At 43.6% G+C, this 61,758-nt stretch overlaps 1 protein-coding gene across 1 annotated transcript; it reads left to right on the top strand.

Annotated features, from left to right (window-relative positions):
* Positions 1-1,403: 1,403 nt before the first annotated feature.
* LOC311225741 (vomeronasal type-2 receptor 1-like) lies at positions 1,404-53,709 on the top strand (the record flags this gene model as incomplete). The annotated part of the gene is made up of 16 exons (XM_084311135.1): positions 1,404-1,700; positions 2,040-2,329; positions 6,927-7,222; positions 10,235-10,440; positions 17,246-17,467; positions 18,047-18,170; positions 18,588-19,482; positions 31,642-31,836; positions 38,221-38,515; positions 41,409-41,495; positions 44,700-44,969; positions 45,355-45,561; positions 45,716-45,991; positions 50,763-50,990; positions 51,100-51,223; positions 52,796-53,709. 16 exons carry the CDS (start codon positions 1,404-1,406, stop codon positions 53,707-53,709), a joined length of 4,926 nt encoding a protein of 1,641 aa, XP_084167261.1.
* Between the last annotated feature and the right edge of the window lie 8,049 nt (positions 53,710-61,758).

Raw genomic sequence — 61,758 nt, 5'->3', positions numbered from 1 at the left:
ATGTCATTACTATATGTCATATGCATGCAACGTTTGTTTTATTGTATTCTTCATGTGTGAAACAATATAGGGGTGTCAACAACCCCCCCCCCCCCCCCCCCCTAAAAGAAAATGTCATCCATGACATAAAGCGGCCACCTCTGGACAAACATTGGCCACCCTAGTTCAAAAATCCTAGAACCGCCCCTGTCGATATTTTTCACAATATTAAGATACGCCGAGTGGATTCATAAGACATTTATACTTGTAACAGGGGTATTTATGCGTTTTTCTTATTTATCTGTATTTGCATTGGAAAGCCCTCATTTTCACTTCAGAATAACAAAACAATAAAAACTATAATTAATATATAAGGCTTACCACTTGTACATGATCTAGCTTTACCAGAACAAAGACCAGAGACCAGCTAGGCCTATAGGGCCTCCCCATGATGTAACGTAAACCGATGCACCGTGACAGGGAGGCGTCTGTCTGAGAAGGACGGTATATAAACCCAGTGAGAAGGCAGTCATACCTGTGAGTACTGCCCTCAGCTCCACGCACGCTGTACTTTAAGGGATGATTATCTCTACTCTCTCTCTCGGTCCGAGCCTGGCTGTGGGTTTGGCCGTGCTATACTTGAGTCTCGCCTGGTATACCGGGTCAGGGGAGGGCCTAAAACTAGGGGCCCGGGCCGGGGCTTCGACTGACACAGGGGCCGGGGTTGCCGCCGGTGAGCCTCTCAGGTGTAGGCGCCTGGGCACCCCTCGTCTGCCGGCGTTCTCTAAGGATGGTGACTATGTTATTGGGGGTGTTTTCTCCATTCACTACTACATGCATACTGTGGAACACAGATACACCAGCCTGCCTGAGCCCCTAACGTGCACAGGGAGGTCAGTGAGGGGAGGGAGTAGTGCGTAGTAGTATAGGGCTGTAGAGATATGCTGTGTAGTGTGTGATTTTATAAAAACTGTGTAAGTTATTGTTGATGTTTTCTGAGGACTTGTCTCGTTTTATAAAATCAACCAATTGCCACATTGTTGTTATTATTGAATTGATATCACACTGGTAGCCTATCTACCATGAACTGATTGCCCAGTATGGTAACTTCATTGTTAAAACTTTTGATTAATACTAGCTTACTTCAGACACTTTTAACACTACACCATATTTTGTATCTATTTATTACACAAATAGTTGCACTACATCCATACCAAATCTTTGCATTTTAAAAAGTTGCATTTTGTACCTGTTTGTATTTTGTACTTTGGTTTGTATATTGTATATTGTCATTTACTGTATGAAGCACAATATCATGGGGGTCATACAGAATCAAGCATGTCACTGTACATGTACTTTATATGTGACAAATAAAACAAAACTTGAAGTTGAACTTGAATGTATAATACCTGTCTACATGCAGCATGGACTCGCGGGAACTGCGCTTCTCGCGCGCAATGGTGTTCGCCATCGATGAGATAAACAACAGCTCGGACCTGTTGCCCGGTGTTACACTGGGTTACCGGATTCACGACTCCTGCGCGTCGGTTCCCATGGCTGTGAAACTGGCGTTCCAGTTGGCGAACGGCCTGGACCCGGTGTCCGACACCGGTCAAAAAAAGTGTTCACATTCCGGCATGGTAACGGCTATAGTCGGTGAGTCTGGATCCACGCCATCCATCAGCATGTCGCGCATCATCGGGCCCTTCCACATTCCACAAGTAGGCGAAACCACGCCAGTCTCTTGTTTGATCTTAGTCCATTTTATTCCACCTTTTTATTTGATCATCTGTCCGTTATTGTCTGTCTGTTAATGTCGCACCAAAAACGACCAAATCAAATTCCTTGTAACTACTTTTTTGATTATGATTTTATTATGATTATCAATCGCTGTCGCATGGATTCTCTTTGTTTTTGTTTACGGTGTTTTTTATTGTGGATATATAATGTGATCTTACTTGTTGTTGATCTGTGAAGCCCATTGAGGCAATTCGTTGTGATTTCGGGCTATACAAATACATTTGATTTGATTTGATTTGAGCACACTCTTGTTTTTGCAGGTGAGCCACTTCGCCACGTGTGCGTGTCTGAGCGACAAGCAGCAGTATCCGACCTTCTTCAGAACCATCCCGAGCGACCAGTTCCAGGCCGACGCCCTGGCCAAGCTCGTGAAGCACTTCGGCTGGACCTGGATAGGTACGGTTCGGTCCGACTCGGACTACGGTAACAATGGCATGATGGCCTTTCTGAGGGCTGCGCGCAAAGTGGGCATCTGCGTGGAATACTCGGAATCTTTCTATCGGACGCACCCGCTCAGCAGGATCCGACGGGTGGCTGACGTTATCCGCAGGTTCAAGTTTTGATTTATTTGTGAATGAATGAGTGGATGAAAACTGTATTTAACAGATTGCAGAATGGGTACAAATACATTACGGCTCAATACACACAATTGTTAAGGGGATGCAGACCAGAGAAATACTTTCGTCTACTCTTGTTTACATCAGGGTCCCCCGTTTTCAATTCATAGTGATGTTGTCACATATAAAGTACTAATTAAAGATTAGACTAGATTCAAATGTATTGTAATTTTACAGCACAAGTACAGTAGACTGATTGATTGATTGATTGATTGATTGACAATTTTATTAACAGATTGCAGAATGGGTACAATACAGTACAGCTCAATACAAACAACTGCTAAGGGGATGCAGACCAGAGAAAGACTTTCGTCTTGTTTACATCAGAGTCCCCCATTTTCAATTCATCATAACATATATGACATACACATGACATACAGATGACTGTACTGCTATCTATAGATTTATGACATACCAGATTTACAAATACAGTACTGTTTGTGATACAAAAAGAGTTTAAAAAAGAGATTATATGCATTTGACGAAGAAACTGTACATTGGAGGAGGTTGGGTGGTATAGTACAGGTGATTAAACTGGGTACAAAATATACAAATTAGTACTACGGAATGTAGTATGTACAGAGTTGTAGTATACGTTTCAAGTTTTGTTTTATTTGTCACCTATAAAGTAGCCTATACATGTACATTAGAAATGCTTGGTTCTGTACGAGCCCCCTGAGATTGTGCTTCATATACAGTCAAAAAATAAAAAGAATAAAGTCCAAGCACTATACAAATTATACAATATACAAACCAAGGTACAACCTAAAGTACAAAATGGAAACAATGAGGTACAAAATTGTATGGATGTAGTGCAACTCTTTTTGTAATAAATAGATACAAATAACGCAGATTCTTCGGAGTTGTGGTCCATTTAGGAAATCAGTTTGAACTTGAACTTGCATTGGTTTGTGATAGATTATTAGTTACTGGGTATTTCAAAGTAGCTTATTTGGTACCATTTTGAAGCTAACAACTAGGGCTTTCCAATGATATAAAATAAGTGTATGATTATCATCATAATTTAATTTGTATGGTTCAGTTGCACTTGAACTTGTTGAAATTAAACTTGGAAGATAAAAATTTATTAAATTAAACTTTCCTTGCTTATATCAGATTTATGTGTAATGAATGGAATGTAGACAATCTTGTTGGCAATATAGAACAGCTGACAGATTAGAAATAGCATCTATTGTTCAAAAGATATGAATTAATTAACACTTTAATCGCCGGAAACGCCGAAACTCGTCATTCCCCGCCATGCTCATTCTGCCGAGACGCTGTAACACGTCTTTGATATCAATATTTCAAAAATCTGTGATCGAAATCATATTTCTCCCCCGGGGACCTGAGATCTCCTGTTGATCTCCTCTCAACTCTCCGACGGTTCAAGAGCGCCATCTGGTGGCCGATCGGCAGATCGCCCAAACAGCAAACCGGAAACAGAAAGTGGTGCTCATCCAAATTCGGTCCGACCACTCGCTATAGCTCCCGGGACTCCATCTTGACACACTGGATAATCGATCGCTCGCCCTAACTCAATAAACAACGTTATTTGGACGTATATAGTATTATACAACCTGGAAATGGTTCATCTAGATCAACATCCCATAATAGCTAAATGTCTACTCCAAGCTGATCGCCCAACGCCGCAAGGAAGGTACGGTGAGTTTCAGCGTTATTTTCTAACGTCTTCTATACAAACTGCTCTGATGATCATATCACCCACACTAAATGAATGATATAACATTGCCCATGGAATTATAAACGACCCCTCGCCCATCCGGTCAACATCAGATGATACGTAGTAACTTCTAGAAGTACCTCCAGTTGAAATTTTTTATCTGGCGCCGATCGCTATCAAACTGTATTTCATCATCAATATAATGCATTTAGGGCTATAAATCAAGTTCTGGAGAAAGCTGCAGAAAACGATAAAAACATACTTATACTTTAGACCGTATTTTAGTATGAATATGTGAATGAAAAAGTATAACGTTGCTACACCCTGAACAATAGATATAGGACATTGAATGGGCCATAATAATGTCAATTTAGCAATACAATTTAAAAAGTTATAGCCCTGCAAAGAAGGGGAATTTCTCCATAGACAAATAGAGATGGCGAGGGATGGTAAATTATGAATTTAACCATGGCGATCAAAGTGTTAATGAAACTAGATTAGATTTAAAAAAAAAAATTAAATAATCTTTTTACATATATATATATATATATATATTATATATATATATATATATATATATATATTTTTTTTTTTTTTTTTTTTATTGATCTTTTTCCCCCTCCTTTTTCCTCCGATTTTCTCCCATCCCAATGTTAGTCGTTATGCCAATTCCCAATCCCCTTCCTGGTCGCTGCGCACTTACCCCCCACAGTCGGTCTGGGAGAGTGGAGGCTATCACGTGCTTCCTCCGACACACGTCCAGCCAATCAACCGCTTCTTTTCACCTGGCAGCACGGACTCTCACTGAGAGGGTGTAACGTGTGGAAGGATCACACTACCCCCCTTAGATCCTATCCGCGCTGAGCAGGCGCCCCGACCGAACTGTAGGAGTAGCTGTTTACAACGATCCGGACGCGTGAACACTTTAGGCAACCAACATGTGCTTCCGCGTTTCTCTGAATTGCTCTGATTGGCCGAGCGCGCGCATGCGCATGAGCCGCGACGCGCTCCTCAGAGGCAGGAATACTAAGCTCCCCCTTAAGCTCCAGGAGAGAGGAGAGAGGCTGAAAACCTGCAGTTCTTGCCCGACTGATGGGAGCCGAATCCCGGATCCGATTTTTCTGATGAATACCCCCAAAACATGGAGGTCCCGAACGCATGGAAGTATTGATTGCGCCATAACTAATCATTAAAAAAATATACCGTTAACTGGAATATGTTGTGCCTTTACACATATGTTGGATTATGTAATTGGTTTGTCATGACAAAAATCGCGATTTACCCGGTGGCTACAACAACACACAGTGACTATGCATCATTGTTTACAATGAATGGAAATCGCGATTTCTTTATTACTTTGTCATGACAAACCAATTACATAATCCAACATATGTGTAAAGGCACAACATATTCCAGTTAACGGTATATTTTTTTAATGATTCGTTACGGCGCAATCAATACTTCCATGCGTTCGGGACCTCCATGTTTTGGGGGTATTCATCAGAAAAATCGGATCCGGGATTCGGCTCCCATCAGTCGGGCAAGAACTGCGGGTTTTCAGCCTCTCTCCTCTCTCCTGGAGCTTAAGGGGGAGCCGCGCTCGGCCAATCAGAGAAACGCGGAAGGCGCTCGGCCAATCAGAGAAACGCGGAAGCACATGTTGGTTGCCTAAAGTGTTCACGCGACCCGGACCCGCCTCGCCAGCTTTCCCACCCTCTAATACTGCCAATTGTATTAGTGTGAACGACCAGCCAAGCTGGTGACACGCCGGGAGCTGGATTCGAACAGGCGAATCCAGCGTCTCCGGCGTTGGTGACGAACGCAATCTCCGCTACACCACCTGACCGCCCTCTTTTTACATATTGTGATGGAAATTATAAAACGTTCATGTTTGTGTTAAAATCTTTCTTCAAACTTACCCCATTCTCTTCATAGAGCCTTGTCTTCCTCCATACTCGCTGCCGTTCTAGAAGCATCTTTCCTGGGTAGAGAAGTACTGTAGCTCTTCCTGGGTCCCCCTGGCTCTCAGCTGGTGTTGTTAGCATCGGCGCTAGCATGGGAGCTAGCGTCCAGCAGCTAGGCCTTGTCGTCAATTCTAGGTTGATAAAATGAAATATGTAACATATACGAATATGACCCACTAATGAATACACTAAATACAGCAATGTGGCTATTTGAAAACACTGCATTTGCGAAATAAATACGTCAACTGTGTTCACGTTAGCCGTGCGTTAGCTCGCAGCTAGCGCTAATGTTACCTCACCACAAAGCAGGGCTTCCTGGGGGTAATTGTTACTTCACCACGGTACTTTTGAAACAAGCTTTTTTAGTGGAAAATATGACCATAATCTCTGGAAAAACATCTCACAAACACTATAGACGGTCATAAATGTTAACGAATGCTATAATAAGTCCAACAAATTAGTATAAACAGTACTTACACGGTCGTTTCGAAATGCACAGGCAGGCGCGGATTCCCCGGAGAAATTAATTCTTTGACCGAACACTCTGGGAAAAGCTACCAAAAAACGTGCCTGTCGTTTCGGCGGCCGTTTATATAGTTCCTCTGAGTCTTGCGGAGTAATACTTGGTGGGGTGGTAGTGGTAGGTCTTCCATATAAGGCCTGAAAAGATTGTGTCCCTTCCCTTAAAACTCAACAAATAGGACCTTAATCCCCATGGATCGCTCCGGCGAATTCTAAACTCTTGAGAGTTAAATGGTTATTATGTGTATGTTGAATCCAACAATACAACGCCATAAAGTATTTAGGCCTATACTGTATTATGTTTTAACGATTCCATTCATTCCATTACGCATCATTTATTGTTGAACTGTCTACGCGCAGGTCTACGGCGACGGTCGTGGTGGCGTTCACCGCTTCTGGAGACATGAGGATCCTACTGGAAGAGTTGGCCCGCCATCCCGGTCCACCTCGACAGTGGATAGGTAGCGAGTCCTGGGTGACTGACCCGGAGTTTCTGAGGTTCACCCAGTGTGCCGGGGCCATCGGATTTGGCATTCAGCGGTCTGTCATCCCGGGCCTGAGGGACTTCCTGCTGGACCTCTCCCCCGCTAAAGTGCGTGGCTCCCAGCTGCTCACAGAGTTCTGGGAGAGTGCGTTCAATTGCCGCCTGGGGAAAAGTGAGATTATTATTATTATTACCTACGTGGTACTTTCAGTAACAGTGAAAAAAGTAGTAGAATGCGCTCACCTCACTAGACTTGACACTGGGTGCTGTAACCTCTGATATCATACATAAAAATAGGGAAACAATGTCCAGGCACGCACTCCAGGTTTTTCCAAATTTATTGGCAGCGTGTAATCATGATGTTTCGGTGTGAACACACCTTCTTCAGAATGGCTTGCATGAAGCATGAAGGGTAAGTGACCCTAGTATATACAAGTCAAACAGGAAGTGACAACATAGGAAGTGACAACACATTCCCACAAGAGATCTGCAAAAAAGTACAAAATACCACTTACAAGCACAACCTTTTCAGAATTATGTAAATCAAAAAGAAGCATGTAAATAAAAAAGAAACAGTAAATCACAAAGAGATATATCTATATATAGTTATATATATTTTATACAGAGTAGGCCTACATCTTAAACTCTAAACATAAACACTCATGACCCATATAAGCCATCTTTCAATTATAAATATAAAGAATGATAAATGAAAATAGTAAACAATCGAATGAAATGAAATAATCAAATGAAACAGGTCAAAACATTTTCCTCATTGAGGCCTCTAGGCTCTGTCTAGACAATCCAGAAAATGGATATAAAAGCATTCCCTTTGTAGCAAGAGCCTGTCTCTGTCGCCGCCTCTTGGTGGTCTCAAGACCTGCTCTATACCCATGTATTTTAAGCCAGAAATATCATGTCCTAACTTATTAAAGTGCAGTTACTTTCAGTAACAGTGCAACTGTCTGATTAATCCTTATAACTGCTAAATAATGGCCACTCTGGTGGTGAGTTTCCTCCTAGTAAATGATGTTGCAAAGAAAACCCTGCAGGTTTGCCATCAGAATCAGAAATGTCTTTATTGCCAAGTAAGTCAGAATCCCCGAAAGGTGGCCGGCCCGGACTCTGTCTCCCCCTCTGCCCTGAAGCACTGCGCTGACTAGCTCACCCCGGTGTTTACCACAATTTTTAATGCCTCGCTGGAGCTGTGTCACGTCCCAGCATGCTTCAAGGCCTCAACCATCATCCCCGTCCCCAAGAAGGCCAAGGTCACAGGCCTTAATGACTACAGACCTGTCGCCCTGACCTCTGTGGTCATGAAGGTCCTGGAGCGCTTTGTCCTGGCCCACCTGAAGCTCATTACTGATCCTGTGCTGGACCCGCTGCAGTTTGCGTACAGAGCCAATAGATCCACAGAGGATGCGGTGAACATGGCTCTGCACTACATGCTGGAACATCTCGACTGCGCGGGCAACTATGTCAGGATATTGTATGTGGACTTCAGCTCGGCCTTTAACACTATCCTTCCACCCATCCTGGAGCACCAGCTATCCCTGCTGCAGGTGCCGGCCTCCACTCGTAGGTGGATTACCGACTTCCTGTCCAACAGGTCTCAGCGGGTGAAGCTGGGGAAGAGCATTTCCAGCTCTAGGTCCACCAGCACCGGTTCCCCACAGGGCTGCGTCCTGTACCCACTACTGTTCTTCCTCTATACTAACAGTTGTGTCTCTCTCCACCCCTCGGTCAAACTCCTGAAATTCACTGACGACACCACCCTGGTGGGTCTCATCTCCAGGGGGGACGAGTCGGCCTACAGGAGGGAGATCGAGAGGCTGCAGAGCTAGTGCAGCTGCAACAACCTTGAGCTCAATGCTCTAAAGACAGTGGAGATGGTAGTGGACTTCCGGAGGAAAGCAGCCCTGCCCCCTCCCATCATACTGGGAGGCACCCAGGTGGCCTCCGTGGAGTCATGCCGATTCCTAGGCATGACAATCTCCCGGGACTTGAAATGGGAGCTAAACACTCCATCATCTCCTTGTTCCCCGCTGCAGCGGCAAAATATAATGGCCGACCCCTCCCACCCCGGACACAGCCTCTTCACCCTGCTCCCCTCTGGGAGAAGGCTGCAGATCCCAAAGGCTGTGAAAGCTCGTCACAGACTGAGTTTCTTCCCCTCAGCCACTAGGCTGATCAATGCCTCCGGACCCCCTTCGCCCCCAAGTGACACTGGCACAATAATATCAATGACACTGGCAAGAATTCTGCACTGGGACTCACCTGGAACTCTGCACTGCACTTTACACTTTATATATATATATACTTATTCAAATGATAAATCCTGCACTGCCCTGTCTTTCTCCTGTGTCTTGTTATGTGAAAAGAAAAATGTATGCGGGCTGAAAAATCGCTTATCCATGCATTGGTCGGTGCCAACTGCACGCACACACACGCTCCGATGGCGGTGAAAGGAACATCTGATTAACCCAAGATTCGTAACATAAATTCCTTACCTCACATCTGATGTCCTGCAAAAAGATTAATCCAATTCCTGATCGCCATTCCAAATATTTATCGCGTTTATTGATCCAACGTTATATATCCAAAACACATAATCCACGCTGCTCCGAGTCTCCCCAGTCAATGTGGTATAACGATACTGCATGCCCGGGAAGGAAAACCTGGACCGGACTTTTTTTTTATGCACATCCCCAGCCAATCCAATCCAATGATGTGCAATACCATCCGGGAGACGATAGGTGGCGGTATTTGCCCTTTTGCGAGCTCAGACCCATTCCCAACGATAACATCAGGTTGGATGGATGGAAATGAATGGATATCGCTAATAAAAGAAATAACGATTAAAACCCGACTATACTCGTGACTGGCGTCCAATGAGTTAAAGTAGAATAAAATCAAATGCAAAATAATATAGGACAGGGCTGTACAATTGTGCAGGATTGTAGTAGGGTATTATACACTAAATTAGAATAGAAATACAGTGGAATAGAATATGTAACAGAGCTGTCCAAGTATGCAGTATTGTGCAAAAGATATGAACAGTGTCATGTTCAGATGCTCACAGTTTTGAGTATCTGTGCAAATATATAATAATAATAATATAATAACTTGTAGCAACCATAACACTGTCTGCCTGGTCTGTCTGTCTGTCTGTCTGTGTCTGTAGCTGTCGGTACTGAGGAGAGGGCGTGTGATGGAACAGAAGACCTGCAGAGCCTCTGGAGCCCCTACACTGACACGGCTCAGCTCCGCGTCACGAACATGGTGTATAAGGCCGTTTACGCCATAGCACACGCCATCCACAGGCTTGTGTGTCGGGAGAGAAACTCCACAGCCCACTGTGACAGACTCACCAGCGTACTGCCCAAGCAGGTCAATGGAACTGAATACTTAAAGGAACACGCCAACATTTTGGGAAATTAGCTTGCCGTCTTCTCCAGAGAGAGAGACAAGAAGATAGATACCAGTTTCCTCTCTGTGCGTTCAGTAGAAAGCTCTCTGGCTGCATGTTAGCCTAGGTTAGCCCAATGAATGGAAGCGGACATGGCCGGTTAGCCTTTGGGAGAGGTGTTAGTTGGACAATGCCTAGGCTAACCGGCCATGTCCGCTTCCATTCATTGTGCTAAGCTAGGCTAATGTGCAGCCAGATAGCTTTCTACTGAACGCACAGAGAGAAAACTGGTATCTTCTTGTCTCTCTCTGGAGAAGACGATAAGCTAATTTCCCAAAATGTTGGCATGTTCTTTTAACATTTGCTGCATTATTTACATAATTCTGGGAAAGGGGAACACCACTCAAATAAAACATTCCATGGCCTCAGATAGTTCAATCAACATTAGTGAACATGAGATACTGTACACTCTCCCAAAGCCAGAAACCAGAGAAATAAGAATCAAACCTGTGATGTCATCAGGTATAAAGTCTGGAGCTGCTCCATCGACAATGAATGGGAGACAGAGTTTGTGGACTCGCATAACGTTTGTTTTCATTTTTATATCCAAATGAGCTTTATTCTATAGTCGTGGTCTCAGTTCTGAAACAGAACATGTGCCTATGAACTCAGAACATTCCCCTGGGTGTCTCCCTTTCCCAAATAATTGTCTGTGGAGCAGCTTCAGACTTTATACTTGATGACATCACATGTTTTATGTTTTTAGCTTTAGTTTTTCTAGGTTTTGGATTTGGGAGAGATATTTGTCTACTGTCTTAGACCAGAGGAATAACATGAATTCTGAAATTGGGGCTTAGTTCCCATTGAACCCTTTATGTAGTGTGGTAGTGAAAGGTTAAGAGTATGTAGTGTGGTAGTGAAAGGTTAACCGTCCGTAGTGTGGTAGTGAAAGGTTAACCTTCTGTAGTGTGGTAGTGAAAGGTTAACGGTAGGTTATGTATATAACCTAGTTATATGAGTACTGGCTGAGCGTCCCGCTCTTAAGCCTATCGAGATACACCTCATCTCATGTACCTATTGTACTCCATCACGAACAAAAACAAGTACACCCACACCTGCCGGGTCCCGCCTCTATGGAGGCGCAGCCTATAAGACAGTAGGCATGGTCACCAATTCACTCTTCCTCGCCAAAATACCGGCTCCAGTAAAAGACCCCTCAAGGGGACTCAGGGCCGCTTAAGAGCGGGACGCTCAGCCAGTACTCATATAACTAGGTTATATACATAACCTACCGTTATATATCGTACTTGGCTTATCGCGTCCCGCTCTTAAGCCTATCGAGATATGGGTTAGAGCAGACGCGAGGCCCGACAGATGCACCCCCTGAGTGCGAGCAAGAGGGAACTAGAACCCCTTGAACACACAGCACAGGCGGAACCACGTGTGACCTACACACTGTGGCCCATACCCACACACTCCTGCTACCCTACCAAAGGACGGGAAGCAGGAAAGGCCACAGACCCCAGAACCGCCTGGGAGACAGAACCCCCGGTCATGTCCATGAGGTAAAACCTTACAATGGGGCCCGGGGAGGACCATGAAGCTGCAGCACAGATGTCCTCCACCGAGGCCCCACCCAGGAGAGCGGCAGAGGCAGCCACCCGACGAGTGGAGTGCGCCCTGATGCCCCCAGGGGGATCCTGCCCAGCCAACGTGTAGCAGAGGGCAATGTCCTCGCACAACCAATGGGACAGGCGCTGTTTCGACAGTGCCTTACCGGCACGAGAACCACCGTGACAGACAAAAAGCTGATCGGTAACCCTGAGGTCCTGAGTACGGCTGAGGTAAATTCCCAAAGCACGGACCGGACATGACAGGTGAAGGCCCGCATCTAACTCACCAGTGAGGAGGAGGACGAAACGCCTGAACCACAATATCCCGGGAGCGGAAGGAACTCCGGATATTCTTAGGCATGAAAGCAGGATTAGGTCGCAGAGTGGCACCGCAATCGGCCCGAAAAGACAGGCACTCTGGACGTACCGAAAGAGCACAGAGCTCACTCACGCGTTTAGCGGAGGTAACAGCCAGCAGGAACGCGGTCTTGAGAGACAGCTGTCCCAACGGCGCCTGCTCGAGCGGCTCAAACGGGGCCAAGGACAACCGACCGAGGACCAATTGAAGATCCCAAGTCGGAGCCAATGAGCGTTGCACCGGCTTAACGCGTTGAGCGCCAAGCAGGAAACGCTTCACAAGAGGGTGGCTGAACAAGACATTCCCCTCAAACCCCTCATGATAGGAGGATATAGCCGCCGCATATACCCTCACCGTCGAAGCCGACAGTCTACCAAGGAGAGACTGGAGATAACGCAGGACAGCATCCAGGGGGCAGGAGACTGGGTCCCAGCCCCCCGCCTTACACCACTCTTGGAACATACGCCATCTGCCCGCGTAAAGCGCGACAGTGGAGGGAGCATGTGCATTCCGGATGGTATCAACCACAGAAAGGTCCATCCTCTCCAGACTCACCCTCCCACCAGCCACACCAACAGTTGTGCTGTGAGAGGGCCGTCGCCGACCAAGGAATGACCCAAGGAGGAGCGACCAGAAGCTGGATCAAGACCGGGAACCACACTGCCGTGCCCCGGTCCGGCGCGACCAGGATCACCGTCCTGCACTCCCTCCGTATCCGCTCCAACAGCTGACCCAACAGCTGTACAGGAGGAAAGGCGTACAGAAGACCGGGCGGCCATGGAAAGGTCGAGAAGGCATCCACCCCCAAGGGGGGATGATCTGCTCGACTGACCGAGAACCACAAGGGGCACTTGTGAGAGCGTCGGCACGCAAACAGATCTACCGAGGCCTCCCCGAACCGATCCCAGATCTGTCTGACTATGTTGAGACATCATATCCGCGCCCATATTCTCTGTACCAGGAATGTGGAGCGCCCTTAGACTGCGCAGCCTGCGGGATGCCCATAGCCAAAGTTCGACCGCCGCCCAGAGCAGGTGGATGGAACGAGTCCCACCCTGCCTGTTGATATACGCCGCTGCCGTCATACTGTCTGTCCTGACCAAAACGTGCTCGCCTACCACCAGGTGGTCGAACCGTTTGAGGACCAGGAGGACCGCCTTCAATTCCAACACATTGATGTGCGGGGTAGATGGGCCAGCATGAACCTCCGTCCAGCTGCCCCCCATTGCGTGGGTCCGACACGTCCCTCCCCAACCCGTGAGAGAGGCGTCGGTGAAGACCGTGACGTGTGAGCGCCTGCTGCCCATGGGGACCCCAATCGTGAGGATACCCAGCCTCCTCCAATGGGCGAGATCTCCCCATATCGACAAAGGAACCGTCAACCGTTTCCATTTGTCCCTCACCGGATCTATTCTCATAGAGAAAAATCACCTCTGTATCCTCCTCATGAAGAGGAGGCCAAGAGGAACCACCGTGTGAGCAGATGCCATCATGCCGAGCAGACGCATCACTTGCAGTGCCGTGACCGTCCCTCCCAGACGGAAACCCCCGAGCGCGCGAAGGATAGACACCCGGCGCTGCTCCGAGAGGGTTACAATCATGGGCCTCGACCTCAACGTCAAGCCCAAGTACTCCACCTGTTGACTGGGAAGAGGCGTACTCTTCTTCCAATTCACAGCAAAACCAAGCCTGGTGAGGAATTCCACCACCAGCCTGGTATGAGACCTGGCAACCTCCTCCGAACGACTGAGGAGTAGAATGTCGTCGAGATAGAATAGAACTCGTATCCCCCGACGACATAAAGGCTCCAGCGCAGTCGCCACACACTTGGTGAATGTGCAGGGAGCCAGAGAATAGCCGAACGGCAACCTCTGGTACTCGTACGCTACGCCCTGAAACAGGAACCGTAGGAACTTCCTGTGAGGAGGGAAAATCGGGATGTGAAAATACGCATCCTTCAGGTCTATGGAGGTTAGCCAGTCTCCCCTTCTGACAGCAAGCAGAAGGAGTTTGACGGTCAACATTCTGAACGGTCTCGCTACAATCAACCGATTGAACGCGGACAGATCCAGTATAGGTCTGACCCCCCCTGTTTTCTTGGGTACCAGAAAATAAAGGGAGTAGACGCCTGACATCGCGTCCTCTCTCGGAACCACGACGACGGCCTGCTTCGCCAACAGAGATTGGATCTCGTCGGCCAGGGCTGTCACTGCGTCTGACCCTGACAATAGGGTCGGCACCAAACCTGAGAACGGAGGGTGGGGTTGTGCGAACTGCAAAACAAGCCCCTCCCTCAACGTTCTCTCTATCCACCCCACCAAACGGCATTCTTGTCGCCATATGTGAAAATAATCCCACAGCGCACCCGCCGTCAACTGACGCTGGGCCGCAAGGAACAGTAGATAGTTGGCCCTGTCCCTCCCGCTGTGCGACGCACCCAAGGGGGGACCCCGACAGAAAGGGCCGGTTTGATACGGGAGAAGCTGTCATCAAATCGGTTGACACCCCCCCCCCCCCCCCCCCCCCCCCTGAACACCCCTCTAGCGCATGCTGAGGAGTTGTTCCGCAGCTAGACACGCAAGGCATGAGGACCCCATGGGCTCCTACACGCCGAAGCCCTGCAGTGATATTGCTACCACCCAAATCACGCTCGCCTCTTCTTTGCAGACCACTGCCGCTGTAACGGGAGTGGGAGGCATCAGCGCGATACGCCGCCTGGCGAAGGCGAGGCCGGGGTAACCCTTGCTGTACATTCAACAGAAGAGGTCTCAAGTCCCCCTGCTGACCACCGTAGCTAGTGGCAGCTGTAACACCAGGCTCATCCATCACACAACGTGTGGTGCAGGAGCCACGCGACAGAACATTCTCACGGACGGACCCAGGCTCAGCCATCAACTGGGTGTCAGCCCCTGTCCCCATGAGAAGTGAAGAATGGGGCCGCATGCGCTTCAAGGAAGGTTCGCGGCCAGCAGCCAAAGGAGAACGATCAGAGCCCCGCTTCCGTGGGTAACAGAGAGAGGATTGAACGGGGAGCGGGCTGCTCGCGGCAAAGTGACGACGGCTTGTTTTACCAAACTCGAATTCACCCAAAATGGCCGATCCCTCGGCCGCCAAGGCTGTCGGCCTTGTGGAACCCTGTTGACTCTCCACCCAGGGCACCACTGGCGGGGGAAACATGGCTGCCTGTCGAGGATCTCGCCACAGTCGTTGACGAGACCGTGCTCCCACCTCTGGCTGCACAGCGTGAGGCGGTGTAGGGCCCAGATCAACAACCGCCTGCGCCTCCACAGAATGACCAAAAAGACTTTCCGTGGAAAAAGGAGTCGTGAGGAGAGAAAACCTATCCTCTTCCCCAAAAGGAGATTGCTCCAACCAAACATGCCTAACAACAAACGTTGATAGCATCCTAATCCTCCCCGCAGTTATAGCTTGCGACTGAGTCAAGATCTCTATAACACCACAAACATGCAAAATGTTTTCAGCGTCGGCTGGTCCTGTAGCCCCACTACCCGACGCTAATGTGGACAGAAAAACAGTCAGCTGAGCCACAACACTGGCCGCCGCTAAATTCCATCCTGTAGCAGTATAACTCTCATCAGTCCATACTGCCACCCGCCGGGCCAACTCGCTCTCAAACGTCGGCTTCCGGGTGGGACACCGTTCAACCCCGCCGGGGCACAGGATCGATGCTACCTGGCTACCTAGCCACGGCACACCCGCCCTGCACCCTGTTGTCAACCCATTCACCCGTAAAAAGGGTAAATAGGACTCAGCAAAACCCCCCACATTAGCTACCGACTGACCTTCATCAATGAACCGGTTAAGAGGAGGGAAAAGCGGCAACATCCCACGGCGGGGAACATTAGAACAGTGACCCAGCATTATAGCATTAGCGTTAGCATTAGTGTTAGCAGCGCGCTCCAGGATCGCTTGGAAACCGTCCACTTCAGGGGAACGTTCACCAAAACATCCCGCCCCTGGTGCCGACACACAACTCGGTTGTGTAACAAAACAACCAGCATTACTAACACTAGCATTAATGCCTGATGACACAGGGCCTACCTGTGTACGAGCCGGCTCGATAGCCAAACCTTGCACGCTGTCCCTCGATCTGCTGCCACAAGACGAGGAAACATAAGGGTAGACCCGACGTGTCGTTGGAACATGCCGCGAAGATTCCAGGGGTAAGCAAATCTCCGGTAAGCACTCAATATTACGCAATTTCTCTAAACTTTTCATGACAACTAGTTGCATAGGGTGCACGCATCCGCTATGATGGAAACGAAAATAGAGGAAGTGCGAGTGGTGACCATGCCTAGTGCTATATAGTACGTAGCACTAGGGCGGGGCCTGGCAGGTGCTGGATGTATTGTTTTTTATTCGTTGATGGAGTACACTAGGTACTGGAGATGAGGTATATCTCGATGGCGAAGAGCAGAACGCGATTCGCCAGTACGACTAATATAACCTTCTGTAGTGTGGTAGTGAAAGGGTTAACATTATGTAGTGTGGTTGTGAAAGGGTTAACCATTTGTATTGTGGTAGTGAAAGGTTAACCGTCTGTAGTGTGGTAGTGAACGGGTTATGTTACTGTTGTCAAACTGCCAACTGTGATGTGAGGGCACTGATGACTATAGTAACGAATGAGGAAGTAGTGCCAACAAGACAGTTTGATTGGTGGATTGATATGTCAATCATTATTTTGCACATTTATTTCACTTAAATGACCTATTTTAACCACTTTTACTTCCTGCTTTTGCTCCCTCTCGTCGACCCCCCCCCCCCCCCCCCCCTCCCTCTGTTTCATCCACGCAGGTCCTGGGTCAGCTCAAGAGGGTTAATTTCTCTCGTAATGGCTACCAGGTCTCATTTGATGCCAACGGTGACCCTGTGGCCACATATGAACTTGTCAACTGGCAGAGAGGTGAGACTGGCCACATGGACTTCGTGACTGTCGGGCACTATGACGCCTCTCTGCCGGCTGGCAAAGAGTTCCGCATGAGCAGGAACCTCACCTGGGCAACGGGTGCCACGCAGGTACGGAGACCAGATTCCGATCGCCGCTCCTATTCTGTTCTCGCTAAATGGACTGCATTTATATGGCGCCTTCATCGAACATGGTTTACAACTTGAGCCTCACATTCACCCATTTATTTTAAGTGTTTGTACGTTTTTAAGTGTTTGTAAGTTTTGTATTGAAAAATGTAAAGATAAAAATATCCCCTTCTGTAGATTTAAAGGTAAAACGGGTATCTTCATCCTTGCACAATGCTGTCCATTCACATAATAACTAAGCCACATCAAACCTGAATTTTGTTATGCTAGTGCCATTACGCCACCATGAAACCGACTCGTCTCAAACCCTCCCACTTTTCTTGATCCTCCAATCACAACTGTTGCCTCCCTCGGACAAACAATGTCTACAAGTGTGCACTCTAGATAGCAGCAAAGGCTATTGCATTATACAAATTTACAAAAATAATTAGGGTGTGACAGGGTTTAAAAGTGTCAAAAGATATTCTTATTGTATGATATTGTTAAAACTCAGTAGCATGCAAGTTATATCTATATGTGTGTGTGTGTGTGTGTTTGTGTCTGTTTGAACACATTCACCAGGTGCCTGTGTCTGCCTGCAGTGAGACCTGTCCTTCAGGAACACGTAAGGTCCTACAGAAAGGAAAACCTGTCTGCTGTTATGACTGTATAATATGCGCAGAAGGAGAAATAAGCAATACCACAGGTAAACTAAATAGTTTTCTTGCATATACAGTATGACCACTGACCACCGGTCAGTTCTCCCTATGAACACAATTGGCAGTGTTCGCGGGTGGGAAGCCTGTGGGGTGTGAGTCCTGGCCATTGCAAATAGTGACTCCTACTGCACCTGTTCAGCAGGGAGGGGATCTGGGGGAGATGGCGTGAACCTCAGCACACGCTAAGTTCTCGCAGTGAAACTCCTCGCTGTCAGGTGAAAAGAAGCTGGCGACTCCACATGTATCGGCGGAGGCATGTGATAGTCTACACCCTCCCCAGACCGACAGTAGGGCAGCGTGACGACCAGGAAGGGAATTGGCATAATGACTCAATTGGGGGATGGGAGAAAAAAACAACACACAATGTTAAAAAACCCTTATTCATGTTGTCTCCTCCCTCTCAGATTCCCCAGACTGTTTCTCCTGCCCTGAGGAGTTTTGGCCAAACGCAGAGAAGGACCTGTGTCTCCCCAAGCCAGTGGAGTTCCTCTCCTTCCACGAGGTCCTAGGAATCATCCTGGCTTCCTGCTCAGTTGGCGGCGCCTGCCTGGCCGTCGTCACGGCGGTCATATTCTTCCGCCACCGCACATCTCCCATCGTCAAGGCCAACAACTCTGAGCTGAGCTTCCTGCTGCTCTTCTCCTTGACCCTGTGCTTCCTGTGTTCTCTCACCTTCATCGGCCGGCCCTCTGAGTGGTCCTGTATGCTGCGACACACAGCGTTCGGAATCACCTTTGTCCTCTGCATCTCTTGTGTTCTGGGAAAAACTATAGTGGTGCTGATGGCCTTCAGGGCTACTCTTCCAGGCAGTAATGTCATGAAGTGTTTTGGACCTACTCACCAGAAAATGACCGTGGTGTCCTTCACGTTTGTCCAAACGTTGATATGCACCCTTTGGTTGGTTCTGAAGCCCCCTTTCCCCTTTAAGAACCTGACCACGTACAAGGAAAGGATCATTTTAGAATGTGCTTTAGGCTCAGCTGTAGGTTTCTGGGCCGTGTTGGGCTACATAGGACTCTTGGCTATCTTTTGCTTCGTGTTAGCCGTCCTAGCCCGAAAATTGCCCGATAACTTCAACGAAGCCAAGTTCATCACCTTCAGCATGCTGATATTCTGCGCCGTCTGGATCACCTTCATCCCGGCATATGTCAGCTCTCCCGGGAAGTTCACAGTGGCGGTGGAGATATTTGCCATCCTGGCCTCCAGCTTTGGAATGATTCTGTGTATATTTGCGCCAAAGTGTTTCATCATATTATTCAGGCCGGAGAAAAACACCAAGAAGCATCTCATGAGTAAAAAGTAAAGACCTCTGAGGCGTACAGTAAAAAGTACTCCAAAGAGCTCTGAGGTGTACAGTAAAAAAGTACTCCAAAGAGCTCTGAGGTATACAGTAAAAAAGTACTCCAAAGAGCTCTGAGGTATACAGTAAAAAGTACTCCAAAGAGCTCTGAGATATACAGTAAAAAAGTACTCCAAAGACCTCTGATGTGTACAGTAAAAAGTACTCAAAATACTACTGAGGTGTACAGTACAAAGTACTCCAAAGGGAAAAAAGTACTTTAAAGCATTAAACTCTTTAGCCCGAGCGGTCCATCGGCGGACCGCAAATGACATCACATCATGAATCACTCTCTCCAGACTGTATGACATTAAGTAGCATTTTTTTTTTACAAATGTATCCAAGAGTAAAGACCATAACCATGTCACAACAGCAGTCGTAGTGTATATTTTCAACAATATGTTTGTTTACCAATAGGGTAAAGTGTTATTAGTGAGATTTTAGAATGCGTTTATAATTTAGTGAATATCCGCCATTTTGAATTAGCTAAATGTCGCCGAATGTAGTCATATGAGAAGAGGGCATCCAGAGCTCTCAATGAGCGTTGATATTTCAAAAAACTACATTACCCAGCCGATTCTAGCTATCTGCAAGCAAATTACTTGTGTATGAATTTCTTTTATTTCTCGGGATTCTCTACCACGCCTGGAGATACTAAATTTAAATTGAACTCTGCCATTTGAAAGAGGAGATTTGGCCCGATCCATAGATGTGCAAGTTGACTATAATAAGGTCATTTATAGGCCTGGTATTCTATATTCTATAATAATATTTCAAATAGCATGTGTCCGGATGGCAGAATTCAGTACTGTATCTCCAAAACCTTCTGTTTAATCATCTTCCCTTTATTCATTTGCTTAGATCTTCTGTACACATGATCTCAAGAAGGCAGTTTCTCATGTCTGGTCATTTTTAGCATGGTGTTATTCACTGTCAAAGATGCAAAGAAAAATCATAATTTATATTCTCTTTTGTTTCATCACAATTTACTCAAGACTAGTAACAGACACAATATTTCTGACACTGGGAATACATTCCATGAGATCCATAGATGTCCCTAGATACCAAGAACATTCAAATGGACCTTGTAGAAGTGGAGCAATCTTCCATTTACTTAGCTTTGTATTTTTAGGCGGATTTTCAGAAAATAGGGCTTAATAGGTTAAGCTCTCTTTCACCTCCTCGCCTCCATCTGCTCACAAATTAGCTGGCCTCCACTGCACATCAACTTATAAATTAAACCATACTGTGACTTCATTGTCCTCCATGTTTACGTCCATCTTCGTTATTGTTCATTTGCACAAGCGGGTCAGTTCAGGAGCGTGACCAGTTCACACGGAATCTGATACTGGAAACAACAGTATCTGAGAAATAAATCAGAATTGAACACTAAGGCTTGCAGTGTGAACATAGTAGGCCAAGTAGGGTGTTGAATACTTAGTGGGCTTGATGATTGACTCCAGATTCTGATTCAGATTCAGATCATTTTATTGTCACAGCTTTTTTTAAATACATACATTCAGAAAAACGTGAGATGCTTGTTTTTCCCGGCTCCTCAACCGTAGTAGATTTGTAAACATAATACACAACATATATTCTATCTATACAAACTATACAATACAAGGTATATGTTTTTGTTTTTTTACAAGGTAAAAGAAACTCGATAGAAAAAATATATATTATTAATTATTCTACAGTGTAAGTAGCAGCAGTGTGTGTGTGTGTGTGTGTGTGTAATAAGTGCCTGTGTGCCTCCATATCCAGGTGCTTAGCAAGTTCAAACTGCCATTGTTCATATCGGTTAGAAAACTAGCACAGGGGGTCGGCTGGGTAGTGTAGAGGTCTAAGCACTCGCCTACCACCGCAGAGACTCCAGCTGTCAGCGGTACCTCCGGCTTGGTCAATCATCAAACACAATTATTGTCAGTGTTCGCGGGTGGGAAGCCGGTGGGGTGTGGGTCCTGGTCACTGCAAACAGCGACTCCTACTGGTCGGTCGGGGCGTTGTTCAGCAGGGAGGGGATCCTTGCCTCCACACGAGTTACGTTCTCCCAGTGAAACTCCTCGCTGTCAGGTGAAAAGAAGTGGCTGGCGACTCCACATGTATCGGAGGAGGCATAGTCTACACCCTCCCCAGACCGACAGTAGCGTGCAATGACCAGGAAGGAATTGGCATAACGACTAAATTGGGGGATGGGAGAAAAAGATAGAAAGACAAACATTTTTAAATAACTGGCACTGTTAGTTTATTTTATTTTTCGCACAGTATAAAAACAAGATAAAAAACAACAACAACACAATAACACACAACTGTGATGATTTGATTTTTATTTAGTACATACAATTTATACAATAGTATAAAAACAAGGGGTACAAGGATAACATGTGAAAGTCTGTCGACTTGTTTCCAACATGGTCCCAAGAAAAATACAATAAATCACAAAGAAAGAGTTAAGATAAAATAGATACAAGTAGATAAAATAGACAACACAATTTTCTAAGAGCCTCATTACAGCATGTCATGTTCCTGTTCTTCAAGAGTGGTGAACTGTAAAGTACAAAACATATACAGCAGGAAGAGGCAAACAAGCTCAGAAGGCTTATAAGAAACCACCTATAATAAACACAATTATATTACATATAGCAAGTTGGAAAACAAGATCAATGTAAGGACCGTGTGGGAATGTGTGAGTAAGAAGTAAATATGTGTGTTTCTGTGCATGTTCATGTGTGAGTGTGTGTGTAAGTAAATACATGAGTGCACAAGTTAAAATACAATACACTGATTATAATACACTGTTACAATAATAATAATCAGATGTTCCTTCAAACCTTTTTTGTACGTTTCTGAAGAAGATTTTTTTGCCAGATGGAGAAAATCATTCCATAATTTCATAGAAAATGTACCTCTGCATGTAAGACATTTAGGAAGATGAAGATGTAAAGATTGACAAGTTGGGACAAATTATTGTTTTTAAAGTAGGTCTTACTGAATGTTCCCTTCATTAGAATGAATCTTATAAATAAAAACACATTTTTTAAAATATGTATATTACTGTATAGATATTTAGAATCTGAAGTTTCTGAAATAGAGGGCCAGAGGAGGTACGAGACTGAGACTGATCGAGATGCGATCCCAACAAAGCGTTTCTGGACTAGTTTGTAGGTATGAACTTGAAATCATACTATGTTGTTTTTAGAGGGAAATTACAGTTATACTATAAAATAACAATTATATTGCCTATACAGTACTTGTTTATTTATTTATATATATATTTATTATTATTTATATATCTTTTACCCAGGGACAGTGCACATTAATGAGCATCTTCAGTTTCCACATCAATGTAAATGTGCCAGATTTGAGCTAATTAGCTCGTTTCCATCTGTAGTCCCTGCCTACCATGACAATTGACAATTCTTACAATTATTCTAACTTATTGTCATAACAAATCAAAACAAAGATGTCTATAGACCATCACTGTGAGGTTCACAATCTGTGCCAATTTAACTGGTGCTCACAGGGAGTGGTAGCACCCTCTCCTGGTCCACACATTATAGACCTACAGCAGGCAGAATGAACAGGCCTACAGTCATGTGGTCGTAACCTTTTCCATGTGTGGTCTGTTAACATCTAATACAGCTTAAACTATTTGCAACCATTTGGGGGATAAATGAGAACAATACAGAACAATACTATATGTCATTGCTTTATACTATTATTTCGTGGCAGATGAAGCAAAATGAAAAAATTTGCATTTATGTGGAATAGGACTTTCCTTTTGAAACGATACTCATTGAATCATTTCAGATTATTAAATGCCTTTGAGCTGGCTCATAAAATACACTCTTTGAATATAGTAATGAATGCTTCGTTTACACGTCAATGCATCTCTCACCGTGCGTATACCACTGAATACATCCTATTACAATAAACCAATTTAAGCTATTTCAACCTCTAGTCCCATAGTTATAAATACTGTCGAGTATATAAATACATATACATCAAAACATAGAGCCTCCAGCCATAACATAACTTATATTATCGGAAGTACAGGCGGTTGATGTTCAGGCAGGGCCCCCTGTAAGAGGAATGATAGAGTGTGAGCTCAGATGGACAACTGCACAGTAGGCATTTACTCTCCATCAGGTCACTATGCTGCGACATGTTGGTGGGATTCTGAATTGATTGTCAACTTTTATTTCTTTGGCATTCAGTATGTGGTGTTCATGCTGACTCAGGGTGTCATGATGTCACAATACTGTCATATTGTTTGGCTGTATTGTGTATATGATTCATCTGTGTCTGTACGCTATAGGGAGGTGTAGTGGTTATGTCATTTTCGTTTTTTCGTGTTCCACCCTCTGTCGAACGCAATGTATTTATTTCCCCATTGCCCATTTCTAAATCGTCTTGTTTAAAACAAATAAACTAAAGCATTAACATTTGCATGGTGTACCTTTCTGTCCGTATTCATCCACAATCTATGCTCAACATGAAAATATTTGCAATTAATCGTAAAAAAGAAATCGCCAAATTGTATTTCAACAAAAAAAATGTTAACCTTTATTTTACCAGGTATAGTCACTTGAGATCAAATATCTCTTTTTCGAGCAAGACATGGCCAAAATGGCAGCAAAACAAACATACAAATACACAAAACACAGACAGAGACATAAAAGGCAAAGTGGGGCAAGGGGATACATTTGAGCTGCAGCAAACAAGATTGAATGGGATTGGGGGAGATTGGAGGGTATAGGTAAAAAGGTAGAAAGGATGGAAGGTGAGGCTTTGCAGGGGGTTGCTGGGGAGAGACGGTCAAGTTAAAAATATAACACCACATTATGCAGTGAAGCATCGACATTCTCCCATCTCATTCTTTAAAATGCCCTTAATTTGAACTTTAAAATCAGATATGGTAGTGAGGGCCTGCAGTTTCAAAGTTTTTGAAGTCCATTCCAGCCAGAGGGAGCAGAAAACATGATTCCAGTCCTGGGATCGTAAGCTGTAAAATGGGTTTGATGTGATGGTGAGGTATCAACCAAGGTAAAAAGGGAGCTGACCAATAATTGCTTTATAAATTAAGGTGTACCAATGAAGCAGTCTACAGGCAGTCAAGGACGGCCAATTAAGTTTAGCATACAGAGTGCAATGATGGGTCAGTGATCTATATCCGGTAATAAATCTTAATACACCATGGTAAGCAGTGTCCAACATGTGTAGTGAGGTGGAGCAGGCATTCATGTATAAAACATCACCATAATCTAATACTGGTAAAAAAAAAGTGGCAGCAACTAGTTTATTTGCATTAAAAGAAAAGCACGATTTGTTTCTGAAAACGAAACCCAACCTCACTTTTTGTTTCTTAACGTGTGGTTTAAAAGACAAGCTGTCATCAAGTAAAAAGCCACGGTATTTAAAAGTCGACACAATCTGAATTGGAATGCCTTGCGATGTGTGTATAGAGGCAAGACAAGGCACTTTTGTTTTGGATTCAGTAAAAATCATAATTTTAGTTTTTTCCGGATTTAAAACAAGCTTTAGTTGCTGAAGTTGGGATTCTATTTCTTTAAAAGTATTTTGCAAACTTTCCAGAGCTTTTGTCAAAGTAGTAGCACAACAGTAAATGTCATCAGCATAAAAATGTAAGTTTGCACCTGGAAAATGTTTGCCTAAATTATTGATATAAATTGTAAATAACAATGGGTCTCATTCACCAAGGACTTACGACAAAAAGGGCTTTCTCTTAGGGCCATTTGAAACCTTTTCGGGACGATTTTGGGATTCACCAACCGTCCCAATAAAACATATATAATTAATATTATATTATAATATATTGTCTATATTCATGTCTTGCCCCGAAAAGGTCTCAAATGGCCCTAAGAGAAAGCCCTTTTTGTCGTAAGTCCGTTGGTGGTCCTAGAACAGAACCTTGTGGCATCCCCTTGTGGGCAGATAAAACGTCAGAATAAAAACCATCAGCATGAACACATTGAGTCCTATCAGCAAGATAATTACAGAACCAGCCAACAGCAGAGTCAGACAGTCCTACATTAATTAGCCTATGCTCCATTATATTATGGTCCACAGTATCAAATGCCTTTGAAAAATCAATAAAAAGGGAAGCACAATGTTGTTTCCTATCTAAAGCCCCAATTATGTCGTTTACTACTTTTGTAGCTGCTGTAACGGTACTGTGACATTTCCTAAAACCAGATTGATCGCAAGATAAAATAGCATTGTTATATAAGAACTCCTTCAGCTGATTACTTACCAGAGTTCCAGTATCTTGGCTAAAGCTGACAAATTAGAAATTGGCCTGTAGTTGTTGGGGTTTGAAGGTTCACCACCTTTTAACAGGGGTGAACATGAGCCTTTTTCCAAATCTTGGGTATTTCATTACAAGTCAGCGTTAAGTTAAAAATATAAGTTAGAGGTTCTGCAATCAAATCAGCAGAAAGTTTTAAATAATAGGGATCCAGTTTGTCTGGCCCAGCCGTTTTTTTTAGGATTCAAATTCTTAAGGGCTTTATGCACTTCACCAATAGAGAAGGGCTGAAAATTAAATGTATTATGTGATGGGGGCTCAGTTTCAAGTGAGACCTGTGTTGTAGTATTGTTTGTTACTTGATCAAAGAGAAAACCAGAAGAGACAAAGTGTTTGTTAAAACAATTGAGCACCTCAATTTTCTCATACACAGTAGATAAACCAGATACAATACAGGATGGAAGACCAGATGTGCTATTTGGGGATAATGATTTGATTGTCTGCCAAAATGTCTGTGGGTTATTTAAGTTTTCTGTTGTGAGAGTGAGATAATAACTTGATTTGGCCTTCTTTACTAAGGAAGTACTTTTATTTCTTAAACATCTAAAAGTGGTCCAGATAGCTTCAGAGTTTGCCTTCCTTGTGTTAGGGCAGCAGTGGCGGAGCAGAACACAGGAAGAGAGAGAATGGAGCGTTTTAGGTTGGTTTTAATATAGGCACCAAGCAGACAGGTATTGAATGTACAGGAATGTACAATAGGTGCGAGCAGGTGCACTCCTCGTGCAGCACAGGAACGTCCAGGTGGGTGGTGTCTCGGGAGCGGTGGTCCTAGGTTGTTAGGATAACACTGCGACGAGGGACAACAGGATCCGTGGGTTGAAGTAGGGGCTGCTGATGAGGGAATCCCTCACAGCCGTGCTGATTGATGTCCGTCTGGCAGCGTGGGAATGCTGGGGTCGGATGCTGCCCATATAAGGGTGTGGAAGCAGGAGGGAAGAGAGAGGCTTTCGCCGTGATTATGACACCTTGCCTTGGCCCAGATGAGATTCCTTTCTCGTATGAGGTTGGATAAATCTTTAGAAAACCATGGGTTATCCCTGCCCCTAACTCTATACTTCCTAAAGTGGGCGTGTCTGTCTACAATTGGCAAAAACATATCCAGGAAGAAATTCCATGCTAATTCAACGTCAGGTATTAAAGAGAGCCTGCTCCAATCATTTAGGTACTGTACATATCCTGCCAAAATCCCTGTTCAAAAAAGTGCTTTGTATCACGTTTAATAATGTAGCGAGGTTTTGACTTTGATGAATTGAAAATGGGGGACCCTGATGTAAACAAGACAAACGTCTTTCTCTGGTCTGCATCCCCTTAACAATTGTGCATATTGAGCCGTACTGTATTGTACCCATTCTGCAATCTGTTAAATAAAATGTTCATTCATTCATTCATTAATTTATTCATTCATTCATATCTTTGTATCCCTGACACCTGCAATAACACAATGGTCACTCACGTCATGAGGAAAAGGTATCATAAGGTATACTTATGAGGATTATTTGTTAAGAACAAGTCAATAAGTGTAGATTTTTCAGGACATTTCAGATTTGGGTGAGTTGGGGAGTGTAATAAAAATAAATATCCTCTGCCTTTCCCCCTGACTCCGCCCCCTTTAACCCCGACGACTATGCCCTCCTCCTCAACTCCACTCTCTCTGACTCCCTTGACTCACTGGCACCCCTGAAAACCATCACTGTCTCATTCACCACCTCCTCCCCCTGGTACACTCCGGAACTCCGCTCTATGAAGCAGACCGGCCGTCAACTTGAACGCCTCTATAAAAAAAAACATCTCACCATCCACGGCGACCGTGATGCACTTCAAGCTGCCAAATCTGCCCACTACTTCACCATCAACAGCAGCAACCACAACCCCCGGACCCTCTTCTCCACTGTCAAGAAACTCCTACAACCCCCGGACAATAACCCACTCTCCTCCCCTGACCTCTGCAACTCGTTTCTCCTCTCCTTCAATAATAAAATATCTCAAATCAACAGCTCACTGACCGCCCGCATCGCCAACTCCCCCACCCTCTCCACCCCCACTATAATTGTTCCCCCACCTGACTCCATGCCTCCCACCCCTTTTACTGCCTTCGCCCCAGTCGACTCCTCCTTCATCATGGACCTCATGACCACTACCTGCTCCCTTGACCCCCTCCCCACTACTCTCACCAAAGCCTGCCTCCCTGCTCTCATCCCCCACCTCACCGCCCTTTTCAACCAGTCACTATCCCTAGGCCACGTCCCCTCCCCCTATAAACTCGCTGCTGTCACCCCTGTCCTCAAAAAACCCACTCTCGACCCATCCAACCTCTCCAACTACCGCCCCATATCCAATCTCCCTTTCTTCTCCAAAACACTCGAACGCATTGCTGCCTCCCAACTCCACTCCCATCTCCAGTCCAACACCCTCTACGAACCCCTTCAGTCTGGCTTCCGTCCTGCTCACAGCACCGAAACTGCACTGGTTAAAGTTGATCAGTACGACTTAAATTATACGACTGGAAATGTCGTTATCGCAAATAGATTTGTTTAACCAAGTCTCGGAAATTATAATGATATCAGCTCCGGTTGTCTGCGCCCAGATTCGAAGAAAATCTATTTTCGGCAAGAGACTTCTAACATTTACATGAATGATGCCAGGCAAGTCCAGATCTCGCATTGAAGTCAGAAGGAGTTTGAATACAATGAAGCTCAGGACCAGGATTTGGTTGAACATTACCAGAGATCATCAGCAGTAACACAATCATGCATCTTAATTTAGCCATTTTAGGGGAGTTACACTTTGAATTTACATCAGAGCTTAGAATGGAGTAGAAAAGAGAGTCCGTTGACATAGTGAAATAGTTTTTTAGTGCATAGTGACATATCATGGTAACAGACATTGATCTGGGGATAAAGTCACAATTCGAGTAGGTCTACTACACCTGAACCTAGGTAGAAAGGTCCAAGTGGATTTTGTGTGCTGGAGTGATAAACGGGACGAGAAAAGTTCACCAAGTCCATTCCCTTGCTGTTCCATTTGTGTTAGCAACTAGAACAGAGTTAGTACAGCGGACGCAACGCGCATGATTTCAGCTAAAAGTTTGATGCAAAACAGAACGGCTTTGAAGAATGCGTACGAGAGGGTAGGGGATTCGAGGGGTAGCAGTTGGACGAGACCAGGGGGAGGTATGAGAGGATCGCAGAGAGGTAAGGGGTCGTTGACTAGACCCGGAGCCAGGCCCGGGAACAGCAAGCAGTGTGAGATGAGCAGACAGCGATTATAGGAGAGGAGTGAAGAGCAGCACAGTTGGTGGTGGTGCTTGGTGGTGTTTAGTCAGACGCAGTTGACAGTGACTCAGCTATTGTAGCAGCAAGCAGAAGTTTAGCAGTAAGCACGTAGTCCAGCTCAAAGGTTGATTTTCATGTAGCATGTAGACTACTGTTGCTTCCAGACAAAATTATTGGGAATTTAATCCAGTTTAGCCGACATTAGACGAGGTAAAAACAGAGACAAACTCACAACTCACGAACGTGCAGCCCTATACAGTGTCGCAATAACCCTAGTATACAGCATAATGAATCCGGCGTCCCAAAAAGTATTCCATGCGATCGGGTGAAGCCCTCGCTTCAGGCTAACAGAAAAGTCCGCCCGGAGCGTTTTCAGTGTGACACCAGGTCTGCAACAGGGGTTACTGCATTCTCGAGACAGCGCCACTACCAGGATATGGCCGGTACTGCACCTTCGGAGTCCCAATATGCCTTTTCCAGGCAAAATACAGCTCCGTGACATGGAATAGGATATTGAAATCGGAAAAAAGGAAAAACGACGAGAATCTTTGTTTCCGGCACTCAAACCGCTGGGCCACAGAAATGAAGATTCTCGTGAACGGCACCCAGAGGGTTAATGAGTGATTGCCCTCAGCTGCCGTCATCATCGGGTAATCAGCACACTCTAGGGCGGGCGGCACCTGAGAAGTGGAAACAGAAAAAGGGGGGTTATTATCAGGGTACATCACAGTGAGAAATAGTTATTACAGCTTTAAGTCAATGGATTTGTTAAGATTGTCTGGAGGTGCATGCATACATCGCAGATGGGGAGGGGAAGGGGCGCCAAAGACACATCACGTTCACAGGGCCTCGAATTCCTTGCCACATCCCTGTCGCCGAGCATTTTGCACAAGACGACTATTATGAAAAAAGGCTACCTAGTCAACCATGCGTAACAGCCAGCGGTCTTTTGAGTAGAATAGACCAAAGTAAAGTAGCTGCCTACGGTCCATAAGTTATGGAATAGAAGTTATCGAAGCTATTCACTTACCAGTGGCAGAACCCTGCATCTTGCAGAAAGTTGTTGTCCTGTCTTGCTATGGTGAACCCTCCTCTGCGATTGGAAACAGTTCCCCGGCAAAGCGGTGTAGTAAACTCTGAGGAGTGTCCTGGGACTTTGAGAGCCCCTTGTTATGTCTGGTACTCTAGCGAGTGCCAGCACTTAAACCAGTGTTCTGACTATTGCGACAGTGTCGTGTTCATGTGTTGAGATTCACGTTACGCCTTATGGTCAAACATGACGTTGACGTTGATGTTACGATGTACGTTACTATGCATGTAGCTCAGTTGAGTAAACTCTGTTAAGCTGCAACAACGTGTTGTCTGATTATTCCAACATAACACCCCTGTTTTCCTCTTCACAAAACGCTTCTGTGACGGGACACTTCGCGATTCTCTCACGGACGCAGGAGAATCCACACGGACCATTTTTGCTAAATCGGAGCGCTGATTTGATCCATGGAGACATTCTTCCCCCTCCCTCTCTCTCCGAACAGAAGTCTCCTATTTCTCCAAGTCGTCTTGTGCAAAATGCTCTTGAGCAAACACGCATTCTTGATTATTTCCATTGGTGTGTTGGAATCTATGTTCAGAGCAAGTAGCTTCAATCGCTTCGGATCCTTTGAATGAAACAAAAATGTAAACACTGGCCTCGACGTTAGAAAGTAGCACTGCGTTGCGTGAAATCACTGCGCCCAGACAGCAGTGGTTCGGCAAAAATGTTTGTATATCTGCTTAGAAAACGGAAATGTCTAATTCAATTATTTTTTATTTCTCCACGTGGTAAATACACAGGTCACAACATGTTTACAGGAACGTTTTGGAGTTGTATTTTGATTGTATTTGGAGTGTATTTCGTGACTGTTGGGAACTAGGCTAAATGTGTAACCTACTTCCAGTGAATGACGCTAAGCTAGGCTAACGGTGCAGCTGTTCCCTAAGCCTAATGCATGCACAGAGACGAAAAAGGCATGTATCTTCTTGTCTAACTCCAGGGTAGATAGCAAATAAGCTAATTTCCCAAAATGTTGGAGTGTTCCTTTAACCCCTAATTGCTCCCGATGAGCAGGTCGGCACCTTGCATGGTTGCCTCTGCCATCGGTGTGTGAATGTGAGAGTGAATGGGTGAATGTGAGGAACAAAATTGTAAAGCGCTTTGGATAAAAGCTGCTATATAAATGCACCATTACCATTAACATTAAAGTGGCATAGACCGGTGCGCTTGCCTTGGATCGTGTGTATTGTACTGTAACGGCCTGGAATAAACTGTCTTGTGCTAGATATGTTACACCCCACCCCCTCCCCCTGGTGGTTGGGGTCACTGGTGTGGAAGATTGAGGGGTAAACAATGACGTGGGTTTACCTGCACGGTGGCACAGCGATGTCTATAAAAGTCTGGTGCAAGACTAGAGGAACCTGGGTGGACAGAGGAGGTCAGTCATGGGGGTCTCCACAGACGTGTGCCTGTTCTTGGTCTTCAGGTTGCTCTCCTCCTCTTCCTCCTCTTCCTCACCCGTCCCTTCCTCCCGGGCCTGTCAGCTACGGCAGCGGTTCCACCTGAACAGGATGCACAGGGCCGGGGACGTGGTTCTGGGGGGGCTGTTCGAGATCCATTTCTTTACCGCCTTTCCCGAGCTGTCCTTTACCTCGGAGCCACAGCAGCCCACCTGCCACGGGTAAGAGTCTCCCTCCTACAGCGCAGAGAGAGAGAGAGCAGAGAGAGGTACTGTATGGTGCTGATCAATCTGGTCACGGGTAAGAGTCTCCCTCCTACAGCGCAGCAAGCAGAGAAAGGTATATGGTGCTGATCAGTCTGGTCAGTTTAAAGTTCAAGTTTCGAGTTTCTTTATTAGTTGTCATACAAAAATACAGAATAATTTTATATGAAATGCTTTTTTCCGTTTTGCTCCTGAGAGTGTGCTATATAAAAAATAGATGAAGTATAAAATAGAAAGTCAAAAGTACATAAACAAGTGTAAACAAAAGTGTTCAATATACATATATACAATATACAATACAGAATTAGTAACTGAGTTACAATACAATAAAAGGTATTGTGACATTTGTTTCAATGTTGCTCAGAGATCTACTGTAACTTTATTTTTTAAACAGATTACATGGGTCGTGTCACAGTACAGAGACAGCGGTTTGATACAATGCCAGTACAATCTGGTTATGAATCTTTTAAAGTTAATACACAGTCAGATTATACAATATACAGTATACAATATTGCATACTTCTTGATTGCAACTACATCTTCCATCAACCAATCAGAGAGGGGAAAATGGGGCAAGGCCTCCTCTCTCCACAACATGACAACTATTCTGTATTCCTAGCAGAGTTGAAATTGTGAATATTGAGTTGTTTGCTAGCATATGTTAAGGATTTCAGTGATTTGTGCACGATGATCGACTCTTAACTACTGGCAGCTACCGAGCAAAGATACAAAGATACTCGGCCAAGTATCTTCTTTAACCGCTGGTCCAATTTCAAAACGATTACTTCCCAGATGGTTCTGTGTGACAGACCAGGTCCTGTTTCATTCTTTAGTCAGAATTTGCCCGTGAACATTATTTAGAATGTTTTTTCAATGCTGCCATTGCTCTGTTGAGGAGGTTATAATTTAATCCGGCTGGTTTAACAGAGAGTGCAGCATGGTGGGCGTTTGGTTATTATTACCAGGGCCCAGGAGTTCAAAACTTTTAATCCATATCTGATCCAATCAGATTTTTTTTTTTAAGTAATCCAGGATAGGATCACCCTGATCCAGATTCAGACTTTTCAAGATCCTGAATATCAGTGCTTTAATCCTACCAATCTAGTGGATATGAAAAAGAATACAAGGAAGACAAGAGACCACATTACAGAGACATCTATAATAATGTCTAATTATATTGTTAAATACATAAAGGACATAAAATCATAATGGAATTGTAATAAAAAAAAATACTCCCACTAGGGTAACAACAAAAAACATTCATTCAAAGGCAGCTGATCATCCAGGCATGCTTTGAGGAGCTTAATTCTAAGGTGAGATTTCAGTTTGCTGAAGGTGATGACAGATGGACTTGTTTGTTGAAGATATTTTTTCTTTAACCTAAATTACATTTGTGATTGACAATCTTTGTTGTGATACTTTTATGAGCATAAACATTTATGTCATCAACATTTGGTTGAAAACAAAATAGGCCACCACAAATGTGACAAAATAATTTAAAATAAAATGTATTTGCCATGAAGGCAAAACATTTTGTATTATTTCAGTTAACAAACTTTGCCATCTTATTTATATTGAAACATATTTTTCAATAAATTGTATAGTACATTTTGCTCTGGTAATCCACTGGAAATCCACCCCTCTGGTGGGATCAAGATAATCCAGTTGTTTGGGATCAAACTGATCCCAATCGGGCGGGGCTAGGGGGTGGCTACTTGGGCTCAAGCCCTGAATGTTTTCTGAAAAGCCCCGAATCTATTAAAAAAAAAAGTATATATATATATTTTTTTTTGACAATTAATCATTGTTACATGCAAATATGTTTGCACCAGATTTAGCAGAAGCTCATTTCCATCTGTAGTCTATCCAGCTGCTAACTGTATTTGAGTGGTGAGTTAAGTCTTGGTGTTATGGTAGACTCAGACCTAAGCTTTAAATCACAATCAACAAGTTGACAAAAACATAATTCTTCCACTTTAGAAACATAGCTAAAGTAAGGCCATTTATAAATCAAAAGGACGCTGAAAACCAGATCCATGCCTTTATCTCAAGCCGACTCGACTACTGTAATGCACTCCTTACCGGCCTCCCGAAAAAATACGATGATAACTATTTTATTGCAATGCACTACTATTGCATTATTTTATTCTATTTTACTAACTATTTTATTGCACTGCACTATTTTACTTTGTATCAGTGATAATCAAACCGTAAACAAAGACGCATATTAACACTTTCAGCACCAGATGGCGCTGTTTACTGTTACTGTTGAAAGGCCAGCGCCTTTTAACATGGGGATACGTGGCTGTGTTTGCAGGCCTAAAGCTATATTATATATTATAGCTATGGATCTAATAATATAGTCGATTGTCATTGAGTTTCTTCCGGTCAAGATGCAAAAAACAGATAATTTTTCCATCCATACATTTCCGTTTTATACCGTTGTGAATATGAGTGTAGTTTCAGGGTGGTCTGGTGTCATTTCCAAAATGACAGACACCAAGCCACATCGTTTCAAATGGAGTGCAATAGCGGACGCAAGGTGTTAGGCGGCGGTATTGGACTTTTGAGATCTCAGACCCATCCCCAGTGATAACACAGGCTGCCGGCATGTCTTTATGAATGGAAATATCGAATAAAAGAAACAACGATGAAAACCCGACTATACTCTGGTTTTCGGGGGTCTTGGCGCTCAACGTTCGGCGAGTTAACCCTAGATCAGTGGTCACCAACCCGTCGATCTTGATCGACTGGTCGATCTTTGAGACTGTCCCTGTAGATCTTTCCATGAAAATTAAAAATTAAAAAAGAAAAAAAAAAATGTTTTTTTTCTTTTTTTTTAGATCTTACCCTGAGAGTCCACATTACAGTTCTACTTTTGTTTTGATGTGAAAAGTGATGCTGCACTTAGCACTGACTGAGAAAGTACACATAGAGTTCTACTTTTGTTTTGATGTGAAAATGATGCTGCACTTAGCACTGACTGCACTTAGCACTGACTGCACTTAGCACTGACTGAGAAAGTAAACATTACAGTTCTGCTTTTGTTTTGATGTGAAAAGTGATGCTGCACTTAGCACTGACTAAGAAAGTATACATTACAGTTCTACTTTATAAAATGCTAATTGTAAATATGTTTGTCAATGTTAATAATATGAGAAAGTCCACATTACAGTTCTACTTTTGTTTTGATGTGAAAAGTGATGCTGCATAAGATGACTGCACTTAGCACTGACTGAGAATGTACATAATAGTTCTACTTTGACGTTTTAATGTTGGACCAAAGCATTGCATGTAATTAGAATACAGGCAAATAAGTCATTTAGTTTAAAGTACAATCTTGGCTGTCTTTTTCTCTCAACGCTTCAATAGGTAGATCTTGCCTTCACCAAAAAAAAAAAAAGTGATCTTGGGCTTAAAAAGGTTGGTGACCACTGCCCTAGATCTTAGATCCTAATATGAAAAACGATGTCTTACCTTGACTTTGTCTATTTTACTGCTATCTATTTTATGCTTTATGTCTGCACTTTATGCATTGCTCTTGATCTGCCAATGTTGTGCTCATTTTATGCCTGTCTTTTAGTACTGCTGTGAAGCACTTTGAGCTGCAATTCTTGTATGAAAGGTGCTATACAAACAGTGTATTATTATTATTATTATTATTATTATTATTATTATTATTATTATTATTATTATTATTATTATTATTATTATTATTATTATTATTATTATTATTATTATTATTATTATTATTATTATTATTATTATAAATTATTATAGTTTGCTTCATTAATTAAAGGGTGTGAATTTAAGTGTTCTCTAGTGCCTTTTGTCCGCTTTAAGGTGGTGGTATAAATTAAAGGTTGTGGTGTCGAAGTAAAAAAAATCCTATCTGGGCTAAACCCCGGATCTCCTACAATCCTAAATCCGCCCCTGATCCCAATCCCGTTTTGAAGATTTGATCCAGATTAAAGCTTGGATTTGATTTCCTGATCTGATCAGATATCAAGTTGATCCTAATCCTGTTTTTTGGATTTCAACTACCCACAATCCAAATCTGATCCAATCAGATATAGGAATTAAAAGTTTTGAACTCCTGGGCCTGATTTAGAATAAGATAAAATAAGATATTCCTTTATGGATCCCCTTGGGGAAATTCGGTATCTGTAGCAGCATGGGGGAGGGGGGAGGGTGGTACAGGTAGTAGAAGACATGCAGGTACAGGTCACAGAATTATAGTACAGTGGAGAAGTAAACATTTAAATAGAATAAAAAGGCAGTGTAAAAAATATACAATATAATTAACTCTGGACATGCGCATAATGGGCAACAAGGTGCGAGATGAGGGTATGTATGCCCTCTCTGTTATTTTACAATAAATATAGTTACAATATATAATCTAATAATCTAAATCTAATTTAATATATAATCTAAAAAAACGAAATGCTAGAATGCTAAATATATGCAATATATAATCTAATAATCCAATAGTCTAAATATAATCACATATATAATCTAAAAATGCTAAATGCTAAAATGCTAAATGCTAAATATATGCAATATATAATCTAATAATCCAATAGTCTAAATCTAATCTAATATATAATTAAAAAAAATGCTAAATGCTAAAATGCTAAATGAATGAATGACTGCTTGATAAAACCAAAGGAAGCAGTAGCCTACAGAGCTAAATGTTATGTCATATTTGATCACCATCACAATGAATATGGTGACAGACAACGGTGAATACCATTAAACTATATATATAAATAGTAAGGCTGTCAAAGTGAATGCATTATTACGTGTTAACGCACAATTAGTCTTTTAACGCAAGATGAACGTATTTAAAAATAATAATTTATTTTTTTATTTAATTTTTTTTAACTTTAAATGTTTTACTAGACTTCACTCAGGTGTATTATTGATACTCTCATTGATACTATGTTTGTTTCTGACTCAAATTTGCAATGCATGAGGGGCATCCTTTTGTGTTAAATGGTTTCATAAAGAAAGCATTTGTTGACTCATGTTGATAAGAGTATTAAAACTTGAAAAAGATCCGTTTAACTCATTGACCGCCGGGAATTAGACCGAGCCGTCATAGCACTGCCACGCTTTAAAAGATAGGAGTGCATCACCTTGTTTGTAGAGCTATAACTATATTCTATATTATAGCTATGGATACAATACTATGGCCCATTTGACATCACCTATCGTTCAACATGTAAAAAATAATAAATGTTTCCATCCATACGTTCCCGTGTTATACCGTGGTGAATATAAGTATGGTTTTAGAGCGGTTTAGGGTAATTCCCGAAATGCTGCGTTATAGCCTCATACGTCAATTCCACTATAGAGGTTGCCGTTTCTTGCCTGTACACGCTATTATTCCTAAATCAAATCTATATTATAGGTATTATGTTCCATCATGAATGCATGAAAGGGGGGGGGGGGTCGTTTCTGATTATTTGATTGTCAGTAATGACATTCATATTGAACACTAAAAACGCTTATCAGCCCGATCGGTATAAAAGCATTGCAGGATCAAGCAAAAATTTACGACAGATCGTCCTTACCTGTGATCGGGAGTATTCCAAAAATAATATTCCAATTGTTTGATCGTCATCTGGTACATCCAATGTCCATTTGGTCCACGGCATAACCCAACACAACATATGGATCGGGGATATTTAACGCGCTTCAATGGAACTGGGAGAACCGCTCGCCTCGCCCGACAAGGAAAAGTGAAACCGGAGACAATTGGCCATTACACAGGCCAAGATACAAGGTTACAAAGGGTGCTCGATACGGCCGTCTAGCTGGATGCGGCCGGTATTGCACTTTGGCAACCTCAGACTCATTCCCTATGGTAACACCAAGGTTCCTGGATGAATAATGAATACAAATATCGGAAAAAAGGAAAAACGATCACATAACGTATATATACGTGGTTGGCATTCAACGGTTGTCGGCCAAACAGGGATTGTTGGCAGGGATTGAGTTAAGGTAGATTTAGAACAGATAAAAAATATGCGATTAATCGCGAGTTAACTATGGACAATCATGCGATTAATCAGATTAAATATTTGTATCGATTGACAGCCTTAATAATTAGTCATGAATTAATAGGGGCTGAATAACAAAACATGTATGAATGCTAAGCTGATTGATTGTTCATTATCTATTGAGATCTATAAACAAATGCACTGTATCTTATTGGCATTTAAATACAATTTAAATAACTTATTCATGTAGTTGTCTGTGTATTTTTCAACATGGTTCCTAATGTAATTGTGGGCTATCATTCTTTACAGTGTTTACAGTGATGTTTTGTTGTGTCAGTTTTGACATTTTAGGATTCAGAGAGGCCCAAACCATGGCCTTCGCCATTGAGGAGATCAACAACGACCCCAACCTGCTGCCTAATGTGACTCTCGGATTCAGTCTCTACGATAACTGCGGCAACCTAGCGGAGGGGTTCCGTGCCGCCTTGTCATTGGCCGCTGGCAGAGAGGAACTATTCCTATTGGACGAGAACTGTTTAGGGCCTGCACCGGCACTGGGGATTGTGGGCGATTCTTCGTCAACAAATTCGATCGCCATCTCCAGTGTCCTAGGTTTGTACAGACTGCCCATGGTAAGTTTCCCTTTTCCCGTCGTCCTTTGCTTTTTGAAATGCTTTGAAATTACTGAATTAAAAAAATTATCTTAACCGACCTATCGCAAGGTTATGTTCAGAATTTTGGAACTCTAGCTATATTTCTTACTTACCAATGATTGTTGTCAATCTGTAGAGTCCTTTCTCAGAACAATCCATGCCATTCTTCATATTGGATACCCATAGCCCCAGCTAGTATACTTCCAGCTGGTTATCCACAAAAACGAATTCAAAGTTAGTGGTGCCTGTACAAGCCCTGGAATAAACTGTGGAGTTTCAAGATTTTATTTATTTGTCACTGTTACATTCAAGCCTAAAATATGGCTCGTGTAGGCATTGAATGTAAAGTGGTGGACACAGGACACTGGACAAGAGTTTATCAAAAATAACTATTTATTTGAACAGCTATCTAAATGGACAAAAAGAGTGGGAGATGGGTGTTCCAGACTACAAAGGTCAATAACAAACACTAATGCACATAGGCAAAATGGGAGACACTGCAGCCTGCACTCTGCTCTGCTTTGTAGGGCGTGGTGCCTCATCACCACACCTGTGTCAATTAGAAGAACGGCCATTTTAATAGCATGGAAAACAAAAACAGGAAGAAACAGTGTGTCAATTAAACCACGAATTAGTGACAGCACACTACAACCACAATGTGAATATGCACCACAGACAGTAAGTATCCCTCCACCATGTGAAAGTAATACGTAACAGTCACATATAAGATACTTGTACATTATAGTGAAATGCTTTGTTCTGTTTGACCCTCCTGGGATTGTGCTTCATACAGTAAAAGATTAAAAGACTAAACACTATACAAACTATACAATATACAAAACTAAAATGTTGGAGTTTTTTCTGGAGGGGCGGGGCGTGCCGTTGGCGGTGGCAAGGCAATGGTAGGGGAAACACTGCAGTGTGAAGAACAGCATGGATTGAGCTGAGAAAGGACTCTAGCCTTTTATCACGCAACGACCCGCCGGCGGAAAGTTTTTAGGATGATTTGCCCACCGGCACTTTGGCGACCCCTAGTGGCTCGGTGTGCATATTTTGTAATACAATATATATCTAATTGAAGGCTTATTTGTTTCCTGTCGATAGCGACAAAATACGACAAAATCCGTTTAGCAGTTCTCGAGTTACATGCCGGTATTTGAGGCTTGTGCAAAGTACACGGTATTGCGCAAAATACCACTCCGACTCTTGGCGCAGTAGTTCCGTCAATCTAGATCCGATCTCGAAAATGATTGTGGAGGTGGCTTTCCAATGAGTGTGGCTTTCCAATGATACCCCATCTGGGGATGTATGGATCTAGGTGAAAAACTAACGAGCAAAGACAGGAAGAAAATGAATTGAAGTCAATGAGAAAACTGAGTTTTTCATTGTACACAGTTTACCAAAATCACTCCTAATCACTCATTTCTGAATGGATCTTTATGAAATTTGGACATGTACTACATAAGCCTTCAGGCTATGGGTCCGTCTGGATTTGTAAGCCATTCTAACCTTCTGGGGAAATACTACCTCTGGACTACTAACTACTACAGAAAAACTTGAGTAACAAGTTTTTCTACAACTCAAGTTCAGACCTATGTTACTCTATTATGTTTATTATTATTATTTTATTATGTAAAATTGAATTTTCTTTCTGGAATCAGAAACTTCAGAATGTCATCTTTCAAAAGAGACCAGGCTCATGCATGTGCTATAAGTATAAAGTATGTTGTTTTGGTTTGCAATAAACGTATGCAGTCCTCAAAAATGTTAACTAAAAAGGCCACTTTTGGGGGCGCAGGTTAACACTTTGAGTGCCACGAGGTGGCGCCAGAGGTAGCGCTTCAATGCCACCATCGGCGCCAATGTTACGCTTAATATCCCCTAATCTATGTTTTAAATTATGGCTATGTGTCTAATCTGCCCGTCGCTTATCAAAGAATCCTTTTCCAGTCAGTGCTGTCAAGGCAGATTGGTTTTTTATCGCTTCATTTCCGTTTGAGAGCATTTTGAAAAGCACTCGTTTTGAGGTAAAAAACAGTTCATTCTAGACCATTCTATGATAATCGTCTTTTACTGGAATATTCCAGAACGTTGATATTTGTCGGCCTATTTATGAATCGTTTTCAAATAAACGCTAGATGATCAATATTATACGTGCACGCAAGCACATTCGAGCCGCGCACGGCTAATCGCCGTGTTCATTTCCTCTTGGACTTTTACAGTGAAACCGAAAGAGCCCATTTCACAAAACAGCCTATATCTTCATCAAAATTTGTCTGATTATCCTAACACTGATAACATAGATTCCTTACCTGACATCAGATGGTATCCAACTGGTATATTCCAATTCCTGATCACCATTCGAAAAAATCAATAAGTGTATGGATCCAACGTGTGTACAGTGCAGTACATGATTCCGCGGGTCTGAGAGGCTCCAGAATTAACTGTGATAACCCCGGCTGCATCAGTGGACTGGAAAATGTGGAGTACAGGATTTTTTTCCCCATCCATTTTCATTGAGTCCATTCCAAAATCCCTTATGTCATCTGGGAGACGATAGGGGGCGCTTTTTTCCACATCTGATCGCCGGCGGCGCTCGGGTGTAGGCTTGCATGATGCAATATGATTTCAGATCGCTAAAAAAATAAAATTAAAAAAATCTGAGAAATCTCGTGAGTGGCTTTCAACATAACTATCGGAAACCCGAGATATCTCGTGAGTGGCAGTGAAAGTGTTAAGCGACTAGACCACATCATTGGTGAAGTAGGAAATGGGGCTAGGGATCCAGAATTCTGAACTTAGCTTTTAATTTATAAATGAAAGCAATATCATATTTTCACATGCATATACTCTCTTATAATGTCTTTTGCAGGTGAGTTACTATGCCACCTGTTCCTGCCTGAGTGATCAGCGCCAGTTCCCGTCTTTCTTCAGAACCATCCCAAGTGACGCATTCCAGGTAAATGTCTGTTAGACTTCTATAAAGGGGCACTTCACCCAAAAACAACAGCAAATTATTTTGCACATAATCTTGCACGTATCCCAAGGCTCAGTCTAAACCATTTGGCAGGGCCGTGCAGAGACCTTTAGAGGGGCAGGTGCTCAAATTTAAAAAAGGGCACATGTATCAAAATGTTAGAAGACCAACTACAGCATAACGTAACCAGCCAAACTATAGCAGCATTAGCAACCAATATTCAGAGAATGTAACACGGAATCTTACAACAAACTGCGTCATACTATATGATTACGCCTTAGAATAGTTTGGGATTTATCAAAATGTATTATAATTATTATTATTTGAAGATTCCTCAATTGCAGACTACTCTCAGGCTGTTGGAGGACATGAGTAGACATTGCTTACAGCCCCAGCAGAAACTGACAAGAAACCGCAGAAGAATGCATACAAGAAAGCACTGCTGCTGTGCACAGAACAGTCCCAGGCTGTACAGTTGTGAATATCTATGGCTGTACTGTATGTATCTATGCTGTAATGTAATATATAATGAAGCAAATACAACACAATAATATATTTTAGCTGAAGTTTATTATTAACAGTAAACAGTAAACAGTAATTTCTTTGGTCACTTAAATGGTTATTCATTGCAATGGTTAATTTATATAAGCTCTCTTATTTCTTGTTTGGCGCTTGCTGGTGTCCTACCAGACTGTTGTGGGCCAGCTCTGGGTGCACAGTCCCCTGCAGTCAGTCCTGTCCCCATGTCTGCATTCCTACACACAAAAACACACCAGCCTGGAAATGTGTTCGCAAACATATTATTAGGATTTTTTTTTTTTTTTTTGCGAACTCATCAAAGTCAATGGGGAGCAAAATGCAACCATTTCAAAGTTGTCACAGGGACACAGAAACTTGGTGAGGGACTTCTCAGGTGGGTTCCATGGGGGTAATAGGCATATTCGCCCATAATGGTGAAAAATAAGTGAAGTATTGCTTTAATCTTCACAATCAGACCCACTATACTAGCTGGCTGCATCTGGCAACAAGCAAACAGATAATGATACGAATGCTTTGAAACAAATTAAACTCACCACCACACATTACATTTCACTCTAAAAGTGACTTGCATGCATGGCTAATTAACAATAATTGCTCATGGCACGTCTAACTAACAGAGGTATATAACGTTATAGCTGATATGATACGGTAACGTTTGGATGGATGCTAATCAGCTAACCTAAGCACATCGCATTGTCGAGATTAACGCTAGCAAGAAGAATACAAGCATATTTTCACGTAGTTGTGGACAGCTAGCGAACAAAGTATTTCTTTGTTGCAAAATATGATAGTTAACATTCTTAATCTTGGTTGGTAAAATGGGAGCATGTTCCCACAGCCCAATGGTCCCACAGCCCTATGTTCCCACATTTCTAAGATTTTCTTTTCACTCAAAATTAGGCCCTATGGTCCCACAGCCCTATGTTCCCACATTTCTAAGATTTTTCTCAAAATTAGGTCCTATGTTCCCACAGCCCAATGGTCCCACAGCCCTATGTTCCCACATTTCTAAGATCTTTCTCAAAATTAGGCCCCATTGTTGGATTCTTCAGTAATCAGCCAATCTCATCTCATCATCTCCTTCGTGCCTTCTCTGTTCTGCATTGTGTTTGTATCAACCCCTGTTACTACATCCGTTAGTCATAAGAAACGACACTGCAACGTGATCTCTTTCCTTAGATCCTCATGTTTATTTTCATAAACCGATAAACCGATGTAACCTGTATTGTCTTTGAACAGTCTTAATTAATTCTTCTCCACCGTCTCTTCTGTCATGACAGTCCAATGGTCCTGGGCCTCGTCGTGACCAACCACCATTCCCTGTTAGCCGAAACTAGCGATGACATGGCATATTCCCTTCCTCCCCGCAAGGGGAGGAGGGACCATTTCAAAGTCTCTGATCAACGCGTCCGCTTGTCTGTGCTTCGTATCTCAGTCTAACTTATCCCGGAAAAACTCACATCATACCGTCTTCTCCCTAGCAACAGGCCCCTGCCCCCTCTTCTCGTTACTGCGTGACACGCAGTCTTTGACAACGGCTCTTTGACCCAAATCACTATAGCAACGGCGATGTTGATATTATCCCCCTAGTTCTCTTTGACCAAACCTGCCTGCTCTCAGTGCAATGTTTTGGTTACAAACCTGCTGACGACCTTGGCATTCACACACCCTGCTTGCTACCGTGGAGACACACACTGCTGCCGGCTACTTTTAAGATCTATAGATCCGTCTGAGTAGATGCTGTCACCCACTGATGCATTATATACACATTGAAAAACATAGATTCACTAAGTTCCCACAGCCCTATGTTCCCACAACAATATTTGGATATTACTACAGAAATACGTGAGTAACAAGTTTTTCTACAACTGAAGTTCAGACCTATGTTACTCTATTTCATTAGCACTAAAAGTTATCTTTCTTTATTTCTCAGAAACTTCAGAATGTTATCTTTCAAAAGAGACCAGGCTTAGGGCTCGCGTCCAACTGCCTCATATTTATGACCGCACGCGTCTTTTTTCAATGTATTCCAATGGGGAGGGGCCGTATGCGGTCGTATGCGGCCGCCTATAGGAAGTGCGCTGCAGTCAACTTCTTTTTTCAGCGCCTTTCAGCTTTATTGTGCGGCCGCACCAGCGTTTAAAGTTTAAACTTGCTGAACTTTTTTTCTCACTGCATGCGCCCGCACCAGTACTACCGGGTGCACTGCCAACGTTTTTCAGGTGAAAATGTGAGATAGGTGGACCCGGGCCCTTATGCATGCGCTATAAGTATAAAGTATAAAGATACGCTTTTCCAAAAAAGTATGCAGTCCTCAAGTTCAAGTTTAAAAATTGCCACTTTTCTGGGCACCAGTTAAGAGGTTAAGAGGTTAAATGAAACTACAGTTGTGTTGTGTTAATTGCAGCTCAATGAAATCACGTAGATGAAAGAATAGAGATAAGGATTGCAATAGGGATTGCTATTTTTTCATCTACATCATTTCAGCAGTTTAGTGCAGGTGTAGCATCTCTCTACGTGCCATTCGATAGCTGTGCGCTTTGTGTGCCATTACTGGAGCTGTTGTAGCAAATGTTTTGGAGATTTGCAACTAAAGGTCAGTTCAATTTAAGACACTAATCTTCTTTCCACATCATCTCCTTGCAGGTGCGAGCGATGCTCCAGATTCTGAGGCGGTTCGGTTGGACCTGGGTGGGTCTGCTGATCAGTGACGATGACTACGGAATCTACGCCGCCAGATCCTTCAAATCTGACCTGGCCGAGTCCGGTTGGGGTTGTCTGGCCTACCTAGAGATTCTGCCCATGGGCAGTAACCCAGCAGAAAATCACAGGATCGTCGGCATAATGAAGAGATCCACGGCTCGTGTCGTCATTGTGTTCGCACATGAGACCCAGATCATTTACCTCATGGACGAGGTTAGCGCTAAGATACATGGTGGTTTAGAAAGTAAAAAGGATTAATTCCATTGTGAGAAGCAAGCACAGCATGTGTTGATGGTAACTGCAGTCATTCCTTCCCATGTTAAGATATCCATGTGATTGCAATAACATTACCTTAAAGGTCTTATATACAAAATGGTTAAAACATGTAAAAACCTTTTAAATCTTAAAAAAGCTAAATATAAGAACAATCTCAAGTTGATAAGAGTGGAATTGATATTCAACATTAATGCCCATCCAGATTTAAAGATCCACCGCACAATAGGAACGTAAATGCCAAAGCTTTGCCACCTATCAGTTTATATTATTTCAGTATTTTATCTTTTATTTGATTTGTTGTACCCCCCCTTATTGTCCACAGGTGTTGCAGCAGAATGTGACAGGTCTACAGTGGTTGGCCAGTGAGGCCTGGACAGCAGCTACGGTGCTCCAGACCCCTCGTCTGATGCCCTACTTGGGAGGCACCCTGGGCATTGCCATCCGCCGTGGAGAGATACCAGGACTGAGAGAGTTCCTGCTAAGAATCCATCCTGACATCAACTATAACGACAGCCATGGAAACAGTATAGTGAGAGTTTTGTTTCACCTTACAATCACAAATCACCTATCATCTCCAGTATTATGGTTTGCCGAATTCAATATCCACTATGCTATTTCAATAGCAAACACTGCTTTTTCTGTATTTAAAGATTCTCATCTTTTTGCTTGTTTCCATTCTGCAGGTGAAGCAGTTTTGGGAGAACACATTCCAGTGTAGATTTGCACCTCCACCATCAGAGTGGGTGGATGCCGGGGGAAGGTTATGTACCGGACAGGAGGATGTAGTGAATGAAAATATTGGCTATTTGGACGTGTCAGATCTCAGATCAGAGTATAACGTGTACAAGGCTGTGTACGCCCTGGCCTATGCCCTCCATGACATGCTGCAGTGTGTACCAGGAAGAGGGCCTTTCAGCGGGCAGAGCTGTGCCAGTCTGCAGAGGATGGAGCCATGGCAGGTGTGGTATCACTTTACACTCACAACACCTGGGCTTGTTTTCATGATGAAAAGAAGAAAGAAACTCAAACAATGTTTCCCCATCTCTGTACCTATGTTTCTGTGACAGAATATACATGTTATATCATGTAGTACCAACTGACTAATAGGGTCTTTCAGTTATATGATTTGGAATTTTATTTTATTTTATTTTATGTCACGGTCCCAGGCTGAGCTCTGCCTGGGGCTGTGAGGACAATGGGTCTCATTCCCGAAAATTTTCCAAAGATATATTCTGGAAGACTTATCTTGGAACCACTGAGACATAATCTATGACAAGTACACTCTGAGTCCTGAACGTGCTGGAGATATGTCTTAAGTGGCTGAAACGGTCGCAGAAATGATATGATCTGATATCTGCTTGGAGAATGGCATTCTGTCGTAAACTCCAAAGCGCGTTCCCGTTCAGCTCATTTGCATACAAAACACTGCCTCCATAGTTCCTTATAAGGCAACTGGTGACGCAGCTGTGTGAAATGGAATGGCGGAAGTGCTTTGCGAGCCGCGTGATTACGAAACCTAGCGTCAGTCAGTGCCAATCAGAGAGCGTTTCGTAATCACGCTTGCGCCCATCAAAACTAGATTAGATTAATGTATTGGCATCATATACAGCTCGCGGTACACACCTGCAGCAGCGCGCGCGCACACACAGACACACACACACGCGCGCGCGCAGTACTTTGATTGATTGATTGAAAAGTTTATTAACAGATTGCAGAATGGGTACAGTACAGTACATCTCAATACATACAATTGTTAAGGGGATGCAGACCAGAGAAAGACTTTCGTCTTGTTTCCACCAGGGTCCCCCATTTTCAATTCATCATAACATATATGACATACATGACATACAGATAGACAGTACTGCTACATCTATACATTTATGACATATCAGATTTGCAAATACAGTACTGTTTGTGATACAAAAGTGTCCAGAAAAGGAGTGTATATACATTTGGCATAGAAACTGTACATTGGAGGAGGTTGGTGGGGTGGGGTTGGGTGGGTTGGGTGAGGGCTGTACATTGGAGGTGGGGGGGGGGGGGGGGGGGGGTTGGGTAGGGGACATACACACATTTTACACTGTACATTGGAATGTTGACAAAGCCTTACTTGGTCATTTACTGTACAACTAGGTTAGGACATTTGTAGGGGCCAGTTTCGAATTGCAGTCTCACGTAGGTGTTTTTTGAGAGTGTTTTTGAAGGTGGGTAGTGATTCACATTCCTTTACAGCTTTAGGCAGGGCGTTCCACTGTATATGTATACTGTATATGAATGAATGAATGACATATAATATATATAGCCTACGGCGGGCGTAATGAATGAACGCAGTGTGGCTTATTATTCCATAAGCCTATAGGCTACTGTTCATTCGTAGGCACACACAAGACTTGTTGTGGAATATTAATGCAGTCTATTTCCACCGATTAGCTTTAGTTCTTATTTATTTATCCACTGTCATTTCAGTGTTGGTTTATAGGCTATATAGTGTATTTCAATATAAGTTTAATTGATTAATGATATATTCGAAGGAATGCAGGTTTATAGCTATATCAACCCCCTCCAATGTACAGTAAATGACCAAGTATGGTTTTGTCAATATTCCAATGTACAGTTTTGCTTGTACAGTGTAAGTCTATCCCCCACCCATCCCTACCCAACCTCCTCCAACAGTTTCTACGTCAAATGTACTCTCTTTTCTGGACTATTTTTGTATCACAAACAGTACTGTATTTGCAAATCTGGTATGTCATAAATGTATAGATGTAGCAGTACTGTCTATCTGTGTCATGTGTGTCATATATCAATTGAAAATGGGGGACCCTGATGTAAACAAGACGAAATTCTTTCTCTGGTCTGCATCCCCTTATGTAATTGAGCTGTACTGTACGAAAAAGAAAAGAAAGATATTCCTTTATTAATCCCCTTGGGGAAATTCGTGACACACACATACAGCTCAACGTCTCATTAATAATAACAACAATTCACAATTATTAAATTTTTACAGTAACAATGGCACAGCATAAATTCAACAGACATGTACATTTGTTGACACATGTCATCTTACAGGAGGCCTGAGACACCGTATGCGCGATAGTCGGCAGCATTCAAACACCGAGTAGTAAACAAGATGGATCGCGCCTGGTGACGGGAGGGGGGGCGGGATGAAGGGAGGGGGGGGACGTGGGAGACTGTGGGACAGGAATTTGGTAATGAAGCAGCCTAAAGGCCCCCACCAACGCGCATCAGAGGCAGGCCGTCCAATAGGCATAGGCGCCAGTTACTCGCGAAGACAGGGATGGGTAGAGAAGGGGGGGTGGAGGGAGGGGGGAGGGGCGGGGGCCTCATCAATCTTATCGCCTCCAGACAGCACAGCTCGACTCCTTCTTTCCCGGAATCACCTCACCGGAGTCGCTCCCCCGCGCTGACCTCGGCCTTGGTCTGGTTTCACAGCAGAAAGGGATAAGGGAGGGGGGGGGGGGGTGATACATGCAGCTCGAGGCAGATTGCCGCATATGGTCAGAATTGGGTCAATTTAGTTTAATCATCGTCACCATCATCGTACCCCCTATTAGCACGGTACGGTGGCATCTTTATTTTCACGTCCCTAATTTCCGACGTGATGTCCAGAATGGCCTGAGACCGCGACAGTTCCTCTGCGTGGTTAGAAGCAAGTCTCTCAAGAATTGTCTTCAAGCACGATTGTTCATCTACGTGGTAGATTTCGCCCCGTTCCAACATGGTCTTGGAGCTCAGTTGTTCATCACCGCGCAGGGTATTGAGGTCAGCGATCCTTTTAAACAGTTACATTTGGTTGTCTTTGATCCCGGCCATATCCCTGGCCAGGGGAATCAACTTCTTCCGAATTATATTCAGACAGTACCAGATCCAACAGCTGACGGAGCCCAAGCCGAGCAGCATGACAATTAGAAGATATACGTCCTCAACGTCGTTTATCTCCAACGGGAAAAAGCATATCGCGAGCCAGGTCCCGTGTGAATTTATGGTGTATCCCGCCTGATAGCTCCCAAGAGGGCATAATGGGTCATCCGCATTCTGCCTCCTTGTCGAGAATATGCGATCAATCGCTGTAAAAGCCCAGCTTATTAGATCCATATTATGGTCAAAAGTCGAGTCGAGTTGAGGATTCTGCTGTAAAAAAGAAAAGAAGAAAAAGGTCAAAAACGGCCGAGCGTCTCCAGCGAGGGCAGATCCAGGCTCTAGGGAAAGGAGCTGTAGGGCTGGTACGGACGTCTCCAAGCGGATAAGAGAGAGGCCTTGAGGTGTTCTCTGGAGGGTGGGAGAGGAGATAAAAATGCGACTGCTTCTGTACCCATTCTGTACCCATTCTGCAATCTGTTAATAAAGTTTTCAATCAATCAAACAAAGGTCTGTCCCATTGTATACCAATCAATGGGATACATTGCATGTTGACCTGCATTCTTTCAAATGTATATAATTAATCATTAAAACAGATGTGTAACAAATAAGAAATACAAATTCCACAGAAGGCATTACATTATTATTATTTTCAATCATTTCACAATAATTGCATAATTGTGTTTGAATATCTGAGTAATTATTTGTCCAAAATAGCTGGTTCAGATATGGTTAATCCAGCTGCCCTGTGATCAGATGAATCCATATTATTTATTTTTCCGACATCAAATTCGTAATTTCTTATCGTACAAATATTGTCATATTTATTTTAATTATGATTAAGTAATTAATTCCAAGGAGGCCTGTAGCGTTGACATGAAGGAATCACTATGAGAACACAGTCTGTCAAGTTATAATAACATTTTAAATTAGTCAATCAATCATGAGATTTGATCGTGGGCTGAGAGCATATTTAAGTGTGCTCCTCAGCACTCTTAGATCTGCTCTCAAATAAGATCTCAGGAAAATTTGAAGACTCCCACTCCCAGCCCTAATATGTCTTAAATAGGCCGAAATCTGGCTAAGACGAAATATTTTGTCGTAACTTCGTTCGAGAATGAGACCCATTGTGAACAGTAGTCTCCTAACGCCATCTAGCGGGCACCGCCAGATGGTGCAGGCCGTTATTTTGTATTGGTTAAATGTAATTGATTTGATTTCCTCGTTTATGTTGTCCTGTGCTCTTCCTTCCCTTGTTTAAATGTCGTCCTCCTGTCTGGTTGTTGTGTGTGATATTGCTTTTTGTGTCTAGTTTGGTGTTTATTTGATTCTGTGTTTTGGACTGGCTTGCCAGGTGTTGCTAATTATAATTAGTCTTTGTATTTAAGTGTGGGTCTGTCCTCACTTCCTTGTGGCGTCATACCTCCGGTTACCCCTTGTTCCTTTCTACGTCGTCCTTGCACTGTTGTTGTTCTGCCTAAGTAAGTTTTGTTAGTGTTCCGTTTTGTTGTCTTTTATTTTTGAGTTCACAGTTCGTTTTCATTAGTGCCAGGTCGGCTGCGCCTTTTTATGTTCTTTTGTAACGTGCCGTTGTACTCAGTAAAGTCCGTCTCTACACATTATCCTGCCGTCCCTGGCTCCTTCCATTCCTGTCCGCATATTGGGTTCTCCTCTCCTTCCCTCGTCACCCTAATCCTAACAATTTTACATGTTTACACAATACGGTTGATAAGAAAAGGGTACAAAACAAAGTGCTTCAGCAGCACAGCAGTAATATAATTCAGCATGGTAATTCTGTGAGCATAGTTTTCATGTCTTTCTGCCCCATATTCTCTGTCTCCCCATGTCTAGCTTGTGTATTACTTGGACAGGGTCAACTTCACCACATCATTCGGTGACCAAGTGTCATTCGACGAAAACGGTGATGCTCTGCCAATCTATGACATCATGAACTGGGCGTGGCTCCCAGATGGACGTACAAAGGTTCGGAATGTGGGCGTGGTTAAGAAATCAACGTCCACAGGTGAAGAACTCTCACTTGACGAAGACAGAATCTTCTGGAACTTTGAATTAAAAAAGGTAAATTCGGTTTACTTCAGTTACATAATGTTATTTGCCTGTTGAAAAAATAATCACATCACGATAATAGTGTAGAGATGTAGTCGATAATTCATACTTTCCCCTGTAGCCTCCTCGGTCAGTGTGCAGTGAGAGCTGCCCCCCAGGAACCCGCATGGCCAGAAGGAAGGGGGAGCCTGTCTGCTGCTTCGACTGCATCTCTTGTTCTGAGGGAGAGATCAGCAATGAGACTGGTTGGTATATTGGTATTGTGATTATATTTGTCATCTTTAACACTTTCAGTGCCGGCTGGTGAACATGGTAAAACTCCGTTAAATGCCACCACCGACTTCAATGATAGCGTTGTGAACGCATATTCTCTCTCTTAAATTATGGCTATGTGTCTAATCTGCCTGTCGTTTATCAATGACTTGTTTGCAGTCAACATTGTCAAAGCGGGCTGAAAAATATATTCTCTCAATTCCTCATCAGCGATCACAGCCACATGTAACGGGTGCCCGTGAGTATATCCACAGTCACAGAAACAGGTGTGTTGAGTAGTGACTGTGGCAGTAAGCGGGCTGGGAAGTTAAACTCACTTCCTCATAACAGGGTTAATAGACGCATAGGTTCGGTACTTAGCAGTGGATTTACTTCTTAGTGCAGCGGTCTATGTTGTCGCCCGCGGAGCGGGAGCCCCCTGTTCGACTCCCCCTCGGGACATCAGCATTTAACACACAACGCAGAGTAGACCAATAAGATTCGTCACAGTGGTGCCCAGTGACCGTTATGTCCTGAGGGGCGTGAGTTTAGGGAGGTGAGTGTAACGGGTGCCCGTGAGTATATCCACAGTCACAGAAACAGGTGTGTTGAGTAGTGACTATGGCAGTAAGCGGGCTGGGAAGTTAAACTCACTTCCTCATAACAGGGTTAATAGACGCATAGGTACGGTACTTAGCAGTGGATTCACTTCTTAGTGCAGCGGTCTATGTCGTCGCCCGCGGAGCGGGAGCCCCCTGTTCGACTCCCCCTCGGGACATCAGCATTTAACACACAATGCACACATATTTAGCTTATATCTCCGTGAAAACAGGTCTGATTATCCTAAGACTGGTAAAATAGATTCCTTACCCGAGATCAGATGTTATCCAAAAAGATTTTTCCAATTCCTGATCGCCATTCCAAATATCGATCACGCTTATTGATTACAGTGTTGAGTCCTGTAAATACATAATCCACACGTTTTCCGGGCCGGTGAGCACAATCGATCCTTCAGATGCCTTGAGGGAAAAATAAAATGAGGAAACTGACCACCCCCCCTTCAGCAGTGTAATGTAATGGGATGCAGTTACACAGGGAGAGACGATAGGGGGCGGTATCTTCCCAATTGAGCTCAGAGAGACTCACTAACCCAAGGCTCGATTGATGAAATATGAATTCAAATCGCCAATAAAAAAAAATACGGCAAACAAACGATATATGTCGTTGGCGGGCACTCAACTGGCGGCATGAACTAACGACATATAGCGTTGGTGGCATCCAAAGTGTTAAGGATACTGTATACTGCAGGCTACATATCCAGCATTTTAAGCACACTGTATTATTTTACAGATTACCTTTGTTTTTCTACTTTAAGTGTAAATACCATACAAATACAGTAAATTACCTTTTATCAAAATATTAACCATTAAATAAAGGTTGTAATCTGTAAATGTATTTGATTTTACTGTAATTTGACAGTAAGTATTTGGAAACCATTGATGACAGACATTTACCGTTTTCTTGCAGCTTTTTTTCTTACAGTGCACCATTTCCCTCTCTGTCAGACTCCACAGGGTGTAGCAGTTGTCCAGAGGACTTCTGGTCCAGTCCCCAACGTGACCAATGTGTCCCTAAGGTTGCAGAGTTCCTCTCCTACCATGAGCCTCTGGGTATCTCCTTAACAACAGCCTCGTTGATAGGTACACTCATCTGCTGCATTGTCTTTGGAATCTTCATCCGTCATCGCAGCACTCCTGTGGTACGCGCCAACAACTCAGAACTCAGCTTCCTGCTCCTGCTGTCACTCAAACTATGCTTCCTGTGCTCCCTGCTTTTCATTGGTCAGCCTAGGCCGTGGACATGCCAGCTGAGACATGTAGCATTTGGGATCAGCTTTGTGCTGTGTGTCTCCTGTATCCTGGTGAAGACCATGGTGGTTCTGGCTGTGTTCAAGGCCTCCAAGCCTGGGGGTGGAACCAGTCTAAAGTGGTTTGGTGCTGGACATCAAAGAGGGACAGTTATGGCTCTAACTTCCATCCAGGCTGCAGTCTGCACAGCCTGGCTGGTATCTTCTTCACCAACTTCTCATAAAAACACACAGTACCACAGTAATACGATTGTGTATGAGTGTGTGATAGGTTCCAGAGTCGGTTTTGCAGTGTTGCTGGGTTATATTGGCTTCCTGGCTCTTCTCAGCTTCCTGCTGGCATTCCTGGCAAGGAAGCTTCCGGATAACTTCAACGAGGCCAAGTTCATCACCTTCAGCATGCTGATCTTCTGTGCTGTGTGGGTGGCCTTCATCCCTGCTTATATCAGCTCCCCAGGAAAATATGCAGATGTGGTGGAAGTTTTTGCTATCTTGGCCTCCAGCTTTGGCCTGTTGGTGGCGCTGTTCGGACCAAAGTGTTACATTATCTTACTGAAACCGGAGAAAAACACTAAGAAGGCCATTATGGGGCGAAGTACCACCAATACATAGACAATAAGTCAATACCTTCTTTTTGCATGTCTTTTTTCCTCACACAAATATTGTTTTGCCTCCAAAAATATATTTTCCCTTGTCTTTACCGGCACCTACTATGTATAGTGTATTGAGAGGGGACCCAACCTCTTAACATTCTGACAGCCCATCGTGCCCTCACACGTCGCAGCACATTTGCCCTCGTTTGACGGCGTCCCGCTGTTTTAGTGTCTCTGAACCAATACAACGGTTGAAAGCTAACATGGCCGCCGTTTGACCTATTACAGTACGTGCTTCCAATTTCGCGTTATAAGACCAAACAGCCAACGAGCGTCAGTTTTTCGAAAACGTGACCACCTCCGGCTTCGCCTCCCGTTGACCAATCACCTCGGTTTGGATGGTGAAAATTATCAACCGTTTTTGTAGCCAATGAAATTCTGGAAACTACGATACCTAACTTGAGGGATGTTTCCCAGGATATTATACTGTAATTGTCTAGATACAGTACTTGACAATTCTTACAATTCTTATTATCTTATTGTCATAACAAATCCAAACAAAGAGAGGGTTACGTATGTCTATAGACCACCACTGCAGGGTTCTTTAAACAATCTGTGCCAATTTAACTGGTGCTCACAGGGAGTGGTAGCACCCTCTCCTGGTCCACACATTATAGGCCTACAGCAGGCAGAGTGAACAGGCCTACAGTCATGTTTGTGATCATAACCTTTTCCATGTGTGGTCTGTTACCATCTAATACAGCTTAAACAATTTGCAAACATTTAGGGGATACATGAGAACAATACTATATGTCATTGTGTAGCTCTCTCCCCAACGATACACGGACACAGGTCGGTTCTTTTTGAAACGGGCGTTTATTGTCTTGGGCTCATCACCATCCTCGTCCCTCTCACGCCGTGAAAACTATATTTATTGGATGAACACAGACACAGTACAAAGGCAATAGTTACAATACAATTGCAACGGTTACAATAATACAACGGCGCATCAAAATGCATTTACTCAAAGAAATATAATACCTCGTTGGCCGCTTGTCAGGAAAAGAGTTTCTTGAATTCTTGTCCTATGGAATACCTTTGTTTTGACCGTCTGCTACAAGCGCTAGACGTCCATAGATATCAAACTAAACCGGTCGAGCAGCTCGTTGTCCATCAGAGCGCACCTGCTCTCTCTGTCTATTGAACACTTGCAACATGAGGTAGACATTTCCGGTTAAATGTGACGCTCGTGACCTTGTGCCTATCACGTTTTAACTTTTGACCAATGAATTTAGCTTTTTACAACAAATTATTTATGTATCACATTATTTATCTAATTATTACTTTATGCTTGAAAATAAGAAATAAATCATTAATCAATGAACTATAAAATATAGAATAGTTATGCAGCAGCACTTACAATCCCACCAAATCACTCATTAGTTCTGAATGTGGGATTTCTTTCAAACGAAAATATTAAAGCACCAAAATAAAATTTTCAATGAATGTGAACCTAAGTATGTGACTTAGTTGGCCTCAAGTAAGGTAACTACCTTGTGAATAGGCCTTTCAAGGTGAACTGATCTGGTGAGTGGTTTGCCCTTATCAAGTGTAGTGTCAGTGTCTAGTAACTTCAGCTTTCGCACCATTCCATCTGCACTAGGGTGAGCTTCCACAACCCTGGCGAGCTTCCATTTGTTTCTTGGTGAGCTGTCATCTTGTAGAATCACAATGTCATCTACTTGAGAATTTCGTGACGTTCTTTGCCATTTCTGTCGTTGTTGGAGGTTGAGCAGGTATTCTCGCTGCCATCTTTGCCAAAACTCATTGGCTAAGAACTGCACTCTTTTCCACCTTTTGCGCAAATAAAGGTCTTCTTTGCAGAACTGTCCAGGAGGGGGTAGAATAATTGATGATTTCATGGTTAATATATGGTTGGGAGTGAGAGGTTCTGGACCGGTAGGATCATGAAGATGTTCAACACTTAGTGGTCTGCTATTGATTATGGCCATTGTTTCATAAAGAAATGTCCTCAGAGTTGTAGTGTCGAGTCTGCTTGCGGACTTGTCAAGCATGGCAGTCAGGATACTTCGGACCGTTCGAATTTGGAGCTCCCAAACTCCACCCATATGGCTTGCTGATGGGATATTCGCTACAAATTCACAACCGAATGCTCGTTGGCGTTCTTGATCCATTCCTTTGAGCAACTCAGAAAGCTCTCTCTTAGCACCCATGAAATTTGTTCCCCGGTCGCATCTTAGTTGTCGTACAGGACCTCTGATGGCTACGAAGGTTCGAAGTGCATTCATGAAGGCGTCTGTTGTCATGTCCTCTAGTGTCTCTATATGTACTGCTCTGGAGCACAAGCAGGTAAACAACAATCCGTATCGTTTCAATTCCCTTCTTCCTTCCTTTACAATGAAGGGGCCGAAACAATCAATACCACAGTAGGTAAAAGGAGGGGATGTCTCTGTTCTCTCTTCTGGCAAATCTGCCATTTGTTGGACCTCAGTAGTTCTTCTGTATCTCCTACATCTTACACACTTGTAAATGTGTGAGGAGACCACATTTCCACAGCCTAAGATCCATATTCCATTTGCACGCAACTCGTTCATGGTCATGCCTCTTCCTTGGTGTTGTACACGCTCATGATGATGTTTGACGAGCAGGGCTGACACATGAGATTTCTTCGGGAGTATTGCGGGATGTTTTACGTCGTGGTGCAAGGCTGATTGGGATAGCCGTCCTCCCACCCTGAGGACATTGCTCTTGTCCATGAAGGCATTCAACTTGTGTAACTTGTTGTTCTTATTTAGGTTGCTTTCTTTCTGGTGCTTGATTTTCTGGATGTCCTCAGCGAAGGCTTCTTCTTGCGCAAGTTTGACTATGAAGATTTCAGCTTCTCTTCTTTCTTCAAGGTTAGTTGCTGTGTTTGTTCTTGTCTGAAGTCCCTTGAATTCTTTGACAAATCTCTTGAGTCTGGCGATGGCTCTCACTGCTCTGGACCAGTCAGAAAATCTAGTGAAGCGATTCACCATTGATTTAACTTCTTTCGTCGCGACTGCATGCACATAAGCATTGCGAAGCTCAGGGTCCGTCGATTCTACTTCTCCCACCATGTCCTCTTTGCATGGAATATTCTGATGCCAAAGAAAGTCGGGCCCTTTCAGCCAGTTAGACTCCTTCAGTTGAACTGCTGTCAGTCCTCTTGAAGCAGAGTCGGCTGGATTGTTTTCGGAGGCAACATGTCGCCATTGTTCAGGACTTGTGCTAGATCTTATGCGTTTTATCCGGTTGGCTACGAATGTGTGAAACCTCTTGGCGTCATTGTTCACGTAGCCAAGGACCACCTTGGAGTCAGTCCAATAATACTCCTGCAGGTTTTCTATCTCAAGTTCCCTTTTGATGATATCACCGTTTCGGACTGAAGTCACAGCTGATGACAATTCAAGTCTTGGGATGGTTGTTAGTTTGGTAGGGGCCACTCTTGCTTTCCCCATGATGAGTGAGCAACTGATCTGTCCTGTTTCGCTTATTGCGCGAAGATATGAACATGCACCGTATCCACTAAAACTTGCATCGGAAAAGTTGTGAAGCTCATATCGCATGACCTCGCCAAAGCCTGAAGGAAGGTAGCTTCTTGGAATTTTCAGGGCTGCCAAGTGAGGCAAATCTTTAAGCCATGACTCCCATTGTGGCAGTATGTGCTTGGGAAGATCTTCATCCCAGCTGACCTTGTCCCTGCATAGTGTCTGAAGGATCTGTTTGCCTACGAGTATGAAGGGGGCCACAAACCCTAGTGGATCATAGACGGAGGCGACGGTTGAGAGAACCCCTCTCCTTGTCAGTGGGTTTTCCTTAACTATGACCCTGAATTGGAATTCATCTGCTTCAATACACCACTGAACGCCAAGTGCTCGCTCGACGTGGAGTTCTCCTAGGGCCATGTCTAGGTCTTTGGTTTGTGCACGTTCTTCAGGTGGTATTGCAGCAATCACTTCCTTATCATTGGACACAAACTTATGCAGACGAAGGTTTCCTGTTCTGCACAAGGCTCTTGACTCTTCCACAAGGTTTATGGCTTCAGCAGGTGACTTCACACTTATTAAGCCATCGTCAACGTAGAAGCTTCTCTGGATGAACTTGATGGACCTTTCACTGAACCTTCCATGACCCTGCGATGCCAGATGTTTGAATCCAAAGTTGGAACAGCCGGGGGATGAAGCTGCCCCAAACAGATGCACCCTCATCCTGTACACTGAGGGTTTGGAGTCCAGGTCGCCGTTGTCCCACCAGAGGAACCTTAAGTAGTCTTGGTGTTCCTTTACAACGTGAAACTGATGGAACATCTTTTCAACGTCACACATTATGGCTATTGGACCCTTTCTGAATCGACATAGCACTCCAACTAAGGCATTAGTCAGGTCTGGTCCGGTCAAGAGGTGATCGTTTAGAGATGTTTTTTGGAAGTGTGCTGAACAGTCAAAGACCACACGGATCCTCCCAGGTTTATGGGGATGATAGACTCCGTGATGCGGAATATACCATGCTGGTTGGTTATCGAGTTCAGACTGTGGAACCTTCTCGGCGTCGCCTCTGGTTATTATGTCGTTCATGAAATGGACATAGTCTTTGCGATACTGCTCATTTTTCCTCAGTCGTCGCTCCAATGAGGTGAGCCTGTGAACTGCACATGGTTTATTATCTGGAAGATTAGGTCTGTCCGACTTAAAAGGAAGTGGGAGTTCGTAGTGGCCGTCATCCTTCTGCCTTATTCCTTCTTTCACTTTAGACAAGAAGAGAAGGTCTTCCTGAGAAATTGGATTATCATCGGCAGTGTGCTCGTTGAAATCAGATTCGAGAGCCTTAATTATGTCTGCTGGATTGATCTCTTTGACTTGAGTTTTGCACACAAAGTTTACTTCTCTCTTTAAATCAACCGATGGATGCACAGCAGGTGTTACTTGTCGCACTATGATTCTGTGACTGGTTCCTATTGCATCACTGCAGTCACTTACTGGGGTCGAGCAGCCGACGATGCTCCAGCCGAGATCAGTACGCTGTGCATACGGACAATTTTCTTCACGGGCAGGATCTCCTTCGGGAGAAGAGCTTGTTGACAGTCATAGCCAATCAAAAGGCCTACTTCACAATCCAATGGTGGTGGAATCTTGTCTGCCAATTGCTCCAGGTGAGGCCATTTTAGAGCTGTTTCAGAAGTTGGAATGTGCAACTTGTTTGCTGGTATGAACTCTCGTGTGAAAACTGGTGGCAATGGAATCAGTTTCTCTGAGTTGAATCCTCTTACTTGCAGATTCTTCAGTTTCTGACAGGGTATGACTGTTGATCTTGCAGACATTGTGGATAGCCGCAAGCTGACACTCTCCTTGTTTGTGTTGAAGTCTTGGGCCACTTCGTCTAAGATGAAAGTTGTGTCGCTCTGCGTGTCTAAGAGCGCATAGACAAGGATTTCTTGATCTGGCTGTGTCGTGGATGAAACCCAGACTGGTATAATTGAAGATGTTTGTGTACTTAGGTTTCTTTGCATGACTCTGTTGATAGTTGCTGTTGCAGCTGGGGCCATGTCTTTGGTGTCTGCCCTGTCATCTCCCTTTAGAGGTGTTGACCTTTGACGTTCTTTAAACCTATCGTCATGCAAACATGTCGGATGTCTCCTCTGACACTCTTCACATGTGCTCTTGTTATCACAGTTTCTTGACTGATGACCAGTTTTCAAACATCCAAAGCAAAGCTTCTCTGCCTGCACAAACTTGACACGATCTTCAACAGTCTTTTCACTGAACGTTCTGCACTTGGTGAGGCCATGTCCTATTCTTTTGCAGAAGACACATGACGGTATGTTGCTCGGTGTTGTATTTGTGGACAGTGTCTTTGCTTGAATGGTCTGACTTTGTGGATAATTTGGTTTCTCGCTTTCCAGACTCTTGATCGCTTGTAGTGAGGATATGGGATCGCACGCAAGATTGGCTTCCTTTGATAGGAAATCGACGAACCTCTTGAATGGTGGGTATTCACCGCTTGCTTGCCTGACTTCCATCACCTTGCGGTTCCAACTGGATACCAACCAATCTGGTAATTTCAGCAGGATTTTTTGACTCTCATTGCAGTCATTGAGAACTTCCAATGCCTTAATGTGGGGCATTGCGGCCTGACAGCAATTCAGGAAGTCTGCAAAGTCTCTTAGTTCACAACCATCTTTAGAGCTTATCTTTGGCCATCCATGCAGCTTGTCTCTGAATGACTTCCCAATTATGAATGGGTCTCCGAAACGTTTTTCCAACAGCTGCCAGGCTGAGTCGTATGCTGCTTCAGTGCCTAATAGGAAGAATCCTTCGACGGCTCTCTTTGCAGCGCCACCTAAATACTTTCTTAGGTAGTACAGTTTTTCATTCTTTGGGATGTTCTTCCTGTCTATTAATGTTTCAAAAGATAGTCGCCAGTCATTGAATTTCAAAGGATCTCCAGTGAATAATGCAGGCTCTGGTGTTGGAAGGCGACTGGCACTTATGGCTTCTGCTAGCATGTTGACCCAATCAGAGCTGTTCTGCATTTGAGGCATGGGCATTGATGTTGGTGGAACTTGAGGTGTCCATTGCAGACCTTGGAGACTAGGAGCTTGACTTTCTACCAGAGATTGAGGAATGAATGGTGGACTTGAAGCATGGAGGGTTTGAGTAGTGTTTGGCACGGCTTGAGGGATGAATGAATTTGTGAGGTTGAACACTTTTAGTTCTCCTGCTGGTTCAGCTTCCTGCAGCAAATTTCCAACTTCGAAGTGGTCTTCGACTTGATCGTAGACCTTAACTCGAGCTCTTGCAGCATTGAACTTCTTGACTTCCTCTAGACGTTCAAGCCTTCTACGCTTGTCTTGCATGGCTTGTTGTCTAGTTAGGTTCTCAGATTCAAATGTTGCCAGCCGTTGTTTATCTTCAGACTCTAGCCTTTGAAGTTCTGTTGCCTCCCTCTCCTGTTCATCCAACACTGCCAAAACTTCCTGGGATGCGGCAGCTTCAGCCGCAGCCTCGTTTCTTTTGAATGATTGGATGCTAAAGTGGATGGAGACAGATCCTGATCGCTGAGTCATTGACCTTGATAAAGAACCTGTTGAGTCTAGGATTGATCCAACATCAGGCCAAGGTTCTTCCTTTTCAACTGCTGTATGCCCTTTGAGTTGCCTTTCTGCCTTTTGAATAATGAATTCTGAAAGAAACATGCACGTGTCAACTCTGCGCCGCAGGTCTGGTTCAGGAGTTTGTGTTCCACGTAACTCTTCATAAATTATCTTTACATCAAGTGTCTTTTATGTTCCTAATCAGCTCATGCAATTCCTCCTCAGAGGCCTCATCGGACAATATTTTCTTGCATATTCTGGCATGACACCTCCACTTCTCATAGAGGATTATGTATCGACGGTTTACACTCTTCAGCCTTTCTTCTTGAAATCCTATTCCCTTTTCTGTAAGGGTTCGGGTTCTTTCACCTCTACGTAACTGTTCCACTTCTTCTGTAGATTCAGTGTCTTTAGCTTCAGGCTGAGTATGTGATTCAACATTTTGACGGCAGGTCTCAGTGTCTTTAGCTTCAGGCTGAGTATGTGATTCAACATTTTGACGGCAGGTCTCAGTGTCGGACATCTTGACTTAACTTGGATGGCTGTGTGTAACTATTGAGCTTGAACTGGATTTGTATTTATAAATGTATGCAGTAAATCAAATGTGAGTAGCCATAAAGGTTGTTAACCATATAAATACCTTCTAAGCGAAGACCTCAATATTACATCAAACAACTGTTTCAGCATTTAAACCTTTAGACTTCAAGTTGACTTAAATTAAGTATAGGATTTGAAATTACTTTGACACTAAATATACAAGTATAAAACACTATCTGAGTGAATATGACCAGAAATGCCTTAAGTTGCCCTTTAAACTAAGTTCCAATCACAAAACACAAAATTGTCTTAATTTCAGCTTTGGGTGGAATATCCTTTTTTGGGGTGGAATTCCGCTTTGCAGGACATTCGCGTCTAGACTATGTGGCACAGTAACGT

This window comes from Notolepis coatsorum, assembly GCF_963971535.1.
Source record: "Notolepis coatsorum genome assembly, chromosome: 1".
Lineage (NCBI taxonomy): Eukaryota > Metazoa > Chordata > Actinopteri > Aulopiformes > Paralepididae > Notolepis > Notolepis coatsorum.
The sequence above is the reverse complement of the archived record's forward strand: the minus strand, read 5'-3'. Positions and strand labels throughout refer to the sequence as shown.